This window comes from Phacochoerus africanus, chromosome 3 (genome assembly GCF_016906955.1).
Source record: "Phacochoerus africanus isolate WHEZ1 chromosome 3, ROS_Pafr_v1, whole genome shotgun sequence".
In the NCBI taxonomy this organism is placed as follows: Eukaryota; Metazoa; Chordata; class Mammalia; order Artiodactyla; family Suidae; genus Phacochoerus; species Phacochoerus africanus.
Genome location: NC_062546.1, coordinates 66147567 through 66219655, shown reverse-complemented (window position 1 = coordinate 66219655; position 72089 = coordinate 66147567). Strand labels below are relative to the sequence as shown.

Genomic DNA, 72089 nt, shown 5'->3' with positions numbered 1-72089 from the left:
TTTGGGGCCGCACCCATGGCATATGGAGGTTCCCAGGCTAGGGGTCGAATCAGAGCTGTAGCTGCCAGCCTGCACCACAGCCACAGTAATGCCAGATCTGAGCCATGTCTGCAACCTACACCACAGCTCACAACAATGCCAGATACTTAATCCACTGAGCAAGGCCAGGGATCAAACCTGTGTCCTCATGGATGCTAGATTCATTTCCACTGAGCCAGGATGGGAACTCCATCAGTGGTGGAACTTTCTGATAACTCTACAACAGAGCAAGTGCCCTCCAGTGAATTGACATGCATGGAAAGTTATTTCACTTGTATAAGGACAAACCCCTCCCCCCTCCTTCTCATGCATAATCTCTTGTCAAGTAGATTTTATGTCTTGTTGAAAATAGATGTGTGGTTGCCAGCTAGGAAGCCTCTCTACCTTTTTCCCCACGAGGTGCTTCTTATTTGTTGGGGAGGGGGACTTTGGTTGGTTCACTTTGGGGAAAGCCGCTCCACACATATTGATTGTGAGGAACAGAAACAGAGAGGATTACTTTTATGAATCCTTCCAAAATAAGTTCTCAAGCATTCTACTCCACTGAAACAGAAGCTTTTCCCTCTGAGGTGGGAGAAGGAGAGAAAAGAGAATGTGACTGCAATTCTCTCCTCCATCTTTCTCTGGTTAATCTGAATATCGGTTTTTGAGCCAATAAATTACAAATTAGGCTCCTTGTAAGTAAAAAATGGAGAGATTAATCCACAATATTCTTATTGTGGGCTTGGCACATTGTTGGTATTCAACATCCGTTTGTTGAATGAATAATATGTTGCCCACTATTAAGAAGACCTTAGGGGCTTGGGAGTTCCCGTCATGGCTCAGTGGTTAACGAACCCAACTAGCATCAGTGAGGACACGGCTTCAGTCCCTTGCTCAGTGGGTTAAGGATTTGGCGTTGCTGTGAGCTGTGGTGTAGGTCACACTGTGGCTCGGATCCTGTGTTGCTGTGGCTCTGGCATAGGCTGGTGGCTACAGCTTGGATTCAATCCCTAGCCTGGGAACCTCCATATGCCGTGGGTGCAGCTCTCAAAGGACAAAAGACCGAAAAAAAAAAAAAAGGAAGACCTCAGAGGCCACTGAATAGGTTAAAGGACTTTTCACTTGTGTTTGTTTATATTTGAACCTTCAGAAATACTGGATATACATATCTTTTGTGATCGAAAATGGTATCTGAACCATCATAAATGCTATTGTCTGGATGTATCTGTAACCATTTTCTTTAAAAGTCACTGTAGGAGCCATCGTGCCTTTCTTTCCCATAAATGTATGTGCATTGCCAAAATATTTTTATAACATGATAGAATTCTGAATAAATTATCAAGACAGGAACTACTCTCTCTGAAAAATGTGGAAATTGTATTTGCACATTTAAAAAGAAGCACCTACCATTTAAGATTATGCAGAATACACTCTGGCACACACATACCAGAGCATTTTGCAAAGCAGCCAGTATTCCTTTCAGGTTCTGCCTTGAAAAGTCTTGGTTGACTGACCTTATGGAATGGCTTGGGGAGAAGGGAATAGAGGTCAATCAGAGGAGAGTGGTGTGGTAGAGAGAGGACAAAGAGTAAGTAAGTGGATCATTGCTAAGGTCAGAATTCCAAAAATGCCTTGGATGCCTGGAGCATTCCTGCTGGAGATTGAAATAACATAACAGAGCGACCCCAGCTCCGGAGATTCCTGCCCCATTTATTTTGCTCTGGAAACCACTGTAAAAATGGTCCTTAGCCTCGCTTGAACACTGACCTACACTTAAATCGAAGGATACCAATAACAGTTTTACTTACAATTCCCAATGCCAATATGTCTGAAAAAATATGTTGTGAAGGAAAAGGGAGGAGGAAAAAAAAGCTTTCATGAGCATAACTTATCTTTGACTGTCACAAAATCAATAGGCTTTACAGAGCCAAGGAAATTCAATAGCTCAGCATTCACAATAAAGATTGGTTTGGGTGATTTGTCTCTCTCTAATAAGGCAGGCTTTGGACCCCAGCTTCCCTTCCTTTAAAACTTGAAGGGGGTGTGGATTTCACCATCACAGCCAAGTCCTCTTGCTTGTCTATTGTCAAGACTTTACAATGGTACTGCTTGTCTGGCCAAGCCTTGCTTCACCCAGGAGAACAGAACTCACATTGGGGCGTGGAGCAACAGATGCCCAGCTTTATACCAGCATTCAGCTTCCTTCAGCCTGCCTGACAGCCTTTTCATGCATCGTGGATTCATCTGTTTCAATGAAAAACCCGGAGCAAAGCTGCAAGTATTTGTTTTCGTTTTTTTTTTCTTAGAGACCATTTTATAGAATGTGTCCAGATATTCACTCTAGAAACTAAGCACATTGCAAAACATGTGCAAAAAACTTGAGTGCCCTGACCTAACCCAGCTCTCATCAGGGGAAGCTTGTGCACCCATCAATGTGTTGAGTCAAGCAGAGAGACGGAGGACAAGGGAGCAAGTAGAGGCTGGCTCTAGTAGGTGGACACCCTACCTGAGGCTTGCCAACTCAGTACCTGGCTGACACCCAACATGGATCCTTGAACACAGCAGGGAATCAATAGCTGTCAGTTGAACTGAGATAAATGTCTAATATACATGGAACTCCTAACATGCGCCAGTCGCTTTGTTTACTGTGCATTAGTCTTAATCTTCATAACATGCCTAAATATAGAGATATCAATATTCTTGTTTAACAGAATCACAGTCAATGTTAGAAGCAGGAATCCAATCAACAGCCATCTGACTCTAAGACCAGGTCCTTTTTTTGGCCATGCCTGCAGCATGTGAAAGTTCCTCGGCCAGGGATCAAACCCTCATGACAGCAGTGGCCTGAGTTTCTATAGTAGCAATGCTGGATCCTTAACTCCCTGAGCCACAAGGGAACTCCCAAGGCAAGGTCCTTTTGACTACTCCTGAAGACTTCTCCTAGCTACATGATCAGGCCAAGGAATGAGCAAGCAACACCCTTGTTAAATATAATGCTTGCAAGTTGTGAGTATCTGTGGGTTCCTTCTCAGTTAAACTTATATTTAAACTCTATTGAACTTCAGAAACCTAGGTTTTACTTTTGGTTATGCAACTAACTCACTCCTTTTTGCTGTGTGGATACACAAGAAGAAGCATATGAACCCACTTTCTAAATCCTAGATAGATAGTCTAGAAACGTAGGCTAGCAATTGTAGTGGAACCAGAGCCCTGTCTGGTAAATAGAGGGAAAGGCTGATTGACAGACCAAAGGAAGGACTGAGCAGGACCAGTTGGGTGGCAGCTGTCTTTCCTTCCCAAAGCTGCTCTAATGGCCCCTCTTGGAAAAAGCAGGAGATGAACATTAATCAATCAGTCAATAAGAACCTATCATATGCTTACTCTGTGTTCACCCTTGATTAATCTGCAGGCCATCTGCAGTGTGGACCAGAGGATTTGAGGCTGGACCCACAATTGAGAAATAAGGTGATGGGAGCCTGGCTGAGTGTGGCAGCAGAGGGGCCATTGAAGAGGTCGGGGTTGTAAAGCCCCTGCTCCCCTCATCCACCCTTCCTGGGCAAGAGTCCATCTCCTGACTTCTCCCAGCTGTCTGAGAGGCTGCCCCAGAACTACCAGGCTGTAGGAGAAGGTTGGCTTTCTTCCCTGGGATAAGCATCTGGCAGATGCACCAGGGAGAAGTTTAAGGGAGAAGAGGAAGCCAACGCACTGAATCATGGAAACAGCGTTTAGTTACACCAGCAGGACAAGAGAAAGAGCGTGGAGTCTCAATACCAGAATCATCCTGTTTCCCTACATGTTTAAAAACTTCAGGGTTTAAACATGGACATAGAGAAGGAGAAACGGAGATTGATAATTTTTAAGACCATCGTGCTTTTATATGCTGTGTATGTTAGGACTGAGTTAACTGTGAGAGACCAGAAATTAAAATAACAATGGTTTAAGTAAGGTAAAAGTGTATTTCTGTGTTACAGGCATGCATGAGCACGTACACATACACATGCGCACACACACACACAGTCTGAAGGATGGCGGGCCAAGCCTGATGGGCCAGCATCAAGAAGTCATAGGAACTCAGACTCTTCTTTTCATCCTCTTTCCTATTTCATCTTTGGCCTGTGAGATCTACCTAATGGTCCAACATGAAAATTCAAACTCTGGATTCCAGCCAACAACATAGAGGAAGAGGAAAAACAATATAGAAAACCAACTTTTCTTTCAGTGACTTGATCAAAAGTCTTGCGTGGGGGAGTTCCTGTCATGGCTCAGCAGTAACGAACCCAGCTAGTATCCATGAGGATGCAAGTTCGATCCCTGGCCTCACTCAGTGGGTTAAGGATCTAGAGTTGCCGTGAGCTGAGGTGTAAGTCACAGACATGGCTCAGATCTGGTGTTGCTGTGGCTGTGGTGTAGGCCAGCAGCTACAGCTCTGATTTGACCCCTAGCCTGGGAACTTCCATATACTGCAGGTGTGGCCCTAAAAAGCACACACACACACACACAAAAGACTTATGTGACATTTCTCATATTTCACTGGCCAAAACTGATGGTTTGATCCAGCTGTCCTCACTGTTGGCCATGCTCTATCATTACAGAAGAAAGGGAGAATGGATATTAGGGGCCAATTTGTAGTATATATTGTGCAGGTGTAATTAAAAATAATGCCAAAGCTTCTTCCCCACAACCCCTAGAAGAGGCTGGTGGAAAAGGCCAGTGACTTTCCCATCCTATCTACATGAGTGACATTCAACTTGGAGTTAATGAATTCACTGCAGAAGGTGACAAAGCAAAACGTCCAAGGAAAGTAAAAGAAGGAGGAGGGAAAAAAAGAAGAAAGTCAAAAAGAATGAGTTCAAAGAGGAAAATTTGTAAAACATGGCAATTGAATAGATTTTGGGATTTCAGTACTACAAGTAATCCTACATGAATGTGCAGAGGTCCCTGGAAATCCAATTTTGGTGTTCCTCTAGCGTGCGCACACTCACACACACACACACACACACACACACACACACACACACACACACACCCCTTTCACTCACATTCGTATATGCCCACAGCTAACTCCATTGTCAGGCTTATGTTATAGGTGAGTATTTGAGACTTAGCTAACTTGTTTTAGGTGATTTACCTAAGGGCAACTTTCTTACTACCATATTACTCCTTCAGATCACCAACACGTGGGAACATGTGAAATATATATTATCTGTGACTTCCTGTGGGAGTGCAAAACATATATTGGATATACAGGAAGAAGTGTTTTACTCCTCCTTCCTCTGTTGCTGAAGCTAGTGGATGAGAAAAAAAAAATTATTAGACCCTTGCTTAAAAAGAAGCTTTGGGGACCTGGGGATTTGTGACAGCCCTTTTGAAACATATAATCAGGCTGCTGGTGAATTTGTTGCTACATAAAGAAAAAATGTCTTTTTTCAGATAAGCTGGCTCTATAAAATATGTAAGTTAGCAAGAGATAAATGTGATTCAAAACTCTCATTAAATGGAAAGCTCAGAAAACTTTGGACTGATTATAAAGCAGAGCCTGTGAGAAAGCCTGGTATCTTTTAAGGAAGAGTATATTTAATTGTTTATATAAATTAAAAATGCGGATGAATTTGGAAATAAATGCTGAATCTTAGGGAACTAATTTAAAAATTACCAATCCAAGGGAAATAAAAGATAGAGAAACAGTCACCAAGTATCCAATTAATTTTTTCTACATTTCTTAGTCCCCTTATAATTAGGCTGGGCCGTTTGACTATTTTTGCCTAAAAAAATGTGAACGGATAGGATTTATCAATACTTCCACTCTGAGGCACTGTCAGTTTTCTAATTTCTCCCTTTGCATCAAGCATCAGGATGAAGGAGGTCCCCTGTTCCAGATACAAGAGCTACAAAATACTGCAGCCTGCATCTGTGAACCTGACTTCCTAAGTCACGCTGGTGGACCAGTGCTGACCAGGTAGCATAAATGATAAACTTTTATGTCGTTAAGCATTTATGATGAGATTGTTTATTACCACAATACAATTTAACCAATCCTGACTAAAACAAGGAATAAGTGAACATCTGGGAGAGAGCCAAACAGTGAAAAAAAATTTTTTGTGTGTGTCTTTATAGGGCCACCCCACAGCACGTGGGAGTCCCCAGGCTAGGGAACCAACTGGAGCTGTACCCACTGGCCTACAACACAGCCACAGCAACTCTGGATCCAAGCCTCGTCTGTGACCTACACCACAGCTCATGGCAATGCAGGATCTTTAACTCACTGATTGAGGACAGGGATCAAACCCAGATCCTCATGGAATCTGGTTAGTCTGGTTAGTTACCACTGAGCCATGATGGGAACTGTCAAACTCCGAAATTAAAAATGAAACAAAGGCAAAACCCTCAAAACCTCAGGTTCTCAGTAGCTCTCTAAGCAGGAATTTTGCACTAATGAGGAAAGATTGTTGCTAAAAGTTCTGTCTAGCCTTAACACCAGCTCGGTTTTACCTAACTGCCAAAAGTGTTTCTGAATGTGGCAGCTCTGGGTTATTTGTTGGTCAACCCAGTCTACAGAATGGTTTCTGTTTATTCACTTTTATTGAGCTCTGTTGCTACTGAGTTGAATAAAATTTGTAAGCGCCTCTCCCTGTGTCTGATTTGTTAGTTATCTGATAGGAAAGTCAACCCCCTCAGGCCAAATCTTTGAAAGAGGAAATTATCATGAGTTGGGCAGAATATATCTTATAGATTTTGCTAAATCGCAAAATGCACTGTGAGCATGTGTTGGAAAACCCTCAATTAGGCCCCAAACTGCAAAATGCTAACGAGACAAATTAGGAACTGAGAGTGATACAGAAATGGCTGTTTGAAATAGTGAGCTGATGGGGCTTGTGTCAGATTGCTGAGAGAAGGGCTTATCCAGTGATTAGCCCCAGGCACGCAGGTGTCACATTCAGCACCCCAGGGTGAGCTCTAATTTCCTCTGCTTCTCTGAGCCCAGGGACTTGAAACTACCAAGTGGAGGAAAGTAACATTTATGGAACATCTATGGTGTACTAATTACCATACTATATATTTTCTCAAGTAGATTTCCATTTTACAGATAAGGCAACTGAGGCTAAGGGTAGCTAAGTCACTCAAGAGCCAGGGTCAGGATTCAGCCTGGTTCCAGGCCTTGCTATCATCCCACATGTTCACATTGAACAGCCTATTAACAAGACCACAGAGCTATACTCATCCTAATGGAAATCTTTTTGGTGAGGCATTCAAATGAAAGTTGGTGCTCATTTTTTCTTTTAACCAAGATCTCTGAGTCAGTGTCTATGAGTGCATAAGGCCACAGATTCAATATGCAAAAAGTTCTGATTTCAGTGAAATTCTACTTTAAATGTATATATAGAATTAACTTTTTAAAAAATCATCAGAAAATGTGATATTCCTCATGTATAAATTTTCTTAATGTCCAAAGCTTACATTTTAAGGTCATATTTTAAAGTATTTTACCAAAACTTTTCAGAATCTCTTTTTGCCCTCCTTTTTTTGACTTCAAGTTTATTTATACATAATTGATAAATAACATTGCATAAGTTTAAGGTGAAATGCTACTTTGAAATGCAAGCAGCAATGAGGCAGCCCCAGTAGACAAATTTAGCATAATAAATCCAAGTCGTGCAACCAATAAGGTGGAGGATACAGGAAGAAGTAGGTTAAAAGTTATAATTAAAAATAACATTGACACTTTGTAGGTGAAGACTCCACACAGTGGAAAACATTCCTTTGTTCTACTCTCCATGCAGATTTCACTTCTGAAAAGTGCATATTAATATTTGTTTAGATTTTTTGCCTTTATTTAAAAAATACATGTAAGGAAGGAGCACACACAAGGAATCTAAGACACAGCCCTTTCATCTCATTCATTTTTTTGAATTAGAATTTGGAAATAAGAGTTTTGTTTTCCTATAAGCACTTTCCTGATAAATAATCCTGCTAGTCATTGCAAATCATCCTTCTTGGATTATTTTATTAATTTAGTGGGTGGATTTATTCCTACTGTGCATGAGCAATAGTTGTCACATCTTCACCATAGACTCTTACATTATGCAAAAACATAGAGACATTAGTTAGTCTTTTACTAAGGGTCTAGGGGTCCTTCAAAAATTAAACCACTAAAATTAACTTAACATTCTAAATACAAATTGATGATATTTCTATGTGAATAAGCCCTATTTTACTTTAATAACTTTCTTCATCTGTAAAAATGTACCCCTACATATCTACACCATGGGGCAGTTGTGAGAACTGAGAGGGAGCATAATTGAAAGAAAGCATCACTGCTTGAATCCTAATATGAAGCCAAGGTATATTCACTTTCTTTCTTCTTGCTACCAAATCCTAATTGCACATGCACTAAATGTTCACCAAAGTTTAAGCACCTTGAGGTCAGGTACTTTTTCAATTTATCTCAGTTTCTGCAGAGCCCAGAAAAGTATCTGGCACATTGAGTGTTTCTTAAATGAATGACTTTACATTTCTTTAGATGAGAATTTTTATATCTACTTGCAAATTTTCACTTCTTTCAAACTTTGAAAATTAGGCAACTGTAGCTAATACTCCTAAGTTTTGATCTCTCCAGGATCTTTTTTGGCGCATCATTCAATATGATTTCCCATCTCACTGAAATAATTCTCAGTTTCTCTTGAGAGTATTGCGAAAAATTACATTCATGCTCTAGCTCTAAATTCTTCTACAGAATGTGGTTTTGATGAGTAAACAAAGGCTTCAAATATTTCCTGCTATTACGAGTGTACTTAAAAGTTCAGTCTCAAGTTACTTTATACTGCTCTAAATCTGAAGTAAGAACCAGTCACTTAGAAAAAAAGAGCAGTTATTAAAACAAAACTTAGAAGTACAGATATGCCAAGGAATTTTTTCTGTTTTTGTTGTTTTGTTATCTTTTTCTGTTTTGTTTGTTTTAATATCTTAGGGACGCCAGAAAAATTAGTTTCACAGTTATCAAAGAAAGCAAAATTAATGAAATGATTACAGTTGTCTAGCTTTTGAGTGTATTATAGATGTTTTCTTGTTCTTCTTTTTCCCTTTTTTTATCCTCCCCTCTTTCCATATTAACATTTGTTAATTAAACTGTTTTCTAGGCATTTTGAGGGAACAGTACTTTTTTTGTTGTTTTCTGGCATAACTTAGTTCAAAATTTTGTTTCAAAACAAAGCCAAGTTGCAGCCCATACCTGCCTTTATTCTGGGAAAAGCAAAACCAAGCAAAACATTCTTTGCCTTCACCCTTCAGTTTTGTCTTTGAAATGGTTATACAGTAGCTGATCTCTGGTAGGACAGCTTTAGCCCTGAAGAAAACTTCTATTTATAATGTTTACATACGATCCCAAAAAAGGAGGGAAAGAAGAAGAAAATTACATACACAGAGTTTTATTTAGTCTCCAGAATCATAACCCAGAAGTTAGCTGGTCAACCAGAAGAATGGGGAGAGGGGAGGGGTGGGGAGCTTACTGCTCTCAGTGTAAAGATGGCCTCCTCTCAGTTTGTGCCAAGAGATCATCCATTCATAGCCTTCTTTGGCCGGGAGGGAACTACCAACCACAGCTGCTGTGCAGCTCTGAAAGTATCCTAGTGTGGTCAGCTCATTCCATCTTCAGCAGAGGAGACAATGTGTGAGGCTGAATGTAGACACTATGAGAGGTTTATTTAAAAGCAGAAACAGGAGTTCCCATCGTGGCTCAGTGGTTAATGAATCTGACTAGGATCCATGATGATGCAGTTTCCATCCCTGGCCTTGTTCAGTGGATTAAGGATGCAGTGTTGCCGTGACCTGTGTGGGAGGTCTCAGACGTGGCTAGGATTCGCATTGCTGTGGCTGTGGTGTAGGCTGGCAGCTGTAGCTCCAATTAGACCCCTAGCCTGGGAACTTCCATATGCCATAGGTGCAGCTGGCCCTAGAAAGACAAAAAACAAAAAAACAAAAAACCTGAAGCAGGTTGTAGGAGAATAAACAGGTAGCACAGGTAATTCTCAACCCCTGAAACCTGATCAGACCCACCTTCAGTGTTTGTTCCGACTGCCTCCTGAGGTCTCTCCTTCTCTCTGCCAGCCTTGCCTCTGTACACTCTCCTCCATACCCACCTTTGAGAACAAGAGTCTGATGGTGTCTCTGTCTGTTACCAAAGTCCCAATGAAAAAATAATTAGATATCTTGGCAGATCCATGGCACTAAGTGCTGAATTAGATTCCCTGGTGGATATAAGCAACAGATAATAAGAAATTCCCTAAAGTGATTCTTCCAAATGTAACTTAGATTTGGAATGTATTATCCATAGGGAGTTCCTAGTGGTTAAGGCTAAAAGTTAAGGATTCAGCCTTATCACTGCTGTGGCTCAGGTTACTGCTGTGGCTTGGGTTCAATCCCTGGCCTGGGAATTTCCACATGCCACGGGAGCAGCAAAAAAAAAAAAAAAAAAAAATTACCTACATATTTTTTGTTTGAAAAGTTTATCTTTCAAATGACTGTCACTAATTTAACTGATACTATTCTTAATTATCTTTTGTTTGTTTGTTTGTTTAATGGCGACAGCTGCAGAATATGGAAGTTCCCAGGTCAGGGATTGAATCCAAGCCATAGCTGTGAACCTACACCTGGGGCAAGGCCATATGCTTTAAACTACTGCTCTGGGCCAGGAATTGAACCTTCACCTCTGCAGAGACCCAAGCTGCAGCAGTCGGATTCTTAACCCACTAGGCCACAGCAGGAACTCCCCATTCTTAATTGTTTCAACATTAAGCATCTTTAAGGAGACGTATTCCAGAAGCATGCTTAATAACAAATGGGTAGACCTTCCTAGAACTCAGCTTCTCACAATGTCCACCACTGAGATGGTCCATATTTAGCTGAAGAACAATGTTAACTCTCCTGTCCTATCTTCAGTGCTGCTTGAGTGGGTATAAATTTCCTATAGCATAGACTTGCAACCCAACCTGGGTTACAAAAATTGTATTAAAAACTAGTGTGTGGAGTTCCCTTTCTGGCTCAGTAGTTAATGAACCCAACTAGTATCCTTGAGGACGCAGGTTCAATCCCTGGCCTCACTCAAGTGGGTTAAGGATCCAGCATTGACATGGCCTGTGGTGTAGGTCTCAGACGAGGCTAGGATCCACATTGCTGTGGTGTAGGCCAGCAGCTACAGCTCTGATTCAACTCCTAGCCTGGGAGCTTCCATATGCCGCAGTCGCGGCCCTAAAAAGCAAAAAATAAATAAATAAATAAATAAATTAATTTAATTAAATTAAAAAAAGTGTGTGAATGTCCTAAAGGGCCTTCCCCCTGGCAGTTCTCTTTGTCATAGAAGTTTGGATATACTGGTGACAGTAATTTCACAGAATTCAAGCAATTTATCACCAGATTTTCCAATACTTTTCCTGGATAACGGCAATTATGAGGTGTCACCACTACAGCTGGCTGTCAGGGTGCCGAGGTGGGGAAGTGTCTGTGATGAAAAGAAATTTACAAGTGAACTTGGGTGAGAGAATGTTTTTCAGGCAGGAAAAGAAGAGGGTGTGTGGGTTCTGGTGTTTAGGGTTGGGGGAGGCTGTTTAGCTTCACACAGCTGAATAGAAACTGTGCCCAGGGGTCACAGCCAAAAGCCATCAGAAACCACACATTAGAGCTTGAAGCATCCTCTCCGCATTCCCTATGGAGCTGGGGCGTCTTTATTTCATATAGCATTTATTCCTCTCATGGAGGGATTTCACAAAGGAATGGTCTGGAATAGTTATCGAGTTGCTTGGGACACTAGCACGTTTGGGGCCCCTCCACTTGGGGGACCGTATCTCAGCCACTCAGGTTTCACACCGTCCCTTTCTTCCCCCACAAACCAACTTGCTTGTTAATTTCTCTATAAAACAAGCCTTTACATTTCTCTGGAGACCTATTCACTAGCCATGGCCAGAGTCCTGTTTTTATTTGGTAACATTGCTAGAATAACATTCTGTGCAGGAGAATTTCTCTGGTCCTTCCTCTGTCATAACATATAAACACATGCTGGCAGAAGGCAAAGCAAAGAAGAAATACATTTGTTGACTTTGTCAGACTAGCTTCCCAACCACTTTCACAGGCTCTGCTTAGTGACTCCATCCATGCATCAAACGTTCCTCAAAGATGTACTTATCTAAAATAATGAAAAATCTAGTGTGAGACTTTGTGGTTAGTACCACAAATGGTCTGATGCTCAAAATATCACTGGATAGCTCCAGGTATGTGACAGCAAAACTCAAATGTAGATGATTTTCATTCCCTTCACTTGCAAAACCTCAACATGCCACACAGCTCTTTGAGGAGGTCAGAGAATTCCAAATAAACTGCACAGGAGCTCCATAACACTGGAGAGAGAACAGTTGGTCTCTGGCCTTGGATAATATTCCAAATACCGGCACCCATTCTCCTTCTTTTATTTGATTTCAACATGGCTAGTGGACATGCCCACTGGGTGCTAGGCACTGAGTGGGTGGTGGGGAAAGATCGCTTTTATGGCTTCTCATCATGGCTTTGAGAAACAGGATTTCATCCTCATAGTGTTTTAACAAGCTCCCCCAAGGGCGTTCTTCCTGCCTCCAGATGTGGGTGCTGAGACTCTCTCCTTTGCCAAGTCCCCCCAGATGGCTAACCCATGGGGCATAATGCCCAATACCTTGCCCTTGAGTTCCTGTGTTCACTAAAGATAACCTAAAGTGGGTGGCCAGGACACTTTCCCATAGTAGACCTGTCTCCTCTGTCCAGTAACCAGGGTGCTGGTGTTCTGGAGAGAAGGTGGCTGTTCGGCTTGTTTGTTCAATCTTCCCCCTCCCCATCCTTTGTTGTCTGTCAACTCAAACCCCTACTGGGACACACTGGGAGAAAAGCTGTCACCAGTGAAAGGCCTCTGCTGCCTGGCAGCCCTGAGTCCCTCTGCCAGCTCCCCGGCCTGGGCACTGGTGTTAACACTGTGCCTCCGTTTAGAGGACAATGAAAGGGCCTGATGAATAGAGTTAAGCCCCTTTAGGTTTCCTTTTCAAGTCCACCCCACCTCTAGGCACCCCAAAATGGCCTCCCCAGGTTTTTCTCACCTCCTTTCCTAGGAAGAAGACAATGACATAGAGAAGAAACAGTGCTGCTCAAATTCAAAAGGCTTTGCCAATGGATTTTCTGTGCAAATCCAGAATGCTCTTTAATAGTGGTACAGGGAAATTTCCTCCTTTCATAATATTAATTTATGTAGTGCCTGCCCCAGTTTCCTTCCTCTGACTCTGTTTGAATTGCCTTCTACGCATTTAATGAGATGCAGTTCATTCTCCTTCCAAAGATCTTTGTGAGTTTGGGGGTGGGGGGAGCGAGGCTGACAGAGAAGTGAACTAGTCCTTATGCTGCCTTTGAAAAGCGGTGGAAAATTATCGAGCCAGTGTTTTCCAATGGTGAGGGTAAAACAAGCCTGTGGGGTAAAGGGGAGCTCGAGTTACTTTAGAAAGGGAGGCAGAAAAGTTTTCCCGGTTCATCTGCATATTGCAAACTCACTCTCTTTCTGCTGCCTTTAGCAGGCTGCTAGTTCTCTCTTCATTCACCTCTTCTCTCTCCTGGAGCAAAGCATGGCTGCCGGGCCCCTGCTAGCTATTTGTCATTCGAGTCTTTTTGATACAAGACATAGATCACCATTAGCCACAATTTTAGACACTGTTTGTGTTGGAGGGGGAGCAAATTTAAAAACAAACAAACAAACAAACAAAAACAGATAAATCAGGGAGGATGGCATAAAATAACTCAAGCTCCATGAAATGCTCGTGATATTATGTATCACTCTTCCTGGTAGGTTACGCTTTGGACCATTGCTGCTGTCAGGTTTTTGAACAAATAATTCCTTTTTTAAAAATAGTATTGCACTGTTTAAATTCTTCCATTTTCTATAATGTACTAAGTCTATTTCATTGCTTCGTTCTCACTGCACTTCTAATTACCTGTTACCAAGCGTTTCTTGGTAACTCGCCATTGTTTATGATGAGAAATAATGCTGGAGAGCAGAGCGGAGGGAAGTCAAGGGCACTGTTGAAAACACCCTGTGAAACCTTTCATCCCGTATTCACTTTTGCACGTGATGCCTTAATGATGGATGGACTTATCCCCGTCCGAACTGATGAACTCGATCCCAAGTTCATCCTTCATTGCCCAGCAAGAAATGGTTCTTCTCTGCCAAACTTGATGTGATTTTGCAGGATGTGTTTCCACTCCCTCCACTTCCAAAGCATCCTGTATGACTCTGCTGTGAACACTTGTCTTTCACATCTTCCTCCCCAGCTAGACCACCAACCTCTGAAGAATGGGAGCTATGTCTTTGATCTTTTGAGCTGTGGTGCCTGGCAAGTAGTGGGGAGCCAGAAGTGTTTCCAGGGTGTGTTTAAACAGACTCCTCTCTGCCTCATTCTCGCTCTTAGATCTTGCCTGAATTTCTGCTAATCGACCCCAAACATTTTCTTTATCTTTTTCATGGCCAATTGAGGTAATGTTGCCTACCAAGCTTCTTTGAGAGTTTGGAGTGATAAGTTTGGAATTTGAGTATGTTGAATGTTTTCTAAAAGCTTATATATCTATGGTAGCAAATTTATTATTCTGTTAATTCAATGATCATAAGCCTTTTTCTTATCCAGAAAAAGAATCCTAGACTCATATGGTCCTTAAGTAGTTGATGTCGTGAATGCTTTGACACTCCTTTCCTCATCTGTGAAATGCAGGAATTGACTAGAGTCTTTCTAAAGTCTCTTTCAGGTCTTCAGTGCTCACTGAGGATTAACCCTATTGTGTGGGGCAGGTAGAGTTGGGATGGGAACCAGAAGGAAAATAATAGAGACTCATCCAACCATCATAGACTTCAAGAAGCAAATACTCACAAAGGGCTATTTTGATTAGTACTCACGGCTGACAGCTGGGACTCCAGCCACAGGGACAGAGGCTGAGGGAGAAATTGCCCTCCTTATTTAGAAGTTGAATTGAGAAATGTACTGGGTGAAGTTGGACAGAACCTAAACACTGATAACGTCTTTTACTAGCTATGAATAGTTTCTTTCCTCCTTTGATGTTATACGATCAATACAGAATAAAGCCTATTTTAAAAAATTTTTATTAGTTTTTTCCCACTAAATAATATTTGCCAAAATATAATAAGCTTGTGTTTTCTTGGTATTAGTACTTTGGGGGCAATCTTCCAAAAGTTACCCAAGAAGAAATGAAGTAATAGTGTATGATCATGGCACACTTTCATATGTTACTGATGCAGTTGTGCAGACTTGCTTCATGCCAGGTTTTGCAAAGAAAATAACTCCATGGAAATAAAGTCATATAAAAGTATTAGCTTGTTACACAGTTGATAAAAGGATTATTATTATTATAATTTTAAAAGATTTATCAGTGTGTATATAAGTAGACATGTGCCAGGTCCAAAAAGAAATAAAGATCTTTTTGTTTGTTTTTGTTTTTTGCTTTTTAGGGCTGCACCCATGGCATTTGGAGGTTCCCAGGCTAGGGGTCTAATCGGAGCTACAGCTGCCAACCTACGCAACAGCCACAGCAATGTCAGATCCAAGCCATGTCTTCCACCCACACCACAGCTCATGGCAACACCGGATCCCCAACCTACTGAGTGAGGCCAGGAATCGAACCCAAAACTTCACAGTTCCTAGTTGGATTTGCTTCCACTGCACCATGACAAGAACTCCAGAAATAAAGATCTTGAAATATTTCCAGTGACATGGTACTAACAAATAAATATGTTATGGCTTTACCTCCTGTTTTTTGTTTTAATTATTTTTTCTTTTATTTTTTTTAGAATTAGTTGGCAAGAACAGTAAACACCCATAAAAGGGATAGATTAATGGAAGCACACATTAATTTCTATATAATCTTTCCTTTTTGCTATAAAATACCATTTGGGATATTTCAGTGTTGCTCTGATGATTTGATACTCCATTCAGGGGATTTTGATAATAGGGATGGCTCATTTATTTTGCTATTCCATGTCTAAATTCTACATGGTGAGCTACACAAACATGCAAATTATATTTAAATGTGTTTGACCTGGCAAATTCATACATATTTTTTGTTGCGGCTTTGCCCTTGGTCTGCTGTATCTTTTTTTTTTTTCTGATACACCCTGAACAAAAGCTGCACTTATGTGATTTTGGACTCTGTACTAAATTCAGTGTCTTTCTACAGATATGATATGATGTTTTAAATTCTAAACAGTCTTTTAAGGATGGAAAACCACATTTACATCCTACTTAAAAAAAAGATAAAACAAATCAACCTTCCACTAAAAAGTGAAATGTGGAATTATATATGATTATTATTGTGTACTTATGACTCCTCTGCTTACTACATTTTATCATTTCTTTAATCTTTCCCCACCTAATCCATCTAGTAATTCCTCTCTTCCTCCTTGGGCCCCATTCCTTGCTCTCAGTCCAGCAACTTCTATGAGGCATCGTATTTTGAAGTGACACAGCATCAGGAAGCAAACTTTATTATTTACCTAAAGCTCCATCAATAGGAGAAAATTGACCTAGGACTAGTTACAAATTAAGAGCATTTGTCTTTCCAAAGTAGCGAATGTTATTGTGTGTGTGTTGTGTGTATATGTGGTTTTAAAGTGACTGTTGATTCACAAATGTCAAAAGTAATGCTCTGTTATGTATTTATTTTTAAAGCCTTAGGAACTGCATTCAGTCTTGAGGATCCTGCTAATGACTTGCCCCCAAATCTGGATGGTCCCAAGAATGCTTGATAGGAAGACAAAAGAAGCAGTGCCAAGGATGGGAACACCAGACCAGACCAACTTAAGTGAAACTGTCAACCCCCCAGGGAGCCATTAATAGTTTATTGGGTATGGAAGATGCATAGCAAAGTAAAGGAAGAAGGCTAATAACCTTTAACATTAAGAAAAATAACTATTATTGTGACCGGTGTAGCATGAAGTACAAACAGAATATTCTCTGGGCAACAAAAAAACTAACGTGTAGCCCAGCAGAGCAATTAATAAAACGAAAGCACAGTTTCTTGCAGATGGATATGTAGGAGAATAATGGAGCAGGGCTGCGCTGAGCTGTCATGCATCAGATACTACATCTGTTATGGAAATCAGGGGAAGTGGGGGCCTTTTGTTCATGTGAGAGCCCTCCCAACAGGGATTTGGCTGGAGTAGATTTTCTTGTTATTAAACATGATTTCTAGCTAGTCGAGAGCAGATGCTTCTGCAGCATTTGGAACTAATAACCAACCTTCAAGTGCATGCCACCCCTTAAAGAGGCTGGTACTGGTGGAGAGACCAATTTCAGCTCAAAGATAATGTGTTCTGTTCAGTTTCTACTTTGCACATGAATGACACTGATACCAGATGAGCCTTCTGGACTGGAGTTTGCTGGAGACAGTAAAACAATGACATTGGCCCTAAAGAAGATGAGAGCTTTCCAGGTGTACTTGTGAAGGACGATTCAGCACCAAGACAGCAGTGTTGACTTTGGTTGAAGAGCAGAGAACAGAGCAAAAGGAAAGATGTGCAGACTTGTACTGTGTTTGCCAAGCTCTCACATCTGAGCTGTGACTTTTGTTGAATGAACATAATTCATGGGGCTGCAGGTCACTTTCTAATCACTAAAAAAAGGGCACCTTTTTTTGATAAACCATTTGAATTCAACTGCCCAAAATGTTACTCCTGAGGTTTTCTTTCTTTTTTTCTCTCCAAACACAATGCACTAATTTAACAATAGCAACAGCAACAAATAAACAATCAAATATTCTTTCTATCCTAACTCTTTTGTAGATGTTTTTTTCTAAATAATAAATAGGCATTTGGATAAAAATTATTGCAGTTATAAATGAAATTTGAATTAAAATGAAGTTTTGTTTTGTTTTGTTTTGTTTTGTTTTTGGTCTGAAACTCAAAATCGATATTTGAAAAATTCTAACATGCAAAGACAAGGAACAGCAAATAAGTATATATTTACATTTGGTGTGTATTCTTATTTATTGTTTTAATATAGCCAGAAATAGGTATGAGGATAGATATAGTCAGTGCTTTTACTATTTGTCTCAGGATGTTTTTTTTTTCCAAGAATTGTGCTGTAGCTAGAATTTACTTCCCTAGAAACAAGACAGTAATTCTGGAATGAAACCCCTGCCAACCATGACATAGCTTGAAATGGCAGCATATTAGGCATTTCTAAACACAAAAATGAGTCTGCATTTTGCTTTTATTATTTTCCCCAAATTTCATTTATGTATGATATGTATTATTTATTGGGTAGGCGCACGGCATGTGAAAGTTCCCTGGCCAGGGACTGAGCCCATGCCACAACAGAAACCAGAGCCACAGCAGTGACAACACCAGATCATTAACCCACTGAGCCACCAGGGAACTCCCTTCCAAATTTTAGAGGCTGAATTTTGAACTTGCTTATTCAACCCTTGATTAAAGCTTGAAGCACTATTCCTAAATATATGGGTTTTGACGTCCTCTCCCCAGATTTTCCCCTAAGACTCTGCAAGGCCTGTCTTGATCTGTTGAGTTCTCAACCACCCCATATGATCCCCTCTGACACAAATTCGATTCAATATAAAACTAAGAATCCCACAGAGGAAGGCTGGGACCAGAGTGCTTTCAGGTGGACTGAATTAAACTAGAAGGTTTGGCTGATTGATTAAATATACTCTTGAGACATGGGCCTGCTGATTAATAGCTAAGCCCTCCAACCAAGGCTTTCCAATGTTACCACATAGCTGGGATCTTCAGGCGCTAATACCATAATAACAACAACCAAGACTGCATGTATGAGTTGTTCTCACTTTGTCATGTGCTCTCACACGGTTGCTGGTATTTAATCCAAGCTTCACTGTTAGAGAAGGTAGTCCATCAAGATTTTTCCTAATTTAGCAAAGAGAAAAGCTGAGGGGGAAGGTGATCCAAGTATCTCACTGGATATCACACAGCCAGAATGTGGTGCAGCTGGAACTTCTGATCTGGTATGGAAGGGTCCATTTAAAAGAAACTTTTTTGTTTCTCTCTCTTTTTTTTTTTTTTTTTTACAAAAGTACTACATGTTTATTGCAAAAAATTTAGAAAGTACAAAGAAGAACATAAATGCCAACTATTTGATTACCATCCCAGTAAGTTCTAGTTACAGGAAACTTCTTGGAATTAAAAAATATCCTGAGGCAAATAGTAAAAGCACTGACTATATCTATCCTCATCAGGAAGTTTTTGTTATATATATCCTTTACAGATTTAAAAACATATGTATATGAATTCTCCGTGTGTGTACATATTCTTTTTTCTTAAAATACATCATAAACAATTTTGGATACCATTAAAAAAAGAAACTTACTTTAACTGCTTTATGCCCTGTTCCTTTTAAAAGTGAGATTGAATTTTTCTCCCTGAGATTGTAGCTAGAATTCTTGCTAAAAATCCAGGACATATAAGATCCACGGGCACTTTTGAAGCTAAAATTGTCTTTCCATAGCTGCTAAATTTTTGCCGTGTTGTTGGGCAGGTGTTAGTGGTACTGAATCTAAGGAGGCTTTTTAAATGAGATGTAAACCTGGGCATCCCAGATACTTGTAATCTATAAAACCATGGTGGGTATATATTTTTTATGACTGTTTTTCACCAACAGGATGGTTAACCCTAATGCCCTGGCCAGTTTCCAGATAAAGGATTACAATTTGCCTTGCTAAAAACGTTCCCTGCTGCTTTAATTAGATATGGTATTTTCCCCTCCCTTTTCGGCACAGTCTGTATCTTGCTCTGTCCTGTCAACCAGCTGCTATCACTCACACTAGAGGGATGAATTGATTCTGCTACTATCAAGAGACAAAGCAATAGCCACAAAGCTGGATTTCCAAACAATATATAAACTTAAATGACTGATCGTTAATATTTAAAAATTAAACCATAGAATAGAAAAGGAGCTTTGAAGATTATCCGTTTAAGCTGGGTCAGAGGGAGGCCACAGTTCTAGGAAAGCAGAACACCAAATGAATTTATCCATCTCTGCTTTTAAAAATCTACCCGATTCTGGCGCGCACACACACACACACATACACACACACACACACACACACACACACAAACAAAAACAAGAAGAAGAAAGAGAGAGAGAGGAAGGAAGGGAGGAAGGGAGAAAGAAAGGAAAAAGAAAGGAAGAAAGAAAGAGAGAGAGAAAGAAAGAAAAAGAAATGGGAAAGTCAAACCAATTGTTTTTTGTAAAAGTCTACTTAGTTGATTTGCTGTTTTATGAGCATAGTAAGAAAGGGCAGCAGATTCCTATGTATTACCATGATGGTGCGTAATTTTAAACCCTCTACTAACATCCTGAATTGGGTAAGGAAGCCTTCATTTAGCTAACCAAAAACCATTTAAACCAAGGACCAAGAAAGCAAAAAAGAAAGAAAGAAAGAAAAGGAATATTCCCCACCTTGGAAGTGGATTTGTGATGAAAGATGAAATATTCATAATGTGTTACTGTAAAACAGTTTTCATGGGATTATGTGGGAAAGGCTATATCCCATATGGTGTTTCCAGACTGCATCCCAGAGAGCTGCCAGAAGGTGAGAGCTGGCTTGACAGAGGCGGCACCCATCTGCATTTGGAGATGCTGCCGCCCACGGAGCAGATCTCCGGATCTGGACCCGGCTCAAAAGCTGGACGGTCCTCTTTGAGCCCACACAACGACAGTCCCTTGTTTTACAAGTGAGATCGCTGTCTGACTCTGCTTCTCAGAGAACGTAAATAACTGCCTTCCCACTACGAAAATCATTCTTATTTTGGGTTGCTTCCTGTGTACACACATTTCCATGGATTCCGTTTATTCATTCTACTGCTCAGCCTCACAATTCACACACTTCTCTCTCCTTTTCTGTTTCACTGACCTGCTTTCTCCTTTTCATTCTTAATGAACCACAAAACTGGAATTTGAAAGTGGCAAGTACCATTCTTCAGGTCCTTAATACACTCATTTAGGACATTAAAAGTCTGAACAGTTGCATAAATCCAAGGAGTTTCAATGGCAAACATAGCAACATGGTATGTTTATGGCATAGCACATGGAGCCCATCTTAAATGCCTGTGTTCAGAGAGATTATCCTTAAGTGAGAGAAACAGGCCCAATGTACTACAATATGGAGCAGTGGGGATTGTGGAAAACTGAAGGGCTCATTTCCTATATAAATGAGGCAACTTCTAATTTAGCGTCACATTTGATTTGTGAATTATAGTAACTAATTTAATTTTTTTTTTTGGTCTTTTTAGGGCTGCACCAGCAGCATATGGAGGTTCCGAGGCCAGGGGTTAAATCAGAGCTGTAGTCCGGGCAGTGTCTGTGACTTACACCACAGCTCATGGCAATGCCGGGTCCTTAACCCACTGAGCAAGATCAGGGATTGAACCCGTGTCCTCATGGATGCTAGTCAGGTTGGTTAACCACTGAGCCATGATGGGAACTCCATAATTAAAAATTTTTTTAATCCCAACAAGGTCAAGGTATTTATAGTCTTAGGAGAATGATTAGAATGTTAAATTGACATTACATTCAGCTCAACGAAGCAACAGGGATTTACTGTATAACACAGGGAATATTATTCAATATCCTGTAATAACTTGTAACAGAAAATGACCTGAAAATATACATATAGATAACTGAATTACTTTGCTGTACACTTGAAACTGACACAATATTGTAAGTCAACTATACTTCGATTTTAAAAAAAATTAAGTGCAGTGAAAGACTAAGCTAGAAAATAGTCTTAATTGTTCAAAGATGAGAGGTTGGTCTTCCCAGTCATCCAACAGAGGCAGGATTTCCCCTCTGCAGTGGCCCTCTGAAGGGCCATGTGACACATCACAGGAAGGACAAATCAGCTTACTTCCAAATCTAAAGTAGGATCCTAAGATTAGGGACTTTTCCAACCACACCAAGATGCTTTTTTCCTTATTACTATACTTCATTCATCACTGAAAGATTTGCACATTTTTGTTTTGTTTTGTTTTTGTTTTTGTTTCAAGTGTCTGGTTAAAGCAGAAGTACATGAAATTGGACATTCATGGAACTGTAAAATAAATAAGTAATGCATTTAAAAATAAAGACTATAAACCAGGAAGAACAACTATATTTGATAATACCAGGGTGGTCAGCAGGAGACCTGATTTCTTGGCTTTTATGCTTACCGGATACCTGTCTTTAGACAACCCATTTAACATGTCTCGGCCTTCAATAAAATGAGAGAGTGGAACTATATCAGTCTTGTCTAAGGTCTGGATCAGTCTCACACTAGCAACAGGCTCATTCTTCAAATGAATTGGACTGTAGAATCCACTAACTGCACAGATAAAAGTGGAGTAGCTTGGGAGTTCCCACTACGGCTCAGCGGAAACAAATCCAACTAGCATCCATGGGGATGTGAGTTTGATCCCTGGCATTGCTCAGTGGGTTAAGGATGCCGAGTTGCCGTGAGCTGTTGCATAGGTCGCAGACTGCTGTGGCTGTGGCCTAGGCCAGCAGCTGTAGCTCTGATTCAACCCCTAGCCTGGGAACTTCCATATACCTCGGGTGCAAGCCCTAAAAAACAAAAAACAAACAAACAAAAAAGTGAAGTAGCTTGCATAGAAATATACAAGGCCCTGACTTCCTGTTGAAATTACAAGAAGGGCTCCTCCAAGCCCCTTTCGAAGCTACTGGACAAAATAATCTCCAAGGTCCTTTCTAGCATTGAAATTCAGATTCTTTTTTTTTTTGTCTTTTCTAGGGCCATACCCACAGCATATGGAGGTCACCAGGCTAGGAGTCTAATCAGAACTGTAGCCACCAGCCTACGCTAGAACCACAGCAACTCGGGATTTGAGCCTCATCTGCGATCTACACCAGAGCTCATGGCAATGCCGGATCCTTAACCCACTGATCGAGGCCAGGGAACAAACCCGCAACCTCATGGTTCCTAGTTGGATTCCTTAACCACTGAGCCACGACGGGAACTCTGGAAATTCAGAATCTTCATTTACTAGAGATACATTAAATTCTAACAGCTATGAACCTTGTGGCTCAGCAGATTAAGAATCCAGCAAGGTCAGTGCAGTAACTCAGGTCCCTGCTGTGATATGGGTTCAATCCCTGGCCCAGAAACTTCCACATGCTTGCAAGTGCAGCCCCTCCACCCCCCAAAATTTGACCCACAATGAAAATAAAATGATTTTTTTGGCTCAAAATAAGCTTCTTCCACAATTTTCTTATCAATATTAGCAATCACCTATAGAGTGCTCATTGTATACTAGAAATTGTCCTTGCTTTCAAGAAGCAATAAATTTGTGAAGATGAGATTTTTATATAAGTGAAATTCTATTATTATAAACAACTAATGAGAATGATAAATAAACTTTACAAATAATAATCGTGTTACCTGAATTACATGGTTTATCTGGTAATAAATGAGGCCAGCTTATTTTGTGGTCCAAATGACACTGACTCAAACTCCTAATTCCATACCATCCTCTAATTATTGCTGGGACTCCACAAGGGTTACTTCACTTGTCTCAGGCACAAGTTCGATCTCTAGCCCAGGAACTTCTATATGCTTTGGGTGTGGTGAAAATAAGGGGGACAAAAAAAAGTCTGTCTGCCAGAATCAGTCTTCACCCTCAGTCTATAACTCACTGCTATGATCTTTCTCTGTCGCTACATTTCCCTCTGCTAATGTCATTTCTCCAAGGGACCTTTTTGTTAGTCTGCTGCTGATTCTCCTCAGGAGACAGACAGTCTGTGGATGCTCCTTCAGTCCCTCCTCTGTGAGCTACAGCAGCTCCAATTGCTGTGGAAATGAAGAGAGAAAGCTCCCCTCCCAAAGAACACACACGCCCATCTGCTCGGTTGTTCTTCAAAGCATCGCCCTGCATTTCCCAAGTCCTGAAATGACTCTTAAGAGCTGGCACTCAGATTCTCCACTCGTGATCTTCTGAGGTAAATTCTCAGTGACACAGCTCAGCTCAACTTTCAGTAATTTACACCTGCATTTAAGTAAACTATGCTTTTAGAGTGGTCCCCAAATACTGGAAGGGCATCTATTTATTTGCAGAATGAAAGGTGCATTTTGAAGATTTTCTTAGCACATCATTCAGGATAGGCTGGAATAGATCCTGCAACTCAGGATATGCAGGAACAGCAAACCATCCCTAAATCTTAGTGAGTTAGAAATAGAGATTAATTTCATTCTCCTGCTATCTGTAATTTGTGGGTGAGCTAGAGTTGGTTGTGAGTGGACAGACTCTACTCTTCTCTCGAGGAGAAGGGACTGGGTCATTTGAGGGGTTCTTCTCTATACCATCCTCAAAAACCAGACTGAGATTTCAACCACTATCGGTTATATTGTTGGCCCCTAAGGCAGTGGGAAAGACTTTTGGAAAATCAAGTGTTGACTTGGTGCTTACAACCTGAAGTATCACGTGTCACTTAAATTCACAGTTCCTTGGCCGGGGTAAATCATGGGCCCACACCTTATTTCAAAAGAGCAGAGAAGTAAGTGAAATTTTACCATACATTCAAATGTTTGACTAACACTAATGATTACCACACCCACAAGCATGAATTGGAATTTTATAAAATTTGCAATTTTATATTCTTTGTATCCTTCGACTGCTCAATATTCCAGAAATCTCAAGACTTAGTATCACCCAGCAACTTGACTTATGGTTGTTAACTCAAAACCATTCAGAGGAAAGAGTAGCCATTGCCACTGGAGAAGTTAAGGAAGGTAATGAAAGAGAAACAATATGAATTGGACCTTGAAGGAAAGGATTTCAATTTTCCAAAAGGAAATGGAAAAAATACGATGGAATCACACACGTGAAAACACAAAGGGGAGAGTAGACAGGAAGAGTGTGAGCAGTTGGCTTCCCCAGGCTATACTTTGTGTACAGGAATCGGTGACAGAAGGTTGGAATGGTGGTTTGGGAACAGATTGTGGACGGCCATGATAAAGAATTTTGTCTTTCTTCTGCAGAAAATAGGGGCCATTAAAGATTTTGAGATGGGGAGTTCCTGTCATGGCTCAGAGGAAATGAATCTGACTAGCATCCATGAGGACGCAGGTTCGATCCCTGGCTTCACTCAGTGGGTTAAGGATCTGGCATTGCTGTGAGCTGTGGTATAGTTTGCAGACGCAGCTCAGATCCTGCATTGCTGTGGCTGTGGCATAGCGTAAGCCAGTGGCTATAGCTCTCATTAAACCCCTAGCCTGGTAACCTCCATATGCCATAGGTACGGCCCTAAAAGACCAAAAAAAAAAAAAAAAAAAGGATTTTGAGACAGGATGATGATTGCAATGGGAGAAGATAAATCTGTTAGTGAAGAAGTTGATGGATTGGCAGAAGAAAGGCTGATAGAGGAAACTAACTAGTCCACCCTTGCTATCATCAAGGAGAGGGGCAGCAGGAGTGGTGGGAAGATCAACTGGGGAAAACCTGGCAGAGGATTTTCATTAGATTGGCTGGGTGGCTAAAGGAAAGGAGAAAGGGAAAGTAACCAGATCTGTGCCTACTTACTCCTCTGGTTAACACTGCCAAGAATCCAGGAATGCCAAGATGAACAGCAAGCTATCAAGTACCCCATGTGGTGGGTGTGTGGGTGGGTGTGGGTGTGTGGGTGTGTGTGTGTGTAAGAGAGAGGGAGCAGTTGGGGGAATGGATGTCTGTGGATGCCTCTATATAACTTTCTTTTCAGAGTTCCCATGTGGCTCAGCGGTTTTAGGATCTGGTGCTGTCACTGCAGCAGCTGGGGTCACTGCTATGGCATGGGTTTGATCCCTGGCCTGGGAATTTTCTCTTCCAAAAAGAAAACAAAAAACCAACAAACAAAAAACCTTTCTTTTCCATCTTGCTGCATATATTAACTTGGCCCTGGGTAAAAGAGATTCATTAAATCCAGTAAATTGGGTAGTGCCATGATGATGTTGAGTGCCTACTAGTTTTAGGATATATAGCAATTTTGCTTGTTAGATAGAATTTTGCTGAACTAGTAGGACCATTCTGTAAATTCAGTGTTGTACTCTTAAAAATCCTTCTTTTGAACTTTGCAATTCAGATTGCCCTAAAACACTAACCAGATTTGGCTGTTCGGTTAATTGGTGCCAAAAATTTCTTCTTTAAAAGTTCAAATCATACCTCCAAATATTTTTATTCCCTCCCCCCCACCCCCTACCTCCGCCACAGCCCTTCAATCAGATTTCTCTTGCAGATTCAGAGTCTGTGCTTCCAGTTTTACCATATCTTGCCAGCTCATATATTTCCAGCAACATGATATTAATATTTGTAAATATTTTCTTTCAGGGTATTCAAGAGGTTTTGCTCATGGCATTTTTCCAACTGACTGATTCAAAGGATCCTCAGGGCCAGCTGTAATTTATCCAAGTGACTTTACTTTCTGTTCCTCTGTTCTCCATCCTCTATGTTTGGCAACTCTGGGCTATAGCAGGTATTTCTGTTCATATGGTAGTCAAAAATATATTTTTTATCCCCACTCCTCCTCCCTTTCTTCAAGAGCTGCCCACAGTCTGTGCTACAAGCTATAAACACAACTCAGTATTTGCATTTTATATCCAAGAATGTGAGCTGCAGAGCTGGTTTACAGTAGAGGAAGTACAGTCACTAGGTTAGAAAAGGTGTTTTTATTTGTAACTTATTAAAGCCACCATTGTATCCAAATCAATTATTTATAAGAAAGAAGATTATTTTTAAAAAAGAGTGTTTTAAAGAATTCCAATATTTTTTTAAAAAAATGAATTGTTTAATGTTCATAGCAGCACTGTTCACCATAGCCAAGATATGGAAACAACCTAAATGTCCATTGACGGATAGATTAAGAAGGTGTGGTACATATACACAATGGAATACTACTCAGCCATTAAGAAGAACGAAATAATGCCATTTGCAGCAACATGGATGCAACTAGAGATTATTATACTAAGTAAAGAGAGAGACAAATACCATATGATATCACTTATTTGTGAAATCTAAAATATGGCGCAAATGAAACTATCTACAAAACAGAGACAGATTCACACACATGGACTTGAGGTTACCAAGGGGTGGGGGGAGTGGGATGGACTGGGAGTTTGGGTTTAGTAGATGCAAAATGCTAACATTTAGAATGGATAAATAGTAAGGTCCTACTATATATCACAGGGAACTATATCCAATCTCTTGGGATAGACTATGATGGAAGATAATATAAGAAAAGAAATGTATATATGTTTGCCTGGGTTACTTTGCTGTACAGCAGAAATTGGCACAACATAGTAAATCAACTACACTTTAATTTAAAAAAATAACTTTAAAAAACAAATTGTTTAATAAGCATGAATCATGAAAAGTCAACACCAAATCAATTTTTAATCATAATCTGAACTACAGTATCATACTGATACTGAAAAAGCTATCATACTGACATAAGAATGCACTGATCATAAACAACATAGAGTCGAAATAAATTATTATTCTCCAGAGTTTGGAGTCATATTTGGCCTGACCCCAGTGACTACAATCCTAACCACCATTCCGGGGTTCTCTTGTTTATAAGCTGTCAAGGCACCATGCGACTTTAATAAAATAGTGTGGTGTAGCCATAATAAATAGATCACTGAAATAGAAAATAAATTCTAAGAAGACATTTACGTCTATGAGAGAATTTGACACATGATGATGGTAAGGAAAAGATGAATTATTCAATAAATAGGGTTGGGAAAACAGAACATTTGGGGGGAGAATAAATTGTGATCTCATTCCCAAATAATATCAAGATGATTTTTGGATGAATTAAAAAAACTGTGTAAAAAACCAAAACAGTAAAAAGCAATAGAAATAATACGTAATGATTAAAACATGATTGTGCTTTCATTGTTATTTTTATATAATATTATACATGCATTAAAATAAGGTTTATCTATGTGTGCTAATATGGAAAGACATTTATATTATGTGAAAAACAATGTTCTGATAATACAAAGAGTCAATTCCTTCTATGTACTATATATATGTGTGTAGGTAAACACATATACACATACATGCACACATGCGTGCACACACACACATGCATGCACACAAGGAAAAAAGTTAGAAAGGATAACCTTCATTGCTAACAGGAGACTGGCAAAGAAAGAGTTTGTAGGTAATTGGAATATTACCTATTTTTTAATCTATATTTTACTCTATTGCCCACGCTAATTTTTAAAACTTAAACAGGGAGTTCCCTTCATGGCTCAGTGGTTAATGAACCCGACTAGGAACCATGAGGATGCAAGTTCAATCCCTGGCCTTGCTCAGTGAGTTAAGGATCCAGCATTGCAGTGAGCTGTGTTGTAGGTCGAAGACATGGTGTTGCAATGGCTGTGATGTAGGCCAACAGCTGTAGTTTTGATTTGATCCCTAGCCTGGGAACTTACACATGCCGCAGGTGCGGCCCTAAAAAGAAAAAGAAAAAACCTTAAACAGAAATTTTTTTTTTGTCTTTTGTCTTTTTTTGTTGTTGTTGTTGTTGTTGCTATTTCTTGGGCCGCTCCTGTGGCACATGGAGGTTCCCAGGCTAGGGGTTGAATCGGAGCTGTAGCCACCGGCCTACGCCAGAGCCACAGCAACGCGGGGATCCGAGCCGCGTCTGCAACCTACACCACAGCTCACGGCAACGCCGGATCGTTAACCCACTGAGCAAGGGCAGGGACCGAACCCGCAACCTCATGGTTCCTAGTCGGATTCGTTAACCACTGCGCCACGACGGGAACTCCCTTAAACAGAAATTTTAATTATCTTAAAATAATTCCTTCAAATAAAAATGTTACATTTGTTGTTTGTTTAGTTTTTTGTGAGCATGCAGAAATTCCTGAGCCCAAGATGGAACTCACATCACAGTAGTGACAACCCCAGATCCTCAACCCTCTGAAGCACCAGGGAACTCCTTGATATTGCTTTATGTTGCAGTCCAGTGCCCATTATTCCCTCAATCAGTCTTCACAGAGGAAGCTTATGGGGAGCAATGCTTTAGCCCCCACATGTGTTGTTTCTGTGGCTTCTCCCATCTAAATTGTTTTAAAACATTCTGTGTATTTTCTTGATACCATATAGCACATTTCTTTATTTACTATCAGCTTTATTACTCTGGCCTGATCATGAGGACAGGGACCAGGGTCCATACAGAAGCTCCATCATCTGGCACAAGGCCCAGCTTCATGTAGATAAGTAGATAATAAGTTAAGTACTGAGTGAATGAATGAATGAGTGAGTGAATTGCATGAATAAATAAATATGGATTAAATGAATGAATAAATAACTTACTCTAGACAGAAACCACTAGTTGTAAAGTATAGCCACCAAGGAGAAAATACAAACCACAAATAAAATTTACACATAACGAGAGAGGATTTAAACACAAGTGCCCAGAGAAGTATTGGGCAATGAGTGAACACTCTCTCCTGATTTTCTTAGAGTCTTTTTGAACAAGAAGCATGCCAGGAAGCACTAAGTGATGAAGGTCAGGTTTGTTATTTACAGAGCTGCCTGCATTTTCCAGCTATATTTCAGGTCGGGACTGGCAAGATAACAGGATACCCAGGAGAATTCTTCTTTGATTCCGTAAATGAATGTTCTAAAAGAAACATATTGGTGAAAGACACAGCTCTCAGACCCTGGAAGGAGCATAATGCAGGACTGGCCTGAGGGAGGGAAAAAAATCAATAGCTTTAACAGAGAATGAGACCAGCTTCTTTATAGCTAATGTTGGCAAAGGGGGAAGCCTCCGGGGCACTGATATTGGCATTGTCTCCATCAATTTCCTCTGGCTCTGCTTGATAGCAGATACCAGCAGGGCTTAGGGATGCAGTGGGGTTCACTGAGCCAGGGAGAGGGGACCAGGAAAGCCCAGCTGGCTTGCAGAGATGGTTTCCCCCTGCTCGGTTCCCTCTACTCAGCCGCCATTGGATGCCCATGGGGAATCCACCAGGCAAGAGCCTGACCCCGGGAACATTAATTATATGCCTGAATCGAAATTAGGCCTCCAGTCAGGAGCTTTTCCTTCATCAGCCATTGTGTTCCAGCCACATAATGGAAAATAATTAAAAGTCTTTGAAAATTAAGATCCTACTACTGAGGCTAGATCCTCTCAAACCATGCAAAGAACTAGGCATAGTCCTCCTCTATCCTATTGGTTAATGACAGACACACTTTATAAACCTAAACTTTGTCCTTATCACAGGGGTCTGTGTTCTTTAAGGAAAAGAAAGTGGTTTCCCATGACAGCACTCATTAATCAAAATCAATAACCATAAAAGCATTTTTTTTTTTTTAAGGGAAGAGAAACCATCTGGAAAGAGAAACTTAAGTCCTCAGAAGGGAAACATCCTCAGCCCAGCGTCCAAACTGAATAATCCCTTCACCAAAAGCAGTCTTTTTTTTTTCTTTTCTTTTAAACAATGATATCATCTAAACTTAGCTTCTGGTATAGTCTTTCTGTTTGGGTTTTTGTTTTGTTTGTTTGTTTAATATAGGCAATCACTTCAGATTCCAGACCCTCCTTCCTAACTTTAATTATGGCATCTTTCTAAAATCACATAGTTGAGATGGGTATTCTGACTCATCTTTTTTGGGGTCTATCTTTTATAAAGAAAACAAATTTGGGGGAGTTCCCATTGTGGCTCAGTGATAAAAAACCCAACTAGTATCCATGAGGCTGCAGGTTTGATCTTTGGCCTCAATCAGTGGGTTAAGGACCTGGTGTTGCTGTGAGCTGTGGTGCAGGTCGCAGACACCACTTGGATCTCACATGGCTGTGGCTATGGTATAGCCAGCCACCATAGCTTCAATTTGACCCCTCAGCCACAGGTGAGGCTATAAAAAGACCAAAAAAAAAAAAAAGAAAGAAAGAAAGAAAGATAGAAAGAAAGACAGAAAGAAAAGATATTCCAACAAAAAACATTAAACATATTGTTTTAAAAAAACAGAAGCAAGTAGGAGCAACATTAAAATATGAAGCCGCTCCATAAATAATAATTTGTTCACTAAGGTATCCACATCAGTTCATGTTTGAATTTTCTAATCCAACTTTTAAATGTCATGTCCTTTCTATGTGTATAAATTTGCAATGTGAATTGTGATTTAAATTACCAGGAATTAATAAAAATTGCTGTTAAAGAAAAAGAACTATTCAGTTACTCTTTACTGCACCAAACTAATGCCTTACACTATCAGCACTGCCATATTTTAAACAGTCAACAATTTCAGTGAGCCAGAGAATTGATTGAGTGTGAATTAAACGGGTCCAAAACAACAGGGACACAAATTATTTCTACAGTAGCATTTTATTTAAGTTATATGATAATTATCTCAACTCTAAACAGGCAGGCTTAGTGTTCTACGAAAACATTGGTGATAGAAGAAATTTAGTAGCAGTGTGTATGTGCTACATCTGGCAGACCTACCTCAAAATTATTGAAGAAAAAATTTGGCCATTGTCTAATTATTGTAATCTAATGTGGAGAACCAAATTGAGGAATGTTTTAATTAACCAGAAAATTAACAAATCTCTGCTTGATTATGGTTGCGCAGATGAAAGCTCAAGGATGTCTCAAGCAGTGTTTTGTTTTTAATGGTATGCTTTTCATTTCTTTGAAGAGAATCAACCTCAGTAGTGAATATACATATATATATACCATGAATGTGGGTATATAAGTGTGTGTATGTGCCCTCAAGTAAAAAATATAAATATCTTGCTAAAATTGTGGAAAGGAGAGGAGCGCACATATAAATGAAAGACATTTCAGAGACTAAAATAAAACTAATGGTGTACTTAGAGCTCTTTATGACAGTATGCACTTTGATGAGGCTGATGGAAGAATCAGGAATTTTATGTATGAGAAGTCACAAGGATAATCATGTCTTCAGCAAAAAGGCATGCATAGGCTGTGCTACAAGTTTCACCTCCAAAGGCATGGAAGGGCAGGTTTTATGTTCCGGAGTTTACCCATACAGGAAGCAATTGAGTTTCTAAAGATGAAAGCCTGTAAAAGGTCCTGGGAACTAGCCAAAAACAGCTAACATCTCTGACAGGATATGATGGATGATTAATAAAAAAAAAAAGTACATAAAGAATAGAGATAAAATCTTTGAGTGGCTTGATTGATCTTTTACAAAGAAAGATTTTAAATATCCTTAAAAATATAAAATCTTAAGTATTTTAATATCTAAGAATAAAGGTCTATTTTCAGTGGTATTTGTTTATTTATACTTACTTTTGCTTTTTAGGTCTGTACCCACAGCATATCGAAGTTCCCAGGCTAGGGGTCCAATCAGAGCTACAGCTGCCAGCCTACACCACAGCCATAGCAACTCGGGATCCAAGCCATGTCTGCAACCTACACTACATGGCAACACTAGATCCCTGACCCACTGAACGAGGCCAGGAATCAAATCTGCATCCTCATGGATACCAGTTGGATTCATTTCCCCTGCACCACCATGGGAACTCCTTTAGTGGTATTTATTATTTACCTATCAGAGAGAAATATGAATCACTCAAAAGTCAAATTATCCTGGAGTTCCCTGTGGTACAGCAGGTTAAGGAGTCAGTGTTGTCACTGCCGCAGCTCAGGTTACTGCTGTGGTGCAGGTTTGATTACCAGCCCGGGAACCTGCGTATGCCACTGGCTCAGCCAAAAAAAAAAACTAATCATCTTGAAAGTTGTATTTTAAAATAAAAGTGACAAATCTTAGGTATGAATCTAAGATTGACTAGAGCATTTTCTGGTGGAAGATGAAGTCCCATGTTGTCATTTATGCTACTTTTCATGTATGTTTTGGTGACCATGTTATATAACTTTGTTAAAACAGAAATTCCAACTTTTCCTTCTTCTTTATTTTACAAAATCTTGTTTCTAAAATTCAGTCTCAACAATTCAAAACATAGAGTAAGGTTTCTGATCTATTTTCCTTCTTCTCATGTTTCTTGTGTCTTTAAAAACCCCAACTCCCTGACTTTGCTCTAATGAGGCATTCCTTTCTGCCTTCTTCCTGTTTCAAAATTTATCCCTTCTTCTTTCCTGTGAAAACAACACATTTCTGACTAACTTCTGAATTACTAGTCTCTGCTAGGAAAGTAAGGAACTGATTTCATCTAAATCAAATAAATGGTAATCATTTTTTATGTTATTTTTCCAGTGAGAAGAGAAAAGCCATCGCTGACATCTGGAGCTGGCCAGGCACTCACAGGTAGGTCTTGGTGTTCTCCTACTTTTTTTTTTTCCTTTTTAGGGCCGAACCTGCATCACATGGAAGTTCCCAGACCAGGGGTCGAATTGGAGCTTCAGCTGCCAGTCTGCACTACAGCCGTGGCAAAACTAGATCTGAGCCGCTTCTGCGTGCTACACCACAGCTCCCAGCACTGCCGGATCCCTAACCCACTGAGTGAGGCCAGGGATTGAACCCTCATCCTCATGGACACTGTTGGGTTCTTAACCCACTGAGCCATGACAGGAAGTCCCTTGGGGTTCTGCTATCGAACATCAACAATGTCACAGAACATCAACATCAGTCCCAGGGCATAGGTCCCAGGGTGCTCTGGGATTGTGAGAGATCAAAGCAAAAAGACTACTCTGTAGTAATGTCTGAACACAACAAAACATGAGCCTTGCCAATGTCAAAACATACCAAATACCCCCTTGCCCAGGTAATATAAATGATTAGTGCTTACTTACCAATGACAGATTTAGTGTCCTTCTATTTTTCCTTTTTTTTTTCTGCTTAAAATTCATTAAGATATCCAATCACAGAATTAACCCCATATTCTGACAGCGTTCAATCCAGTCTGAACTCCTTCCTCTTTGACTCCTTCCTCAAGTCAAATCTATTACAAGCTCAGATCCTACAGTAAGTTACTCCTGCCACGTTCTTCTTGAGATGGCCTATGATTCTTTCATTTCAATGAGAGATAAAACCCACAGTGTTCACTATAGGCATGTTCTTGGTGATGTTTTGTGTGAAGGATATTGATACTAGCTAAGAACCAAAGTTTAATTGCTGGCAGAATTCAAACTGAAGGTAAAACTTTTTGAAAAATGAATGAGCAGGAGTTCCCGTCATGGCTCAGCAATTAACAAACCTGACTAGTATCCATGAGGACATAGGTTCGAGCCCTGGACTTGCTCAGTGGATTAAGGATCTGGCGTTGCTGTGAGCTGTGGCGTAGGTGGCAGACATGGCTCGGATCTGGCATTGCTGTGGCTGTGGTGGAGGCTGGCAGCTACAGCTTAATTCGACCCCTAGCCTGATAACTTCCATATGCCACAGGTGCAGCCCTAAAAAAAAAACCAAAAAAATTGACAGAAGACAGATTAACAGGAGAAAAAAAAATGATGAGCAATGCTGATATCTTTTTAGTCAGGTAAGCTTTCTTTCCCAGATGTAAGAAATCATGGCTTGAGTTTGTACATTTATCTTTATTTATCAATCATTCATTCATTAAATCATACATTCTTTCATTAAACAAAGATTTGCTGGGTACATACATTATGTCAGGAACTATGTTAGACTCAAAGGATAAGAAAAATCATAGCTCCTGCACGCATCAAATTTACACCAAGGTACAATTTTTAAAAAATCTCTTCTGGTTTGATTACCTAACCCTAGAACCAATAGTTCCTGATCAATGGTTGTTAAGGATCTCTTAATCTTATCAGCATAACAAGATATAGAATTGCATAAAAATTAGTCTAGGTGGAGTTCCCGTTGTGGCTCAGTGGTTAACAAACCCGACTAGAATGCATGAAGATGCGGGTTTGATCCCTGGCCTTGCTGAGTGGTTAAGGATCCAGTGTTGCCATGAGCTGTGGTGTAGGTCACAGATGCAGCTCAGATCCCAAGTTGCTGTGACTGTGGTATAGGTCAGCAGCTAAACCTCTGATTCGACCCCTAGCTTGGGAACCTCCATGTGGCATGGGTATGGCCCTAACAAGACGGGGGGGGGGGGGATTCGTCTAGGTTACAGCCATAACCCTGTCTAGTTAATTTCTAGACTCATAACTGAAGAGCTATGGATAATGATATAGTTTTTTGGGAACAGTGGGAAAACTTTCCCAGCCAGGGATATGGCATCACCAAGAGGTCAGACACTGAGCTAAGTATCTGCCATGTGATATCACTTAAGCTTTATTCATGCACATATTCATTCATTCAAGTATTCACTTATCAAGCTAAATTTTTTGAGCATCTGCTAGTTTCAGGCACTAGGCTCAGTACTGGGGACACACATTAATCAAAGAATCACAGATATAAACATGTGGTTAGAAAGGGTACAGAGTACCATGACAGCACTGATGGGAAATATGAAAGTGACAACGTTGGACAGGTTAAGAGGAGCTTTACTGGGATGGTGCTAATTGTACTAAGAGCTAAAGGAGGCTAAGATGTTCAGATCAAACCTATGATATAGGTATTATCATAATCACATCTTAGAAAAGAGAACGGAGTCTCAGCTGTACCCAGCAATGGAGAAGTGGGTGAGGGAGGATTTGAACCCATGTCTCTGAGATTTTCACTGTCCACCGTGTATCTACCACATTTATTCACTCTGTAATCCTTCCAAAGGATGTTCCAGCTCTGCTGAAAATATGTGTGCACATCTGCTTCCCAACTAGGTGGAGATGTCCTAGAGGGCAGAAATGGTAGCTTATCTGACACTCAGTAACAGACACATGTAGCACTCTCAAAAGATTGCCTAAGTGATGATCAACATAGTCAGTGCAATACTGTTCATTTTAAAAGACCTTTGTGGCAGAAAAGAGATTTTGGAGATTTTATGTATCTTGAAAATTAATGTCCGTGGAATTTTGAATAGATGCCGTTTCTTTCGTTTCTTTACTCTCAATTATAAAGGTATTTACTAAAAGTCATTCCATTGAAGTTAAGCCTACTCTTAAAGCTGTGTAATTTTATTTAAATAGCTTTTGTGGCCTATTGCTATTTGAAGGCTTCCCTCTTTGTTTTATTTACTAGGAAAATCCAGACCAAAATTATGGTTTATTCTAAAGCAATTTCAGATCTGTGTGATATAGGTTTTGATTCAATTTGTTTTTCTTTCCTCATTTTTTTTTTGGTCTATGTATATGTTATCTTGTTTTGTGTACATCTTTTAAGTCATCTATAATCCTTCATGGAATATCAGAGGATACAAATGCATAAACAAATAAGGCCTTACAAAGGAAATTAGATTTAGAGAATGAACTTCCATAAATATAGTCCTGTTACTCTTCTCCTTTGTTCTACTTTAATTTTAATCTTTGTATCCAGGGAAAAGCAAGGAAATCTCTTTAAAGAAAAAGAAAACAGAAAAGGAGATCTGAAGGGGATGCCTGGAGATAGGCCTATAGAAACATTAAATGATATTTTGGCGATGATGATGGTGGTGGAGCTGGTGATGAAGGGGGCTTAGCGGATGATTGTGTGGAGATTTTCTTTTTTTGTTGTTGTTGTTGTTGTTGTATATTATTATTATTTTTTTCCCACTGTACAGCAAGGGGGTCAGGTTATCCTTACATGTATACATTACAATTACATTTTTCCCCCAGCCTTTCTTCTGTTGAGATTTTCTATAGGACCTTTGTACCAACAGTAAATAGTTCTGTCACCTGGTTCCTGATTCACTGCCAAGTGCCAAAATTGAATGGGTAAACAAAGGTCATAAAACATGAAGGATACTGGTATTAAGACATGAATGAGCAAAGAAAAATGGAAAAAAAGGCAAAACTACAACTCTGGATATGCCTGGGTAGAAGAGGAGATGGGCATTTCATGGAGTTGGTGTTATAGAGAATTTGTTTCCTATTTCTTATTTTAGAAAAATAAGAATACCTTTATATATTCCTTATGAAATTAACTTGTTTTAAGAGCAGACATCTACAGAGCAAGCTTTGTGGCTAGAATGGCTCCATCTTAAAAGTTCAGCTACTTTGCATTTCATCACATAGATAGCAATCTAGTAAGAGATCCAGCGTATTTTCTCCAAAGTCCTCAGGCCACTTTAAATCTCAAACCGATTATCATCAATTTTCAAAATGGTGTAACCCACAGTCTATTAGTATAGCTTCATAACTAAGTGTCCTAAACCTGAATGACACTGGGGGCGGGGAGAGTGGAGTAGGGGAAAGCAAACTCTGAATTAAGATTAGTTTTTAAGGCAAATGATAGATTTCAGCCAAACTCCTCCAAAGAACACAAAGGCATTCTCTCAGAATCACCAAACACAAGAGACGGTCCTACCCGTTTAACACAGAGAAGAGAACCTGAATTTCATGTGAATATTATACCTGTGCTAATTTCACTGTCTATTTTATACAGAGATTGGGACATCTGAAAAGAAGGAAAAATCAGGACTTTGATCAGTGTACTCTGTATTGACGTTTGAGCAAACATGGATAGGAGCACAGATTTGGTTTGGCTCCGTAACAAGCCAAATGGAACCACCTCCCTTAAAGGGAAAATGTTACCTAATAGTTTCTGTCAAATCATGTTGCTCATAAAAGCAAAAGGATCCAGGAGGTAGGAGAGAAAACGGTGAGTAAATAGACTCTGGGAAATTCCTCTGCAATATTAGTTCAATCAACCATTAAATCAATACTTAGTGAACTTGTAGAAAAGATGCTGTGGACAGATTCAAAGGCAAATACTCACAGTCCATACCCATCAGGCAATGTCAGTCAGCACTCCAGTCTTTAATTTTAGTAATGGCTTCAATAATTTTGATAACAATTTAAATCCCTTGCAAATTGCAACATGAATTGCCTATATTCTTGAGAGAAGTGTGCTACTCTTTACTTTGGTCATGATGCGGAGATTTAGAATTCTCTTCCATCTTTAATAGACTCTCCTATCATATACTATAAAAATAATTCAATGATTCTAATTCTTTGCCTCTTTTTTTGGCCATGGTGTGCAGCAGTTTGATGTGGGATCTTAGTTCCCAGATCAGGATTGAACCAGGGCCACAGCAGTGAAAAAACAGACTTCTAACTACCAGACCACCAGGGAACTCCCTAGTGATCTTTTTTTTAGGGCTGCACCCACAGCATATGGAAGTTCCCAGGCTAGGTGTCAAATCAGAGCTGCAGCTGCCGGCCTAACCATAGCCACAGCAACGCCAGATCAGAGCTGTCTGCAGTCTACATCACAGCTCAAGGCAATGCTGGATCCTTAACCCACTGAGCAAGGTTGGGGATGGAACCCGCATCCTCATGGTTCCTAGTCATGTTGGTTACCCCTGAGCTACAACTGGAACACCTCCCCAGTGATTCTCATTCTAATAGACCATTAAATGGGTCCACTTTTATTTATTTTTTATTTTTTTATCTTTTTAAAATTTTTTATGGCCTTGCCCTTGGCATATGGAAGTTCCCGGGTCAGTGACTGAATACGAGTCATAGCGGGGGCAACATCCTTTAACCCACTGAGCCAAGCGGGGGATCACACCTGCACCTCCACAATAATCTGAGACACTGCAGTCGGATTCTTAAATCACTGTGCCACAGTGGGAACTCTGGGTCCACTTTTACTTCTAGCCAAATGCACTTCATTGTTAAAACTCATGTTATTAAAAAAGGCCTCATGGGTTCAGTGTATTTTTTTGTTGTTTATTTAACAAATACTTATTGGATAATCATTTTACACTAGATACAATACTGGGATAGGCTCATGGATCTCACGATTGAGTGGTCTTTATTACAGCAACACACATGACAAAATTTGGGGCACCATCACCAAGGAACTCAGGTTTAGAGAACTACATTTTCAAGAATCTAGCGCCACTATTAAAATTTTTTAATTAAAAAATTTTTTTTTTTTTTTAAAAGCCTGGGAGTTCCTGTTGTGGCTCAGTGGTAATGAACCCGACTGGCATCCATGAGGACTCAGGTTTGATCACTGGCCTTGCTCAGTGGGTTAAAGGATCCGGCATTGCTGTTGCTGTGGTATAGGCCAGCAACTGCAGCTCCAAATGGACCTCTAGCCTGGGAACTGCCATGTGCCAAGGGTGCAGCCCTAAAAAAGCCAAAAAAAAAAAAAAAAGAGCCTGTAATCTTCCTTTAGCCTCAGCAGACCACTAAGGCACTCTGAGAATGTCATCAGGAGAAGTAAAATGGTGGGGCGTAATCCACTGTAACACAAGCAGCTACACACAAGGAGACAGTGAGAAAAAAGCATGGAGGTTGAAAAATTATAGATAATCAAGCCAGAAAAAAGTCACTACTGTGTAATTATCTGTTACTTAAGGATGTGGTCCCTGTGGTTTCAGATGGATTTATTTGAGGCATGTCTGTCTGCAGGGTTGGCGGCTCAGCACAGCGGGTTAAGGACCTGGAGTTGCTACAGCTGTGGCGTAGGTCAGAGGTCTGGCTCAGATTTGATCCCTGGCCTGGGAACTTCCATATGCCACAGGTGCAACTGAAAAAGGAAAAAAAAATGTGTTAAGAAGTAGATCTCACCTTGTTCTCTTTTCACAATAAAAGAGAAAGAAAAAAGAAAGAAAAAAAAGGAAAGAAGGAAAAGAAAGAAAGAAAGAAAGAAAGAAAGAAAGAAAGAAAGAAAGAAAGAAAGAAAGAAAGAAAGAAAGAAAGAAAGAAAGAAAGAGAAAGAAGGAAAGAAGGCAAGGAAGGAAGAGAAAGGTGTTCTTGGCAAACCTATGTTGCAAATTTTTTATCAGGCTCTTAGAAGAGGGAGTTGAGTCTCAGATACATCTAGCAATGGAGAAGTGGACGGACCAGGATTTGAACCTGAGTCTCTGTGAGTATCTACCACACTGAGGTGCATGTGATGAGTTCATGATGATGCCGAGGACTAGAAGGGATCTTGCTTTGGGAAGTCTTTATCAACATCCCTTCCAGACAAGCTTGGTCTAGGACTCCAATGCTTCCCTCAGTGTCCCTCCTGATACTAAGTGTTTCTCTTTAGTAAGTACTTCTTTCTTTCTTACTTTTTTGTTTTTTGGCTATGCCCGCCAAAAGTTCCCAGGCCAAGAATCGAACCCATGCCACAGCAGTGACAATATCAGATCCTTAACCGTTAGGCCACCAGAGAACTAAAGCAAGTCAGCAAGTTGTTCTTTGGAGCAAATTGTATTCTAATTTCTAATTACATTTTCTGTTATCTTCTATTATTATTTCCTTAGCAAAAATGAAAAATGTTGACCATAATGACAATAGAGCGACAAAGCTAAATTCCACAAACCATCTTTGAAATGAAGTCATGTTACTTCATTTTCTTCTTCTGAAGTGACACAGATTGCTTGAATGCAGTAATTAGGTTACTTTTCATATTTAGAATATTCTCATTTGTCTTAAGTCTATTTTGTAATGTTCCACTCTGAGCCCTTGAAATCCCTCTTTTTTTTTGGAGGCCTGATTCCAGTATCATGCTTTGCATTCAGTGCCTCTGAAAATACAGTGCAAGGTGAGGTCCAGGTTTCCTGGAGAGTTTCTTCCTTCCTGGTACCTCCCACTCCAAGACTGAATGTATTTTCTTGAACATAATTGCTTACTTTTTTCATGTATTCACTTGGGGTCATATTAAAAATGCCCTAGATTCTTTTCTTTTCTCAAATAGAGTTAATTACGTTCCAGACTCTATTTTTATAATTTTCCATCCTTCCCTTCTCAGCACATGTTCTTTGAGTTTCAGTCTCTCAGCCTCAGATGAGCATAGCCCTCATTTGCTCTTCTCTTTCCTCCTGGGGTGGGTTAGTATCCGCAGGGAAAAGAGGGAGTATTTACTTTGCTGTTTATTCAGTAAATTCTTATGTATTGAAAGCCTATCGTGTGCCAGAAATCAGCCCAAATGTTTGGTTATAATGATAACTAAGACAGAGATGGCCCCCTTATACTGTGATACCGCCTAGGATATGGGAAGAGTCGTAGATCCAGAAAACAGGAACATCTAACACAGCTTGTAAGAAGAGTGGGAATATACCTGGATCGGTGATATCAGAGTTGAGATCTGAAGGATCAGAACGAGTTTCCCAGACAACCATGGCCAACCATGGGAAGAGAGAAGAGGATTTCTGGCAGAAGGAACAGCCTATGTGAAGACCAGACAGAGGATAACAGTGGCCTGGTTTTTCTTTTTTCCTCTAATTTTCTTGCAAACAAAGGAATGCAGAAGAACACACATTAATAATTTACTGCTTTAGGAGTTCCCATTGTGGCTCAGTGGGAACAAACCCAACTAGTATCCATGAGGACTTGGGTTCAATCCCTGGCCTCACTCAGTGGGTTAAGGATCCCACGTTGCTGTGAGATGTGGTGTAGGTCATAGAAGTGGCTTGGATCTGGCATTGTTGTGGCTGTGGTGTAGGCTGGCAGTTGCAGCTCTGATTCGATTCCTAGCCTGAGAACTTCCGTATGCCATGAATGAGGACCTAAAAAGCAAAAAAAAAAAAAAAAATTTAATCACTGCTTTAGGAGTTCCTGCTGTGGTGTAGTAGGTTAATGACCCCACTTGTCTCTGTGGACCTACGGATTCGATTCCCAGAGCAGCACAGTGGGTTAAGGATCTGGCATTGCTGCCACTGTGGCATGTGGTGTAGGTCACAGCCCAAGTTTGGATTCAATCCCTGGCCTGGGAATTTCCATATGCCAAGGGGGTAGCCAAAAAATAAAAAGAAAAAAAAATTACTATTTTATTTGGGAGAAAAGAAGCTTATGTCTTCTATTCATGGTATTATATAAGTAATTTTCTTATAGAATCATTGCTTACAAGCTTCGGGATCAGATTATGACACATTTGGAGGCTCCCTTTGAATGGACATGTGGTCAGTGTGTGACGTGTGGACTGTGAGAGTAATTGACTTAAACAGATTTAAAGAAGCTCCCCAAGGGTAGAGCAGACCACAGGAGGGGAGGGAACCATTGCCTGGGAAAAGAAAAAATGTCCTAAGATATGAGACTCAAACTAGTGAAGAAGGAGCAGAGGAACTGGACTTTATAAACCATGTGACAATGGTAGAACATGATTACCAAGAGTAAGGGGAAGCTGTTATTTCAGGGTGATTTCTGTGCAAGGGGTAGTGGGTGTGGTACTCTCTCCATCCATCCCTTCTTCTCTCATCACTTCCTTTGGTCTCCAGTAGACTAGATGCGACAGGGAATTCCCTGTGTGGCACAGCAAAAACAAACCTATTATCCACGATGACACAGGTTCAATCTCTGGTCCTGCTCAGTGGGTTAAGGATCCTGTGTTGCTGTGAGCTGTGGTGTAGGTTACAGATGCAGCTCAGATCCCACGTTGGCTATGATGTAGGCTGGCAGCTACAGCTCTGATTTGCCCCCTACCTGGGAACTTCCATATACCCTGGGTGTGCCCTAAAACAAACAAACAAACAAACAGAAAACCTAGACAAAACAGCAATTAAAAAATGAATTAACATGATGCTTCCTCCTATCCCAATTTGATGAAACCATTTTATGATCATCTTAGAGGGGTTTGATTAGGATTGACCCACATTTAAAGGATCACCAAACAGATTTTATCACTATCTAATTGTAGGCAGCAATACAGGGAGGAACACACAAAAATACAGAGATCTGGGCTCTGCTGCAGGAGCTCACCATCTCCTACCTGCCTGCGGTCATCAGCACACTCCTACTGTCCCCTCCGCCTTCAATCTGCTTTGTGTCATTGGGGAACTGGAAATCCAGCCCAGTGTTTCTCTTGAGATTTGTCAAGGAATGCCAAGGAAATTGGCAACATTCTATTCAGAAAGCTATTTTCTTCCTGCCTTGGTGGGACATCAGAGAATAACAAAAGTAGCCCTGATATGAAAGAGCTACCTGACAAGTCTGGGTTGCTCTTGGCTGACAGCTTCATTTCAGGATCTTGCTTGGCTGAACACATCCTAACCTATGCAGCTGGAAGATGTACTTTAATAAACTGGATGAGTTTTTGAGAATAGAGGCAATCTGTTCCTTTCTCTCTGGACACCCATTCTTTACAATTAAGTCAACGTGAAAGGAATTTCCCACCATCTTCCATTTAAAGGTATAGAGAGTATGAGTAACTCCTGACTGAGGTGGGTTGAATAGATCCTGGGCTGAGCATTCTGAGTCTCATGCAGAAAAACCACTTGGTATGAGAAGGAAAGACCTCACTCTCACTATCCCTCATTATGGAAAGATTTGGATTTGAATGGCTGAATTCTGTTCTTTGGGACAGCTGTCCCTGATCTTTTGTTCTTGAAGTTAATTGGTCCTACTGTATATACCAGTATCCTTCTTTGTCCAGAAACACACTATGATGTCTTAATTAAGAAAACACATCACTCCTTTTATTACTGATTATGAAAAGTAACACCCTCCAGTTTCTGTACCTGAGGTATGGAGGACACCTGAACCCTCTTCCTTTTAATCTAAGGAAAAATATAAGTTTGCAGTTGGAGGACAAAGAAATACACTGCTTTCTTTAAAATTTTTTTTTATTTTGAACTTGTATTAAAGTACGGTTGATTTACAGTGTTGTGATAATTTCTACTGTACAACAAAGTGATGGGGACATTTGATTTCATCGACAGAATTGGACTCATGGTAGTTCTCTATAGAGTTACAAAGGGAAAAAAAGGCAATCATTTGCAATTTGGTCTCCTTTTTGTTCTCTGATACTTCTTTGCATCTGTCTGAGATTTGGGATGCGAGCAGAGGACTTCAATAATAGTAACAACAGAGGATGGAGAAAACTATTTATGTTGCTTATTTCTCTGAATTGTGATTTTATTTGTCTTTGTCTTTCTCACCCATTAGACTGGCATTAATTCATAAGGACGAGGAAGAGATCTAATTCATCCTTCTCTACACACAGCACATAACATAGTGTCTGACACGTGGAAAATACTCAAAAAGTATTTGCTGGAAGTTCCCTTGTGGCTCAGTGGGTTAAGAACACAACTAGTATCCATGAGGATCCACATTCAATCCCTGGCCTCGCTTAGTGGGTTTATGATCCTGAGTTTCTGCAAGCTGAGACATATATCAAAGATGCAGCTTAGATCTGGCATTGCTATGGCTGTGGCATAGGCTCCAGCTGCAGCTCCAATTTGACCCCTAGTCCGGGAACTTCCATATGCTGCAGGTGTGGCCCTAAAAAGAAAAAAAAAAAAAGTATTTGCTGACTCTATCAGTGACTGGGTCCACACAGGCAAACGGTGTAGGCTGGTGGCTACAGCTCTGATTGGCCCCCTAGCCTGGGAACCTCCATATGCCATGGGTACGGTCCTAAAAAGACAAAAAAAAAAAAAACAAAGGAGTTCAGGAAATGGTAGGGAGACCCGTTCATATACGAGACCAGTGGGATGAGAAGCTGGTCCAGGAACTTTGGGAGACACGGAGTGAGGTAAGAAGAGCTTTCTGACACTCACTAGGAATGGCACAAGAGCCCTGCCTCAAAGGAATGGTCTAGGTCTGCGATAGCAACTCTGCGAGCAAAGGCCATCGCCTCCTAATCCGAAGGAGTCAGATGGAAAGGGGGAGAAAGAGGACAGTCTTTGTTAGCATACCTATATCAGTTTCCTACAAAGTGCCTCAGACTTAAGTGGCCTAAAACAACACTGATTTATTATCTTATGGTTCTTGAGGTAAGAAGCCTGTGAGCTTCCTGATGTTATGTGTGACATGTTCTGGTTGTATGGTTATATATGCACTTATGCATTGTGTTGTTGTTGTTGTTGAGAAAAGGGGTTTATGGCTTTCATCAAGTTTTTTTAAAAAAAAAATTTTTTTTAATATTTATTTTTACTGAAGTGTAGGTCTTCAAGGCTGCATTCTTTTGGAGGTTCCAGGGGAGAACCCCTGTTCCTTGACCTTTCCAGCTCCCAGAGGCCAACTACATTCTTTGGCTAGTGGCCCCCTCCCTCTATCTTCAAGGCTAGCAGCATAGCATCTTCAGACCTCCTCCTCCGTCTCTCTGCCGAGTCCCTTGTCACATTGCCACTGTCTGACTCTGAGTCCTCCTTCATCCCTCTTGTGCCTACATGAGGCCCACCTCGATAATCTAGAGTTATCTCCCCATCTAGAGATCTTTAACTGATGGTAAATGCAAAGGCACCATATAAGGCAACATTCACAGTTACTGGATATTAGAAGGCAGACTTGCTGGGGGCGCCATTAGTCAGCAGACCGGGGCAGACCTAGGTGGGTGTAGTCACACTCTGGCTCAGTGAGCAGATGGATGGCCAGGATGTTCAGCCTTCAGGCACCTGGGACTCCATGCTGTACACATGATGTATGTGTCTACGGCAAGATCGTGTCATGGTGAAGAGCACAGAGGTCCAGAGCCAGCCTGCCCTGCCTGAGTTCTACTCCTGCTCTTCCACGTGACCTTGAAGAAAATTCCTGACTCCTCACCTATAAAATAGGGACCTTGATGGCACTAACCTTATTGAATAAATTTGTGGTGTGGAGTAAGTTGCTATATAAACTGTTTAGAACTGTGCCTGGCACATAATTTGTGTGATTGCTGTGTTAGCTATCACTTTGACTGTAGAGCTGACCATATAACAGATTGTGTTTTCATCTTTCACTGTGGAATGCCTTTCTAAAGTTTGTTTTCAAATAGAGGTTCACTGTCAGTACCTCAGCACTCATGCAAGAAAGGCACTAATAGCTTCTTTCAAAAGAAACAAAATCAAAAACAAAAATCCAGGAGTTTCCCATGTGGCTCAGCAGTAACCAACCTGACTAGTATCCATGAGGATGGAAGTTTGATCCTTGGCCTTGTTCAGTGGGTTAAGGATCTGATGTTGCCGTGAGCTGTGGTGTAGACATGGCTTGGATTCCGTGTTGCTGTGGTATAGGCCGGCAGCTGTAGCTCCAATTAGACCCCCTAGCCTGGGAACTTCCATATGCTGTGGGTGCAGCCGTAAAAACACAAAAAAACTAAAAAAAGAAAAACAGAAAAATCCCAGAGAGCATTGGCTTTGCCAATCCTACAAATTTTGTGTTAGGATTTATTAGAATTTGTATTCCCAGGGGGAGCACAGATAAAGAGCCTTAGAATTCACTGTTAATGAATACTTTTTAAAAGAGCTTTAGACTCTCACTAAATACATATTTTCAACATTCAATAAATAATGGGTTCATCATCTTCGATCAAAGTGCTAATATAATTACCACCAACTTTTTTGGTAATCTCTTAAGGGTCAATTTCATTTTATAATTGAATTTTATTTCATTTATTTCAAACTTCATTTCATTTTCACTTTTCCAATGTGTTCATCAATTGAAGATTTCACAGAAAGTAAGCACAGATCTATGGTAATGCATACACATTATATAACAAACAGATTGAGGGAGATTCATGTTCAACTGTGGAGGAATATTTTTTCTAACCAAACACATAAATCTAAGGTTCTTATGCAAATACTATGTTGATGACTGGCAATTTACACTGCTCTTCCATAATCACCATAAATGGACCTCAGGCACTAGGATGCTCTCGAAATACCTTTTGCACTACCGTATCAGAGCATTATAAATGTGGTGCAGCTAGTGGCTATGGCACTGTGTACCTGGCCCACACTGGAATGTATCCTGCCAGCCAGGACCTATGACTCAGTTAACGACCATAGAAGTCAACTCAACCACATGGTGCATCGTGGTTTGTCTGTGACAGTCTCTAATATATTAAAAACATCCTGGGACAGAGATTTTGTTTTGGTCAGGATTATATGCCAAGCCCAGAAAAGTGGCAGACACGTAGTAGGCACTCAATAAATATTTGGTCAATGGAAGGACAGAAATAAAAACTAGGAGATTTGGAAAAGAACATTAATGTCAAAATAATCCATCACAAAGGACATGCAGCACTGAGTTTCAGGAGTCTTACGGGATGAGGTGGCTCTTTTTATTCCTTCTAATAAAAAATAATTCCCTGGGTTATTTCTAACTTTTCATTTAAGGTACATGCCCTATCAGACAAGAATCTTCAAAAGCAACTATTCCTATTTCTGGAAAAGATTAATAGAAGTGAGACACAATTAGAGCCTTACTCAGAGTTTGAAAACCACCTTTTAGTATTTAAAGAGGCATTAATCATGATCATTAATCAATAGAAAGGAATGTTCACAGAATACCTAGAATAAATGTTTGCTGAAGCAAAAAGTCAGAGGAGAAAAGGAAGGCATGCATGCCTAGGGCTGAAGACAAATTCTCTTCCTTTTGGTTTAACAAATTAAAGCTGCTGGAAAAGAACAACTCTCCAGAGGGAAACATTACTGTATAACCTATAAAATACTGCCAAGGTCAGCAGAAACTCAGCTGTTGGGTTTTTCCTCCCCTGTCGGTCACTGTTGAGAAACGAGTTTCTTGCAAGCCTGATTTAAATGTTACGCCTCAAAGTTACTCAACACCGAGGATTAGGAAAGTACTTTTATTTCCTTTACTATATGCCGACAAGAATGAGTTACAAATACTTTTGGTAAGGCTGTGCTTTTAAAAAGACTTTTATAAGGCTATTCTGCAATCTCAAGGCTCTTTAATTTGTTCACTCATGCTAGAGACTTGCCTTTCCTTCTGGTTTGTGTTTCTGAGAACTATCCCCAAGAAAATAACTATACCCCAGGTTTCTAAAGCCAATTTAAAGAATGCCACAGAGATACAGTTTTTATATGAAGTGATTTATCGCTGTAGGAACAGCAGTTTTAAAGACCTTATGGAGTCTCTTGGGACCTGCGGAAAAGTTACACCTACGAGTCTTAGCTAAAGACTGGGTTTATAGGCAGGTATCCAGGCCTCTCATGGTCCTAAGCTATTCCGTGCTGACTTGACATCTTTCAGGTCATGGGGAAGCCTGATTTGTGTTGTCCAGTGTTATTTAGAGATGTTGCTACCATAAACAAGGACATTTTTATTTTCCTTTTTTTGTTGCTTTCCTTTAATTGTTGCCATACTTGGGTCCTGGGTCATCTAAACAATTGGCCTCTGTGATCAAGAATAAGCCTTCCAATGGAGTTCCTGTTGTGGCTCAGCATAGTTAAGAATGCGACTGGGGGAGTTCCCGTCATGGCACAGTGGTTAACGAATCAGACCAGGAACCATGAGGTTGCGGGTTCGATCCCTGCCCTTGCTCAGTGAGTTAAGGATCTGGCATTGCTGTGAGCTGTAGTGTAGTTTGCAGACGTGGCTGGGATCCTGAGTTGCTGTGGCTCTGGCATAGGCTGGTGGCTACAGCTCCAATTCGACCCCCAGCCTGGGAACCTCCATATGCCTCGGGGCCTTGTTCAGTGGGTTAAGTAAGGATCTGGTGTTGCTGGCAGCTGTGGCGCGGGTCGTGGCTCAGATCCTGAGCTGCTGTGGCCATGGCGTAGGCCAGCAGCTACAGACCAAATCCAACCCCTAGCCTGGGAACTTCCATATGCTATGGTGGGGCCCTAAAAAGACAGGAAAAAAAATTAAAAAAAAAAATTGTCTTGCAAGGTGGATGCTGGGTTAGGAACTAAAGCTTGAGACTCCAGAGGCCCAGGAATCGAACTAGGCTTATCATCAGAATTAAAACTGTGAGCTGAAGCATCACACTGTGTTTGTTGTTTGTTTTTGTTTTTTGTTTCTGGCCGTGTTGTTGTACAGCAGCTCAATGTGGAATCTCAGATCCTAGACCAGGGGTTGAAACTGGGCTGCAGAAGTGAAAGTGCCGAGTCCAAACCACTAGGCTACCAGGGAACTCCCAGAATCATACTGTTTTACTACTAAAGTGAAGGAAGGACATCTCCACATTTTCTATAAATTAATTCTAGGCAGTGGCTCTTTCTGTTTATGATCAAATCACTTAGTCTAATTATGCTCCATTTCCTTCTTGGGATCTGAAATCATTGTGAAAACCTCTTATATATGCAGATTTATTCTCCCCCCAGGAAACTATGACCACGCCAAGAAAAAAAAATCCCAAAGTCTTTTCCTTCCAGAAATGTTATGCCAGATTCTGTAATCACCTCTATTAAAGAAAACTGAACAGCTAAATCAGGAAGTAGGTAATAAAAGGCAGATCACATTTAGACAAAGACATGGTTACTTTTTTATTTGAAGGGGGAAAAAAGTATGTTTTAATAAATACTGCAGAAACATTGACCAAACAAACATACAAAGTGACTTCAACATTTAAAAAACTGCAACGAAAGTTCTGCTTTATAACAGTTATAACTTATTTTCTTTTTACAATATTTAAATACAGAAAGCACTTGCCAGCTATTTTGTAATACTGCCCAAAGCATAATGCTGCATCAATCAAAGCATATCATGTCTGTATTTTGTGGGAAATGACTGGAATGGTATTTTTTTTGCAGAGACAAAACAAAGTGCTTCTAAGACACAGAACTGAGTGTTGTAATTACCTTAATCATCTCTCCTGCCACTACTAAATGGGAGCACAGCTTCAACACTTCAAAAATGAAGCTTCATCATTGGAAAGAAAGCTCGTTTTCAACAAGCGCCAACAATATAAAGGTCAGATCTGATTTCTTCTCTGAAAGAAGCTCTAAAAGGAACTGGTCAAAAAATATCTGTAAACTATTTTAAATGCTGATTATTTTACGTAACAAGTATGGAACACGGGTCTTGGTGGGATGTGGGATCCGGGATCCGGTTAAGTGAGGTTTAGCAATCACTCTCTAGAAACGCCCTAGATAGTGTCAGGATAGACATTGCATAATTTTCCTCTAAGGATTCTCAAAGCTTGGATCAGAGGGTCCCTTCTCTTATCAGGTTCACTGAAAGAAAGTGAAATAAACCAACTGATCATCAGATGCTAACTTCAGAGCTTCATCCCCAAATAGGCCTTTTGCTTTGTACTTCTGGTACCTTAATTCCAGACAGCTTACTCACAAACTGTGCTTTCTGCTACTATTCCTTCATTCGTTATCTCATCAGGTGAAAATAGTACCTACATTTTCCCCCCCTTGGATCATTCTATGACGTCAAACCAAGACACCTTTTATTTGACTTTGCATTTTTATCAACGATGGCAAAAAAAAAAAAAACCGCACACCCTCTTTTCTAAACAGCACACAAAAATATTACATTGAGCAATTTACCACTTTTTAATGACAATCACAAGGATGAACAGAACCATCAGACTGAATAAGAATAGACACTTCTTCTCTAGTTGACCTATTCTCCATAGTGTTGGTCTGCACTTCTCACGAGACTGCAAAGCCTTTCTTGAGAACAACCTCGATGAGCTATCTCCAGGACAGCAAGATTTCAAAGCCTCACCAACTCTTCCTCTGGCTGTCCCATGGGTCCTGATACAATTTCCATTTTAATGATGAGCTAGGAGGAAATTAGATCACATCCTCTAGAAAACTAAACGCTAAGGTCACAGTGCCAGTTCCCCAGTGAGGACGGTATATTAATATATACTTTTTGTAAAAGAGATTAAAACACTTCAAAATTAAATCAAAGGAGAGATCCATGAATAGATTGTAACAAAGAAAACAAAAATGCAAGCACCATTCAGAGGGTGATTTTTCTTCTTGGAGGTACTCATATTCCTCCTCCTCAATCTTTAGCCCATCGGAATCTCTCTTTTTTGGCATATTTTTCAAGTCACACTTCAAATACGCTTCAACGTACTTACTACTTACTTCTCACCGCTTGCTCTACGGGCCAAACCTAAGGACAGGATTCCAAAAAGATGAGCATCCTTCCAAATGCCTCCTAAGCCTCCAGAATACATGACTTTGGCTGTGCACTTTGTTCAGATTTCACCTTTTTGTTTTGTTGGTGGTGTTTTTTTTTGTTTTTTTGTTTTTGTTTTTGTTTTTACACTAGGTTTCCAGGTCCTCATTAAAGATAACCAGAAATTCACATCACAGTGCAACTCTTGGCTTTGTCCTTTCGTAAGTCCGTAGCCACTGCCGAGAGTTCTGGTCTGCTGGGCATGTGTGAAATCCGCTTTGTCGCCCTCTGCGATTTGTTCCGCTTAACGTTTTTATTTGTCTTATTTACACATGCCAAGGTGGCAACATGAAAAATGTCTCTGACGCTATTTTCTGACTGTAAAGCTGAGCATTCGATGTAAGTGGCTGCTCCGATCTGTTTGGCCATATTTGCCCCCTGAGAAGCAAGAGAAGGGATTGGGATCAGCAATTTTAAGTCTCTGGGGAAAGTTATAAAGTGTGTTCTAACACCACAAAATAATAATGCATTGCAAAATGTTTCTGATATGTTAACTGAATTTTCCAAAGACTGAAAAGAAAAACCCCCCTTTAAAATTTTGAACTGCCTTGTTTATTACTTCCTAAGTATTTGCAGTCAAGACCCAATCCTAAGATGTTCAATTATCATCATTCAGTAGACACTGCTTGACTTCCCAGAGATGCTAAAGGCTGATCTAATTTCCTTTGGTCATCAATACACAAGGGCCCCATCACCAAATAGTTATTAGGAGGTGATTCCTTAGGTGGATCTAAGGAAGTGATTCATCTTGGCCACCAATTGCAACCATGGGTAACTAGATACTTAGGTCTTGGTCCAGGTCACAGCAAAGATACAGAATTACCCAGAGAACTGTACTATTGGAAAAAAGTGAAAAAGCTGAAGCTCATGATGTAAATGATGCATTTCCCATGCAGCCCTGGCATGGTGACCTGGCCCCTCAAGCCTGTTCAGCACCTCATGGAGCACTCAACTTCTCTTTTCTTGAGTGTAAAGGGCACTCAAGACTAGTCAACGGGCTGTACAAAAAAAGGAGTAACAGAATTTAGGATCAATTTTAAAACATATGTGTAAACTGGGTCACCTTGCTGTACAGTAGAAAATCACTGTAAACCAGCTATAACGGAAAAAATAAAAATCATTATAAAAAAATAAAACATATGATTATGCCTTAGGGACAAAATAAGTTGAGGAAAGGAGTAATACTGTTATAACATCTATAACTTAGGAAACACAAAATATGTAATTTCTAAACATGGACCAGAGGACTAGTGGACACAATAATAAACATGTGTGCATCAAAACGACTTATTTAAACAGCCAGAGTTTTGTTAATTGGAACACTGCAGGACAAAGATGACCATGGTATTTAAAATGATGGATACTAAACAAAATTCCAGCTATTTCAACATGAACTCTCTTTAGAATCTGGTTGTCAGTTTTAAAAGAATGAACTGCTGAAACGAATTCTCCTCCTTTCTAAATACTCCGGGGAAATGCCTGCAGAAACGATGAATCTCTAGAAGACAGTTTTTTGGCATGCTCTACTTTACTAACAATGGCCTTTTAAAGTATTTTATTGTGTTGCTGAATGCAAAAGCAGATTAACTCTCTTTAAGAGCAATATTGATTTTGACCACTTTCTCTCTTTAGTTAACTTTAAACTCAGTAGGAGTAGCAGAGATATATACAAAGGATTGAATATGAGCCACTGTTTATGTACTTCAGTAATCAAATATCATGTGATTCTGCTCCTGAATGACTGAGCAGTTCACGTTTTAAAAGATGTTTTTTTCAAAATGAGTCTTCTGTACCCATATACAACAAATGAATCCTTAGACAGTTGACAGCTAAATAAATACCGTGAAGCTTTCTGAGGAAGTTCAAAATCAGAGCACCACCACAGTTGCAGCCAAACCTTGCCCCGGATTGCTTTGGTGCTCACTTGGCAGTTTTTACATTCATCTGAGCAATGGGCTGCCAGGAAGGGGCCTGGATGCCTCTCAGGAAGGCTGAGGCACAGAAATGCCAGCCTGTTTCACCTGTGTTCATAGATAGTCTTGAGCCTGGACACACAGTGCTCATTCTGCACCTTAAGAAAAGGGCAGGCATCTGGGGTGGGCCATTGGTTGAGCCTTTAGAAAAGCAGCTATTTTTTTTTTATTGTATTTCTTAGGAGTGATGTTCCAGTTCTGTCACTCTTTAAAATTCACACGTGCACACCGACTACACACATACCTGGTCGTAGGACACTGGTGTCTGCCTGTGGTTTGAGAGCTCTACTAATGTACTGACATCTGTCCGAAGATCAGATTTGCAGCCGACCAAGAGCATTTTGGTGTTGGGACAAAACTCCTGGATTTCACCTTTCCACTATGGGGGGATTAAAAAAAAAGGATGAGAAATTAACAATGGGCTGGGCAGCCTTACAATGGAAAACTATTTCTCCAATGGCAGGCACTGCAAATGGGACTCACAAGGACATTTAAAGGAACTGTGTCGTCACTCAGATGAAGAAGCAAACGTGCACTTATCTCCTAAGTAGACAGTAAATTTTAGTGCTTTTTAAAGTGGCTGCATTAGGGAACCATGTTATTCTCTATTCTCCCTCTATTGACTCATCATTATCTGTCCCCACTGCAAGAGACTGGCTGGGTGTTGTCAGAAGGTAGCTGGGGCAAAAAAAAAAAAAATAAGAAGGTAGCTGGGGCAATTTCATAATTATTGGGATATCTCTGAAAGATAAAAGTGCCTTAAGAATAATTATATATTCTAACAAGTGACTACATCCTCAGGTATGTTGGGCTGGTACTTCCCAGCATGGAAGGCTGGGAATAAGCTCAGGTATGCGTTCACCGATCCTATCAAGAAAGACTGAGCAGCCACCAAGTGCTGAAATCTCTACTGAGATTGCAAAAACTGGAGAGAGAGTTAATAAGGCAGAATGGCCTGCTTTTAAGGAGTTTCCCTTGGAGTGGCTGAGTCAGCAAAGACCATGACATTTGCAAAGGCCTATCTCTTGGGTTATCAGGGAGGCATCTGGTCCTATGTCTCAGAGGCCCTTGAGTTAGTTTTGAGTTGCATAAGTTATTAATTTAGACTAATTTGGCTAGTAGTTTCATGACCCAACAAGAACTCTTAGAACCACCAGAAATGCCTGGCAGGGCATTCCAACTGTCTTTTTAAAGAGCAAATGGATGACTTTTAGTAGTTTCACTTCCCCAAGCCTGAGATGACCATCAGGACAAGAGTCAGGAGTTCAGAGTGTTCATAGGAGAGCTCTGGCATCAAGGAGGAAGGAGTGGAGGTCGCTGAGATCGGGAACCTGTGCCTGATTCTCCCTGCCCACTCTCACGAAGATGTATTAAGTGCTGTGCTGAATATTGTGGGGGTTACAGAGATGATGGAGACAGAGCTTGATCCTCCAGAAAAAATTTCACTAAGAGTGAGGGTGACGAGGTCATGTATCTAAGACTAGATAAAGGGACATCCTGGAGTAATTTAAAAGACCTCTGGAGGAGACATCTCCAGATCTAGAAATGTACTGTGGGTAATGATCTCCAGTCCAAGTACAACAGTGGATTGAAGGAAGTAATAGCCACTTTCCACACAGCCTAATTTATCCTAAGTCCTCCCTTCCTTCCTTTTTTCCCAGCATATTTAGAGACATCTACCATGTGCTTCATGGAACTGGAGCAAGCACTGGAAGGTGAATTGGAAAAAAGATCTCTTCAGCCCTGAGTCACTCTAACCTCTTGGATATTCAAGGACTTAAAGGATTCAATTAATCAAGAAAAACCATAGCAGGGGTGGTTATCATGAGCCTTAAACTTCACACGGATGTAAAACACACTCATTAATATCTCCAAGGCTGAAGTCACTCTTCATTTGGTCTTAGAAGACAAAAGCAAAATGAAAGAGGAGCGAGGCTTTTCATCATAAATTATGCATAACCCAGTACTACATCAGGTAAGAACTCCAGTAAATAAGCAATCTCTTTTATCTACAGACAGGCATGAGGCCAGCTGCTAGTCTTTCTTCAGCTGTGTGATGACTCTGGCCTCTCTCTGCATGTTTAGCAATTGTTCACAAGCATTAAAGGCAGGAAAGGTGTATCCCTGCCAGAATCTGACAGTCACATTATTTACCTTACATACAATCATTACTCAAAATTGAAAGGAGTTAAAAAGCTAAGAAGAGCCTTTCATCTTTTGAGAAATTTATATTTCATTGAAACTAACTGTGTTTGTCATGTCTGGTAAAGAGACGGGGGCAGGGGCAAGGATTCACCTTCAAATCCTAATTTTGTAATGACACCCAAGACCAGCAGTCAAAAGGACAGGGAAAAATAAATGAATGAAAACACACACAATACGAAGACATGGCTTTGCTCTCAAGCACATCCTTCATCTGAGCCTGAGTGCACAGAGAAGAGGGCTCCGTGGAAGGTCTGATTCCGATACCCCACAGCACTCAGGCCAGGACAGAGGAGTCAGCTAGAGGCCAATACACGCCGGTCGTTGGACCAGCACAGGCTTTCTCTCACTACCCTTAGTCCTATTTTGGCGGAGCCCAAGAAATGTTCCTCCCTCCACCGGCCTCTGCAGGACCTGTAACCCACCTGCAACAGACGCCCTTCCTCCTGACCTGCCCTAGGTTCCATCCAGAGCTTCCTCAGGTCTCTTCCCATCTGCAGAGCCTCACTCACCTTAACTGCTATGTAACCTCATCTCTAACGTGTACAACTACTGTCTTGACTGGTATCTGACATCTACCTGATCACAATCTACCTTGTCTCATGTCTAGAAACACACCCCTATTCCCCCCTCCATTTATTCTCTTTCTGTTTCTAATAAATGGCATCATTAGTGAAACACAGCTTCTCTACTAAAACAGCTATAACTGTATTCATTCCAATCCCCAAATTAACGTGAAATGTAAACCCATAAAGCACTATCTATAGAGTAAGTGAAGGGAAGAAAGAAGGAAGACGTTCGTAAGAGTAATGAAATATCATTATTTTCAGTTGCACTACTGCCGCCCAAAGGATAAACAGAGAGGCTCTTAAAAGGGTATTTTGTTTCTTAAAATGAAATAAAATGTTAAGTGGGTTCATCATCAAAACATGGGACACACAGGCGTGGAAAGCTTGTTATAGTGTGAGAGTGTCCTTTGCAGTGTTTTAATTACAAAACGTGTAGCAGGGTATTAGCTGGAGTGTCTGAGCACCCAGCCAACCACATGCTTCTACTCTCTATCTGGGCCAGTACTGATTTGGGTCACCGTCCCCGCCACTTGCCTTTTTCAGGACACTGTCCAGAGTCTCTGGTCTACTGATGTCAAAGCAAATCAGCACGGCGTCTGAGTCTGGGTAGGAGAGGGGCCGGACGTTGTCATAGTAAGGAGAACCTGCGAAGAAACAAAAGAAATACCAGTTTTAGGATGAAAATACCCTTGTCTGTCACGCATGAACTCTGGCCTTTTGAGTTAAATCCCTTGAATGTCACATGGCTCCCATCTCCTCTAATTCTTGGAGAAGAAAGCAAACAAAAGCCGAGTAGTAGTCATTTCTGCTAGGAGACAAGGAAGCCTCACTTGTATCTGACTTAAATTCAAGGGGAGAAGGCAGGATCTTGAGTTGAAATCTGTCTGGTTCAAAGAGTAGACCCTGGAAAAAGGGTTGGGTCAGCTAAGCAAAGAGAACCATTGTGAACCTCATCAGCACCACCCCATCTCCAAGTTCCAAGTTAGTATAAGCAGTGACCTTTGAGCTTGCTTACTTAAACTTATCTCCAAACCTTATATAGCCTCTCTTCCTGTTACAGCCAAAGAATGTAATAAATGCCACACCAAATCATGTCACTTTTTTACACAGTTCCATCTCTGGGAGAGACACCAAGGCATGTTCCAAGGATCTTAGCCTGAGTTAAATCCAGAGTTCTCTCAAGGTTCAAGTTACCAATAATTTAACCATAAAGCCCCCTCTAGTTGTTTAGGACATTTCTTCTGTTCTTTTAAGAATCCCAAAGGATGGACAATTGCACGAGGGTGATTACTATAAAATGCTGTTGCTATAAAATTAAAAGAGAGCTTGCCATGCTATATATTTTTTGAAAAGTCATTTTCAGTATACTGACATTTCATAAGCACAACATGAATATCATTTTACTATATACACACACACATATATATATTTGACTCCAGAATAGAGAAAAAAAATCTAAGCCACCAATCTTTTTGAAATCCAATTTCATTTTGACATCACTTTCCCTTTCCAGCAGAAAAAAACATGACACTTTGTCCCCTGATAAATCAAAACCTCACAAGTCAAAGTCAGGGAAAGAGAAAGACTAAAGAAGATTTTCAAATAATCTTTTACATTTCTATCAAAACAAAATTTTTCAGGAGGCTGCTCTTGAAAACTAGAAGTTACTGTATGTGGTTAGGGTGCCTCATCCTCTTTTCACAGGAAACTGTGGGTCCCTGGCTGTCACCAAGCAACCTCAGGAATGCTGTGGCCTTTTCACCAGCTGATTTTGCGATGAAGAGTGACTGCTTCAAGCCTGATGTGTCTATCAAACAAGGAAGAAGGGAGTGTTCCAGGCATAGGGAAAAGAAGTATGAATAGGAGTTCCCATCGTGGCACAACAGAAACGAATCCAACTAGGAACCATGAGGTTATGTATTTGATCCCTGGCCTTGCTCAGTGGGTTAAGGATCTGGTGTTGCTGTGGCTGTAGGTAGGCCAGCAGCTGTAGCTCCAATTCGACCCCTAGCCTGGGAACCTCCATATGCCTTGGGTGTGGCCCTAAAAAGCAAAAAAAAAAAAAAAGTGTGAATAAATGCAGATCCACTCACTAAGCCGGAGTTTGTCCTAAACTGCAGCTCCCCGCCCACATCGGGAATCAGGAGTCTGATGGAGCAGAGACTGACAAAAGAAAGGTATTTTCCAAAAGCTTAAAGGATCTAAGGTTTTTTTTTTTTTTTTTTTTAAGTCATTTTAAGTAGTAAGGTCTATCAGAAAAAGGCCATCTCTGAAAATGACACAGAGCCTACTCTGTTAGCCAGCCACTCAAAAAAGGGTGATTTTTAAGAGAAAAATTCACAAATAGTTCATTAACTTCAACAGTTTTAAGAGGCCTCAGAAACGAGATGGCTTATCACCATACAGGGATACGCTTGCTTTCCCCTATTTGTTCTGTAAGGCTCCGACTTCCTCAAGTGCAGCTTCTCTTGTTCCCCTGTCCAAAGTCTAACCTGAACACAGCTCCTGCTGTGAACATCAGGAAATCTCTTTTTTGAAAATTCAAGGTCGTAGCATGGAAATCTAAAAAACGAGACACCTATAGAGGATTCCCTCTGGTCTTTCAGGTTAGCAAGAGACACCTGACCCCCGATCCAAAAAGTCACAGAGTTGAAAGGAATAAGCCTAAGGAGGTTTCAGAGACCTCCTTTTCAGGAAATCACTCCCATCAAGAAAACCAATCTCCCTATGGATGTTTTCCAGCCCTGAGGACCTGAACCTTGGAGGACAGGCATTTCCTGGTGACATATTCCTTCAGGACATAAACTTTGACTGAAATAAAAGTAAGTATTCACTGCTAATCTCTGATCCGAGGCTATTCTGCATCACAGTGAAAACCAGCTCTTCCAAACATAAATTAAGGAAAGGAAGTTGGAGAATTACAAAGGTGCCAAAAGAGAATAATGAAAATGGGAAGGAATATAGGAAAATCCAAACGAATGGTTTTAACGTCTAAGTCACCACTTGGCTGCAGAGAATACCCCTCCCTCCCTTTGTGTGGGGGGTTTCCCTCTTCCTCCCATTTTATGGCCACAAAGGGGATGTGGCTTTGTCTTCAGCCCACTGCTGGAGGCTCCTGCTGCCTAGGCGAGCTGCTTTCTGTACTTAGAGGTTATACCCAAATATCTGCAAAATGTAGACACAGGCCTGACTTTAAAATGAAAGGGAATTTGCAACTTAAAGCAAATTCTTATGGAGGTTTGTTTTTGTTTCAATATTTTGAATGCAAAAAATATGTGTAAAAGTTGATGAGAAACCAACCACCTTGCTTGTTGAAGTACAGAGGTAATTTTAAAGAGCATTAACGAGATCTCATTAGGAATGATGCTTTGATCTGTCCTTTACTTTTGCTAATGAACAGCACTCTTAGATCCACAAGAGTGTCCAAAGGTAGTAATAAAACTGATCTCCACATTTATTAGTTATAAGCATAATTTGTCTAACCACTAACCACCAGAGTAATTTGTCATTAAAAATAACAAGACCACTTACTCATGATTAGTGTGGGGGGGTGGACAAAATTGAAATGTTTTTGTAATAGAAAAATCCATTGCCTGTACTTCTTCATAAAAAAGGAAAACTGATACAGAATTAGAAAAGAACTGTCCTACTAGGAAGACTAACAATTCATCAGCTAAGCAGGACTTTTGGGGAAAGTGGGGATCCAGTGTAACTTTCAAGTGTTTACTTTGTGTTTAAGCGTTTGGAATTCTTTCCTATAAAGCCCAAGCTACCACACAAAGCAAAGAAGAAAAGCAAAGCTGGAGAGTGCATGGTGTAATCATACGCCTGTGTGTGATAACTTAACAGCCAAGAAAAAATAAAGAGGAATTCCAGGAATGCCCCTGTGAAGTGAGAAGCACTATGGGGAGGCAGAAATGACAGAGGAAGGGCAGAAAGTAAGCTGATGATCAGGGACAATACCTGCCCCTAACTCCTCCATCCTTCCAGAAAAGTCTTAAAGAAAAGCATTCTGTTAAGCCAAGCAGTAAAAAATTAACTTCTACAGATTTCTTAAAAAGATGCATGTGAAAAACTTCCAGGGTAACTGTAGAACTAAACACGAGGCAAGAAAAAGCACTAAATAATTTTTTTATTTTTTTATTAGTAATTCTTCATAAAAGTACTGAACATTAATGGCAGTACATAGTAGGTACTGACATACATAGAGTGTAAACTCTAGTACCCAAAAATGTACTAGAGCTAGATTCAGTTAGTCTAGGTACTTACTGAGCTTTATTAGTCAAATAAAACTCCTTCTCACCACGTGGAATAGGCTTCACGCACATGGAAATTCTCAGGCACAGCATTTCTCTTTCTCTTATATGAAACTTTAACCACCCAGCACTATTCCAAGGTCCTTTCTCTTTAACCATCAGATCATCACAGGGAAAATTTCAGGAAATTCCACACAGTAAGGAAACAACTACACCACATATGCAAAATGTGTGCCCCCAAACCCCACAAAGACCAAGCTTTGCTTGGATGTAGACTGGAATAGTGCCATTTGAGGTTCTCTGAGTTCTTCAAGTTTGGCAAACATCAGCAAAATTCTGAAAGGCTTCTGAAACTTCAGGTCTACCCATCTTTGTCTTCAAGATCATTATTTCTGGGTGAGAGCAGTCTTTCCAGCCCAAGAATAGTCACCAAGAGCCTCACCCAGAAACTACTTCTGCAGACACATACCTGCCTGCTGAGGTCATCTTTGCACAAAGGAGAACGCACCATATATGTACATAATTAAATGTATATGTAAGACGATTCATGCCCAAAAGGGAGGCTTTATGGAAACTTTGGCAAAACCAGTTCAAACACTGGGAGGCATTATAGGAGTCTGAGAACGGAAAATTCCTCTAGTAGAATGATGCATAAATACAACTTCTTTTACTTTAAGTTTAAAATTTCCTTCACCCCCCCCCCAGAAATTCCTACCGAGAATAATAAAATCAGGAATACTGCGTATTTCATTCAAAGAAAATATATTAAATTTTGGTGTTTTTCAGTGACCACCAAGAGAACATCTGTACCAAAGCAGCAGCAGATCATGTGGATGATCTGCCCAATTATTACAAGATTCTTCTTCTTCCTGCCATTTCTAATCAGAGTGACAGCTTTGAATCTGCCATCATCTGAAGAATGTAAATCAAGTCCAGGCAGAACTTTGGGTCAAGCTCAGTCTGAGACTCCGTTGAACTCTTTTCCGGGGTAGTTTGCATACCTGTTGCTATTTGAGCACCATGCCATCAAATATGCAACAAGTATTCCAACGTGGGATATTTTTATTTGTTTCCACTTCAGATTCAGATTAACAGAAGTTATAAACACATTTTATGAAAATCTGGGTGCATTCCTGTCTTTCTATTAGAATCAATACTTTTAATTTCTGGGAGCAAGGCAGATACATAGTTGTTCAGAAAGTCAATGAGGTAGAAATAAGATTGCTATTTTTCAGCTTTAAATAAGGCTTTAGGGTTAAACTTCCAATCCTAGCAAGATACTTTAAAAATAAAAGAATCAAAATATTTTACATCAAGTGGAACTATAGTAAGTTACAGAGTTGTAGGGGCAAAAGTAAATATGCATACATTTTTAAAATTACATTGCCATCCAGTAATAAAGTCAGATTCCTTACAGTCCCATGAGTGAATCCTATGACATCAGGCTCATTTTTTTTTTTTTTTAAATCAATGTGCACAACACCTGGCCAGACTTCTGAGGCAGCTCATGTTTGTGTCAGTGAAATGTCTGTTTTGTCAAGAAGGTCTCTGAGTAACGTTGCCAACATATAGTAACTGAGAAGACATTTAAAGGGCATCAGAAAACGGCTGAGACAGAAGTAATTTATTTGGCACAGCCCGCCAGGCACCATGAGCTTACTGGAGAAGTTATCGGTCCTTGGTGTCATATCTACATGTAACAGAACTGGATTAAAGAGGAAACATCTGGTTATTTCAGGTGGCATCAGAATGACCAATCTGGACGCCTCACTGAAATGTGCAATTTAGCAAGAAACCAGATTGGAAAAAACTTAGCACTAAATGGGGTTTACATTTGGGGGAGGGGTATTGAGAGATTTAGACACAGAGACTTAGAAAGTAATTTTTATCTATCTATCTATCTTCCTTTCTTATTTATAGTTTAAATGGAAATTGCTGCATAGTGGACAATTCTTCAAATATAGTTTTTAATAATATTGCTTATTGGCAATCACCTTCGAAACTCTTAGCTCTTTTGCCTTAACCTCCAACTTCTGCAGAGTTTCCAGGTGAAAACTCAAGAGTTGAACTTGGCTGTGAAACTCTTAAACTCCAAGGACTCATCATTTCCTCATATTCTAACTGGTTTTGTGCCATCCTGCCCTTGATACAGTCACAACACAAGCACTCATGCTTCTTTGTAAAATTCTTGCCCTCCTCCTTTCTCTAATAAGGTTAACTTAAAATTCTTCAGCTTTCAGAATCTTGCCTTCCCTGAGAGCCATGCAACATAAGCATGTTACCAGGTGGGAGTGACAATTAAAGACTTCTTAAGCACTGTGTCAACCTCTAGAGATGAGGGAAGAAATTGTGGTGGGCTTTGATGAGTCATGGGTCAGGGGGCCCTGCAGCCTTCAACAGTTCTTTGGATCTTCTTGCTGCTTAGTGAATCCAGCTTTAGAACCTCCAGGCTCACCCTTCTATACACAAGTACTAGACTGTGAGTACCTTAAGGGCAGGCACTGTCCTAGGTGGGCACTGTCCTACCACCCCCTCCCGGCTCCTTCAGCATTTAGCAGAGTTGATGCAGAGGATGCCCTAAGTGTTTATTGGTTTCAGTCATTTCTATGCGTCTTGCCTTGACATGTTATTTTACATATGAAATCACTAAAAAGGGATCCATGACCACTTTTGATTTCACTTTTCTGGATTAATTCCAACACTGATCTCCAGCACTGCTGAGATATTTCCATCCCTGTTAAGAAATATTTCAGGAAGGCTTGTCACTGAGATCATTCTGCAAACCTGATGTATAACCTATAAATATAACAATATAGATAGATTTACAGTTGTATAGGGTTTAGCGTCAAAGTCCGGCCTTGAGTGATTAAGATTTTTCTCTCTTCCCCTTTCTTTCCTTGAAGTACAAAATTTAAAGAGTACTATGTTCTCTGCTAATAATGCTAAAAACTAGTATAGGAAATGCTAACTTTAGCACTTACGGCCTAAAAGAACCTTGTATCAGGACAAGATTCAAAAGACTGTTTATGAAGCAATAGCATAATTATTGTGGGGGAATATTACCAGCTAAATTGAGTACTTCAAAACTAATAATTTGCCTTAAATAAGATGTGCATTAACTTGTCCTGGTTAAAAGCTGAAATGAATGATTATTATTCCCTAAATCACATGTGCTGAAATTACACTACAATCAAGTCACTTAGGAAAAGATATGGTGATCTTCAAATGACGAAGTTTCTATTATTAGTAGGTGTTGGCTTCGTGCTACAAATTGCCTCTATGCTTGGCAAGTATGGCAGATTGCAAAGCACAAGAATACTTTGGTCTCACTTATCACTTCAAAAGGTTGAAACCATTACCCCCTGTTTTGCAGAAACTCACTGAGCGGATCTGAAAATCAATAGGCCCATTTCTATGACTTTTAATAAAAAATGCTCATCTTATCTACAAAAGGGCACCGGGAGTATTTCTAATTAAAATGAAGAAATCATGCTTCTTAATCCAAAGGCTAGCTTTAAAAATGCCCCTTTTTAGAGGCTTCAAAGTGCTATTATTTATAAAAAGTTTTGTTTCCTTTGGGGGGGGGCTGGGGTTAACTTTTAGCAGCCATAAAAAATCAACTGGCCAAGTGTCCTTTGTGGTTGTTGCTTTAACTTCTATGTGCAGTGGGGGTGGCAGTTAGTGTTTCCTACCTGAGGAAGATCTAGAGGGTCTATTAGCACTAGGAATGCCTGACAGGAGAATCTACAGCAGCAAGAGGAGCAGGGCACTTGGGTTCAAGAATCTGATCAAACTGGCTCATCATAGGTTGACTATGACCTACACTAAGTGGGGAGAGCCTTCTTCCCCCACTGTATGAATACAGTCCTACCTCCACTGTGTGAATCTTAAGGCAACACTTAGTTAATCAACACTGTCTCTCTAAGGCCTAAGAGGGCCTGCACATAGTAGGTACAGAAAAAAGGAGAGAGAGGGAATGGAAGCCTATGAGAAACTATCCAAGTTTAGAAACTTTGGATAGAAGAACAGTTTCCGCCTCTTTAATGCCTGCTAGGAGGCTAAACAGGATGTGAAGGCCATTCAAAGGACAAAGTGTAAGCCATGTCTCTCCCTGTGTAAGAAAAGTGACATGCCCAATTTTCCCTCTAGCTTTCAGAAAGTTCTAGAAGGGGAAAAAAAAAATCTGACATTTAGGACTTTAGACACTTGGCTTGAATCTCTTCTCCAAAGCAAAATTGATAGCAGTTGGAAAAAAAAAATAAAGGTATCAAGAGGCATCAGGCATATGCAATTACTTGAACAACCTGAACTAAACGAATGCCTTAGCAGGCAAAGAAAATGTCAAATGTTTGTCAAAAAGTAATCCTGTTCAGAAATTCGCCATGAAAAGCTTGAGATGAAATGGAAACTGTTAAAGATACTTGAAATGATTAGTTGCTGATGCTATCCTTCTTGCTAGATGTATTTCACTGGTGAACAACAAACCAGTTTTGGTGCAAACAGTCTGCTCTTGGAACCCAAGCAGTTCCTGGCTGTGTTTAATTAACTAACATTTCACCTTACAAACATAATGGGATTCTAAAAAACTCCTTTATGCCTTTTTTCCATTATGTATAAATCTAAATTTCAATTTGAACTAAGATATCATTACTGAGTAATTTTGCTATGTGATTTCTTTTAATTTTTTCATGCCTTTATATTTCAGTTAAATATGCATCAGTTTTGTTTCATTAAATAAAAATACAAGTGATTATTTCATGACAGACTTCATTTCAGGTGATTATCTTTAATTTGATGAAAGGCAATGTTTATAAAGTTGCCATTCTTTGTGCACAGGTAATTTAGGGGTAATAAGTGCCAGGAAATCTCATCTCCTTGGTAACTACACATTTGATTACTACTCATTTGTTCATCCAATAGATTTTATTTGGTGACTACTGTGTGCAAGGCATAAACCTATGTATGCAGAGACTACAAACTGTAGAGTGTGGATTAAATACTTGAAGATATCTGAAGTGATATTTATCTGCACAGGTGAAGCATAACCTCCAGCTATAAACTGCCCACATTTTATTTGTTTTCTAGTCTTTGAAAAGCATGTGCCTAAAAAACAAACAAACAAACAAAACCCAAACAGTTAATTTAGCCCTTTGGGCGCCTAATCTAATCTCCGTTGGTGGTCCTGTGATTCACGAAGAAGCTTAAGACAAGGGAGGATGTCTTACATTTCTATGAGCCCACTCCTGCCTCCTCCCTACCCAAATGAGTCCTTCCTAAATACACCAGGAAGCAGTGGCTCTGTGCAGAACCTGGTTTGATTTGTATGTGGTGAAAACTGCTGTATAGGACGCCAGCCCTGGGACTAATAGCTGAAGCTAACCAACATCCTGGAAGACAAAAAAAAAAAAACTTGCCTATGTGATGATCTAAGGCCAAGAAGTATACAGCTGGGAGGGATCCTGCACCTTATGTTGCTCTGTATCCTCCTTTTTTTTTTTTTTCCCCCAGATGACAAAATGACACTCAGGGAGGTGGGGATCTGCATACAGAAATCCAGTCGCTAAGATGTGAACACACCTTTGTATCAACAGCCAGATCAGACTCACAGACCCAGTGTCTAAAAAATTCTTATCCTGCATTAGGTCCAAACAGGCTGGGGATTACCCGTTTTGATTATTGGTACCATACCAGCTGTCTTGCCCACTAGGCATAACAAAGACCGTGATATGTCTGGGAATTAGAGTCCATTAAATACCAAGGTGTGTAAAAATCCGATGGTGGAAACTACTGAAATAAAAAAACACTAGAATTCTATCATTACCTCCCTCCTAGTTTCCAGAGTACATGCAACTCTCAATACAAAACACGGTGAGGTCTTGGTTCTGCTACCCTTGGCGAGGCTCCAAGGAGTGCCTGACTCGCCAGGCAGAAACAAAATCCGCACATCTTACTGCAGCCCTCTGAGCATCTGGCACTAACCGTGAGAGGCGCTCGAGAGACTTCTCACTTGCCTTTGTGCAGGGACTGCCTCTGTCGACCCTGTCAGTCTGGCCCCTTCCGGGTGCTCTCTAATCCCCTGCGTCCCTCGGGGGCTCCGGAGGTGAAAGCCGAGGGCTGTGGGAAGCTCACACAGCTCAGAGGCACCTCCACGGGGCCATTCCCAGATGAGCGCAAGTCCATCTAGTAGGGGGCTTCCCTGCCTGACAGCAGAGCCTCCGAGTTGGCACTTATTCGCTTCTCCTAGGTAGTTTCACCCATGATTTGATTTGGTTCATCCGCAGTAGCCCAGCTGCCTACTAAACTCCCAGATCTAAGCGCAGGGGCCTTCACCCGGCCTTCCCGCTGGCTCCTCCTCCTCCAGAGGCTACACCCTTCCTGGAAAGGGCACTATTTCGGGCACCGCAGGGAGGGGCGGCTGGTGCCTGGGTCCCAGCCCCAGATTCTAGGTGATGCTCCCTCCCTCGCCGCGCCGGACCCAGCCCGAACCCGTAGCCGCGCGGGAGGCCTTCCCATCCTCTGGGTACCTGATTCTCCCAACACCGCGCGCCGGGTAGGTGGGTGAACGCGTGGGCGGGCGATAACCTGGCCTTGAACCCCTGACCCTTGAAAATAATTCACCATGCCAATAATTCAACTGGACGGGAAGGTCACAGGCGAATGGTGCGGCCCGCGGCCTGGTAGGCCGGCGGAGGAGGGTGATGCAATGGGTCACGAGGGAATGGCGTGGGCCGGGGGACACGAGTGATCACGAGGGTGGGGGAGTTCGGATCTGCAGGTTGGCGCTGAGGACGCAGGCAGCGGGGAGAGGAGGCCGGGCGACCGCCAGCAGGGTGCTGCCCGCGCCGCCAGCGCATTCCTGGCAGTAGGCGTCACGAGCGCCGCGGCTGCGTGCTTTCTTTCCCTTTACTCTCCCCCGCAAACGCGGAATCCGCACGTAACTGCGTCGCTTCGGGGATTTTCTCCCACCTTCCACCACCCCTGCCTTGCTCTCCGCCTCCCCGACAAGCTGCAGGTCCTGGAGTGGCACTCTCATCCAGTTGGTTCCAAGGCGGCGCACGCATCCCTCCGCCCCCAACATTTGCCGGGAGGCGACTCGGACACAGCTCGGCCCCCCAGCCAGGCCCCCCAGCCACTCGGCTACAAGGATTTTCCACCACAGGTCACCCTTCGGGCACACAGCGCTCTTCCCTTCCCACAGCCACCCCCGACCCAATGTCGCCCCCCCCCCCCCCCAGAAGGGACCGCGGGAATCCCTCGCCAAGAAGCAAAGTTAACGGAGGGGAGCAGAGCCAGCGCTGATGGCGCGCTGGCGGATAGTGAGAGCGTGCCAAGCTCGGGGTCCTGAGACCCGCCGCTCACCCCCGAGCGGCTGGAAACCGGCCCGAGCGCCACGCGGTCCAATGACTCTCTTACCCGAAGTGTCCCACAGGCTCAATTCTATTCTTTGTGTGTCGATTTCGAAACTGGCCGTGTAATTCTCAAACACTGTAGGGACGTAATTCTGGACAAAATGGACAGAGGAATGGGGCAAAGAGGTTATCTTAAAATGCACGACACCCACAGAACACCCTCTGAAAATCGCCTCCTCATTCCCCAATTAAAGAAGTAAAACCCCCAAACCCACGACCACCAGACCTCACACTAAACACGCGGACCTTTTCCGAACCCCCCTTAACTCCCTCTCGCCACCCCCCTCCCATCTTCCAAGAGGAGAGGATCTGAATCTCACAACCCCACCTTCTGCACACATGACCAAACAAGTTTCAGAAGCTTAACAGCAGAATGTGCAGTCGCATCCCAACCCTTAAACGCTCCCAGACCACTTTCCCTTTCCCGGCAGTCTAACCAAGGGGAAAGTAGTAAAGGGTGAGAAAGGCGGCTGAAAAAAGAAAAACGGGTGAAGTGGGGGAAGCCAGAGGATCCAGAGGCCCTCCTCACTCCTCGAAACCCGGGCTGGCCCCACACTTACCTCGGGGAAGCAGTCTTTGGCGAAGACGTGCAGCAGCGCGGTTTTCCCACACTGACTATCTCCCACCACTACTATCTTGCATTTCACGTTCTGATTAGGATCCATGATAGATTTACTGGATAATTTCTGGCTGGCTCTTCTCTCCTTCATTGATCTTGCCTTATTTTCTCTTGGAACAGGAATTTTCTCTTAAGAGGAAAAAAATATATATGTTTCTCTATATTATAAAAAGCAGATATAAAAATAAATCGCAAGGCTGATGGGAACCCCTGAAAGCGCCGCGCAGATGAGAGCTAGAGGAGCAGGCTCGTTACTCTCCTCCAACAAGTTTTCTGCCTGACTCCACACCGCGCTTCCCAAGTCCAATTCCGATCCGACTGCTTTGTTTCACGCTCTCTGCGCGGCTTTATACGCCCGGCCTTCCAATCCTCGTTCTCAATGGGAGAAGGAAACTGATCCGCCTCCTCCCCTTTTATGGAGCCTGGGAGCGAGCGCTGTCTTCTTACTTGCAAAAAAAAAAAAAAAAAAAAAAAAAAGAAAAGAAATGTAGACAGTGCGCCCTCTAGGGTAACCGGGCGGGATCTATTTCCAGACCAAGGCTCTGGGACAACTTGGAGGTTGCAAAAACGCTTTGCTGAAGGATGGCACTGTAGGAGTACAGGAGGAGGTGCGAAATTGAATGTGCATTATTGGCTTTTATTGGAATTACTTAAAGCCATTTTCATAAGGGCTAATCTACAGAAGCCTCATGGACATTTATGAAAGCAAAAACATTATTCGCCCAAGTTAAAACATCATTATAAAACATAGGATGCAATCTTAGGTGGGGAAGGGTTAAGTGGTTGTATTTTTTTAGGAAATGTTTTGTATCAGGTATATAGGCCATGGAACAATAGTTAAGCCAGGTTATTTCCCACCTGGGAACTGGCTTGCTTGGGTCATAGTCAGAGATTGAATTCTGAAACCTGTCAGTTTCAGTGACTTAGGATGAGGGGGAAAGGTTTTGAGGAGAGGGGAGAGGAGGTGGGAGAGGAAAAGAAAGAGAAGTGTAAGATGCTCATAACTGAGTAACATGAGACACCAAAATCTCATTCCTACTGCACTAGGGACCCAAACACACAAGGTCATTGTAGCCCCTGTTTCAGTGAGAAGAGGGGGTAAGAAGGATTCTGATCCTGCCTTTCAGCTCTTTTAACTGAAGCCTCCTCTTTTCAGGACTCAAAGCATCTTAGGCTCAACCCAGAAAACACAAATATCCTTAGCTGAAAAATGCAGGTACAACCTTCCACTCCCTTTCCACCTCGCCTCCACATCCATCTCCCTACCCACCCATCCCAAAATCTCAGAGAGGACTAAGAATGACCATACATTTGTTCTCTCTTCCCTATAAAAAGCACTTCTTTTCTCATCTTCATCATCTCCTGTGCTTCAGATGATCAGGAGTTTTCACCTATTTAATTTTTTTTATTGAGATGTGGTTGATTTACAATATTATGTAAGGTTTTGGGTGTACAACATAGTGATTCAAAATTTTTACAGATTATACTCCATTTATAATTATTATAAAATACTGGCTATATCTCCTGTGCTGTGCAGTGTATCTCTGTAGCTTATTTATCTTATACGTGGTAGTCTGTACTTAATATCCTACCCCATCTGGCCTCTCCCCCCACCCCAAGGTAACTACTAGTTTGTTTTCTGTATCTGTGAGACCTTTTTGTTGTTATTACTGTTTTACTAGTTTTTTTTTTATTTCACATATAAGTGATACCATACAACATTTGTCCTTCTCAGCCTGACTTATTTCACCTAACATAATAACCTCCAAGTCCATCCATGTTGTTGCAAATTACAAAATTTGCAGAGGTTTCACCTGTTAAATTGTATTAAGGACACTGACCCCAAAAGCCATATAGGTTCCCCTATAGACACTTTTAGGTTTGTAAACAAGAAGAAGATGAGGTCAAAAACCAGAAAGTTCAGTGTGGGGAGTGAAAAGGCACAGTGAAGGGTGGATAGGGAATTTCCCTGTGGCACTGCGGAAACGAACCTGACTAGTATCCATGGGGATACAGGTTCGATCCCTGGCTTGCTCAGTGGGTACGGGATACAGCATTGCTGTGGCTGTGGCATAAACCAGCAATTGTAGCTCTGATTCAACCCATAGCCTGGGAATTTCCATATACCACCGGTGTGGCCCTAAAAAGATGAAAGAAAGAACAGAACAGGTGAAAAGAAGGGAGGGAGGGAGGAGGATGGGAGGGAAAGAGGGAAGGAAGGAAGGAAGGAAGGAAGAAAGATGGATGGATAAAAGCCCAGATGTGAATGTCAACCCTAGGACTATGAAGCCTCAGGGATCTAAGGATGGTATCCTCTTCCTTTCAGAGTGGAGGAAACTGGAACCCCTTGAAAGGAAGACCCTGAATCAGACTCCATGTGTAGAGTTGTGCTCATACACAGAGGGCTGACTCACAGAAAAAGGGATGGCTGGCCCTGCTCAAGTTGCTAAAGCAGCACTGGCCAAAGTTTGCTCTGCAGAAAGGAGCCTCACAGAAAGGGTCCCATGTCCTAATTAGTCATGGGGATAAGTGCCTGTATCAGCCCTTGAAGATGTAACCAAACACTTTGACATGTTACAGACATGAAAAAGCTCTATAGAAAGAGAGCCTATCTAACATAGCTCTACCCAGCATTCCCCAGATCTACTTAAGCACAGGAAACTTTGATCAAATTATTTACTTTGAGAAGCAAAAGACATAATGGCTGGGGGCAGGAGATCACAAAGAAGTGTGTCTGTGTGACCCTGGGTGAGTTCTTTAACCTTCTCTAAGCCGAAATTTCATCATCTATGATTCAGAAATCATGACAGTAATGAAAAGGGAATGCACAAGAAGTTTGCAGGATAGTTTCTGGTACAATAAGGACTCCTCGACCTAGTTTATATTTCACATATAATTCTTATTTGCACTTCTCAGAACTACTGAACACATCTTGGGAAATTCTGGCCTCATTAGTGGACTCACTAATTGGAGCTAAGAGAATAGATCCACTCCCTTTTTTTCTTAGGAATTTGCACCTTTCTGGAGGTATGATTTGACCTTCCGCTTTCCTGAATTGGTGTCATTTATGTGGTTAAACTTCTCTAGCTAGCAATAGTTATGAATTATTAGCATTAGGCTGACAATGAATATAACAGTGTAATTTATCATATAAGCTGGGACACTTTGGAGGGCAAAAGCAGGTCCCCTAATGATTATGTCAGAAGGACAGTTGTAAACAGGGTCTGTTCCAGGCAAAATGAGAGACCTAATCACTTTAATGAATAATCTGGAAGCATAGACTATTTTTGGAAATCAGGTGACCTGAATCTCCAGGAACCTGCCAGTTGCCGAGTGAAATTTAGTAGATATGTAATAAAGTAGAAAACCACCTGCCTAAAGTCACCAGGCTTTGAATCCCTTTAGGGTAAGAATTTCCTTTTCTTCTTTGAGTTTCTCCTGTGCAGTATGTAGTAGATACTTAATGTATTTTATAAATCCATTTAGCATCTAGTTCAACAATTTTTTTTTAATTTTTTTGGAGTATAGTTGACTTACAAAGTAGTACAACAGATATTTATTAAGCACCTGCTGTATGCCAGACACTGTTCTAGGAAGTGTAGATATAACAAGTAAACAAGCCAGACCTGCTTGCTGCTTTCACAGAGCATATATGCTAGACAAGAGACAGATAATAGACAAAGAATCAAGTACACAAATAAGAACAAATGTGCTAAGCTCTAAGAAGACAAAACAGGGTGGCAGGATAAAGCACAATAAGGTGAGGATTAGACCCAGTGGACTGGCAATGCCTCTCCAAGGAGGTTGGAAGTTCAATGGTGAGAACAAGCCTTGAGAAGGTCCACTGGAAGGCAAGGGAATAGACAGTGAAAAAGTTTTATTCAGGGAAAGAACTTGGCAGGTGGAAAGATCAGAAGGAAGGCTGGAGTGTCTGGGCCCACAGAAGTAGGGAGAAAATGGATAGGAGAACAGAAAAAACATGTAGAGCAAAGTTATCGGGTCTTAGAGATAAGAGTAATTGAATTTGGATTTCAGTCTAAGGGCAACATGTAGTCAAACATAGGAGGACTTATGGTAATTTGAATGAAGGAATGAATGGCTCCAGTTCTAGGTCTTCACCTGTCACTCCACTAACTATGAAATTGTGATGAAACTGCTCATCTTCAATGAGCTCTTCAGATCTAAATGATACCTAAAGTCCTGGAAAAGACTAAAAGTTTATACTGCAATGAAAGCTTTTCCCTAAG

The 72089-nt window shown here is 40.9% G+C and overlaps 1 protein-coding gene across 1 annotated transcript; it reads right to left on the bottom strand.

Annotated features, from left to right (window-relative positions):
* Positions 1 to 49129: 49129 nt before the first annotated feature.
* On the bottom strand, positions 49130 to 68215 carry RND3 (Rho family GTPase 3). The gene is made up of 5 exons (XM_047771957.1): positions 67784 to 68215; positions 67228 to 67315; positions 56093 to 56202; positions 53032 to 53166; positions 49130 to 51192 (listed from the first exon to the last, which is right to left on the bottom strand). The coding sequence occupies exons 1-5, from the start codon at positions 67931 to 67933 to the stop codon at positions 50941 to 50943; spliced, it is 735 nt and encodes a 244-aa protein (XP_047627913.1). The 5' UTR covers positions 67934 to 68215; the 3' UTR covers positions 49130 to 50940.
* Positions 68216 to 72089: the final 3874 nt, after the last annotated feature.

Bases quoted from the DNA above. Each gene is read 5' to 3' on its own strand.
- RND3 (XM_047771957.1), bottom strand. From the start codon at position 67,933: ATGAAGGAGAGAAGAGCCAGCCAGAAATTATCCAGTAAATCTATCATG. The intron at 67,316-67,783 runs GTAAGTGTGGGG...CATTTTGTCCAG, and splicing joins CCAAAGACTGCTTCCCCGAG to AATTACGTCCCTACAGTGTT. The intron at 53,167-56,092 runs GCAAGTGGCGGG...ATCCCCCCATAG, and splicing joins TGGACAGTGTCCTGAAAAAG to TGGAAAGGTGAAATCCAGGA.